Below are 72,089 nucleotides of genomic sequence, written 5' to 3'. Positions count from 1 at the left end.
ACAATGCGATTGATTCTTCTTTTTTTAAGACCAAAAAAAGGAAACATGATGGGGGCTTTGTAGGCCCGGTCCTTCTGGGATTGCTAGATAAGTGTACAGCAGCTAAACCAGAGATATGATGGGAAAATGTTCACTTGATGAGCACCATTGAATGTCTAATTCCCAAAGCTATGTCATAGAGCACATGGGGGATATCCTCACCTAGAGGTCCTTTTACTAAGGCACGCTAGCTGTTTTAGCGCGCACTAAGCGCTACCGCATCCATTATATCCTACGGACGCGTTGGCGCCACGTTAGCATTTAGCGCGTGCTAAATCAGCTACTGCATCATAGTAAAAGGACTACCTAGTTTGTTAGTGTACCTTACAAAGTTTGCATGCACAACATTGATGTAATGGCTAATTTACAATTTAATGTGCATAAAATTGATTTCACTCATTAAAAGGTCCTAACTACGGTAGACATATGCAGCACTATACATCAAGGAGTGAAACCATAACGCAATCCATCAAAGCATAGAAATGATAAGTAGTAATAGTACATTATTTCCCAATAAATAAATATATTTTGGGTAAAGCACAGTTTTAAATATAATAGTAATGATAGTTTTATTCCATATGCTCTTTTATTCCATATACTCAGATGGAACACTACTTTTTTTTACCCAACATTGCTATCTTTGATACAAGTCACTGAATCTCATGCTGAGGAAGGTCAAACACCTTTTTCATCAACACCATTTTTCCATCTTGGTTCAGTCGATTATTTTATCTCACCTTGACTATTGTAATGCCCTTTACCTCACTATTACAAAATCCTGTCTTTCTAGACTACAATTGGTCCAGAATACAAGTTTCAAGTTTCAAGTTTATTAATACATTTGATGAATCGCCTATTAAAATTACTAAGTGATGTACAAAATCCAATTAAAGAATAATAAAGAGAAACTAACATTTTAACAATATAATTTCATAAAATACAAACATGAGTCGGGAGGGAAAAAGTAAAAGTTACAATTTTCAATTTTTGGTAGAAAAAGGAAAAAACAAGGAGGTGAGGGGCAATTAAACCATAGCACGATTAGAAACCTCACTAAAAAAAATTTTAAAAAATTTTTAAATATTAAAAGCATCTTTAAACAGATAGGATTTTAAAGATTTTTTAAATATTGTGACGTCTTTTTCATTTCTAATATAATGTGGCAGAGCCTTCCACCATTGAGGTCCCATCACAGAGAACATATCAGATCTTCTTGTTCAGAGGAGATTTTGGCCAGATGAACGAAGTGGGCATTGAGTACTGTGTGGGATTAAGAATCTAGATATAAATACAGCTGCTAGATTGATTTTCAGGAAATGCAAGTTTGATCGTGTGACCCCACTGCTTTATAATCTCCACTGGTTCCCTGAATATTTTAGAATCCAGTTAAAATGTGCCTGTGTCACTTTTAAAATCCTCTGTGGTATTTTTTACTCCCCTAGTTCCTTTATCTTGGAACTCTTTTGCAAGGGGTGATCAACAATTCAAGCTGTCCTGTCCATCTAGTAAAGGTTTTAAAAGAATCAAGACCCTTAGTCAATCTCTGTCTTTTAAGTTTACTCGACTTGGGAACGACCTTCCACTTCGCTTAAGAAGTTCTGGTTCCCTTCCCTTTTTTCGTAAGTCTCTGAAAACCATTCTGTTTGCTAAACATTTTGGAAACTAATCTTTCTTGATAATTCTCTATATGCCCTTATTGGCCTAACTTAATCATTGTAAACCAAGTCGCGCTTTCCTGGATTGAAATCTCGGTATACAAAACTAAGCATTAGATTAGATTAGATTAGAATGCATAACCAGGTTTGGGACACGCACTGCAGGGTATTTGTCTTGCTCTTGCAATTCCGTGACCACTTCTGACCTGTGTAGAATTATTCTCAGACCCTCAAACTAGGCAATGGAGTTCAAATAGCTGCTTGACCAAGTCTAGTTCTGTTGGTGAAGTCTACATTAGTTGTCATTTACCAAGCTGCCGACTATCTCTGTGTCATGTACGACATGTCGAACTATCACTCATCTTTTTTAAAATTACCTTCTACAGGCATCTGGACTGAGAAAAAATGAAAGAAATTCCCCAGAAAACAGATGAAGAAAAAAATAGTGTTGATTTTGGGTCAGTTTTGATTTGATATTATGAGGGGGTGCTGAAAAGTTCTCAGCCCAACCAATCAGCTTCCTAAATTCTGAGCATTATTTTTCCACTGTAGCTGAAAAAAAAGTGTTATCTTATTCCGTTAAGTGTCAATTTGCAGAAACTAAATTCTGTGTTTTGACATTGTTTCAGATCATTGATTGAATCTTATCCATGACATTCATTCTCTTCTTAGTTGGACTGAGAACTTTTCAGCACCCCCCTCGTAGTTGGCTGTTGATACCCTAGACCAAAAGTCCCAAAATTTTGGTTTGTGACCCCAAATAGGATCAGCAAATCATTAGCTAGGACTGTGAGTGCATGTACATGGATTAAAAATCATATACAGTGCTCCCCCATGAATTTGCGGTCCACGGTTTTCGGTCCCAGTCATTCGTGGTATTTTCCGACCGCGAAGGGGAGGCAGAAGAGGGCAGCTGGAGCGCCGACGAGTGAAGGAAATCACTCGCTGTATGCGCCGACCGCCTCTTCCTGTATTAAAGGTGGGCCTTACCAGTCGGAGCATACAGCGAGTGATTTCCTTCACTCGCGAGCACTCCAGCTGCCCTCTCCTGCCTCCCCTGCCTAAAAAAATGTATTCGCGGTTTCTCAAAATTCGCGGGGGTTCCTGAAATGGAACCCCCATGAATTTCAGGGGAGTACTGTAGCTGCTTACGAAGGTGGCATCGCTTCTATTAATATTTGTGTTCTTACTTATTTACAACTTTCTCTAGTAAAATTAGATCAGTCTTTCTCATTACCCATTTCCCTCTGCCCCTGTGCCCAACACAGCTCCTCCTGCGGTCTCCCCACTCCTTTTTGGTTACCACCTAGGGTTATGTGAATTTTCAAATGCTACAATGGGGAAAAGTTGGGGGAGCTCTGCTCTACACTGCTAGGCCTGGCTGAAACTGTCAGATTTGATAACGTAGTTAATCCCTTATTTTCTTTAGTGCATGAAAACAGCTCTAGCATTTTCCTCTGACTATCTCTCAAAGAGCCCTTGATATTGAACCTGTATTAACTTGTGCAGAAAGGAATCTTTCAATATAATATTTTTCACTATTTTGTTAATATTGCAGAAAGCTACAAGTATGTGACTTGTTAAATCTACAGGAAGGAATTGAATTATTATTGAAGGACTGCTGAGTTCATAGATTGGTTTGGCTTTACTCTCCTGTTATATATAGGGTCTGTGCTTTTACAATTTCCAGTTTCCCTTGGTTTTTTTTCTTCCCACCTATAGTCTTCCTTCTATCTGCTCTGTCATCTACTTCAACCCAGTTCTCAGGTCAAACTTGCAAATTTATCTCATGCATATTCATTGTGGATATCTTGAAAACCAGTGGTGGTGTGTCCCAAGAACTGGGTTAAGAACCCTTCATCTACTTCCATAAGAATATAAGCATTGCCATACTGGGATAGACCAAAGATCCACCAAGCCCAATGCTTTGTTTCCAACGGTGGCCAATCCAGGTCTCAAGTACCTGGCAAGATTCCAAAAGAGTAAAGCAGATTTTATGTTGCTTCTCTCAGGAATAAGCAGTAAATTTTCCCAAGTCTATCGTCTATGGGACTTTTAGGAACTTGTCTCAACCTTCTGTAAACCCTGCTAAGCTAACTGCTTTTATCATGTTCTCTGGTAATAAATTATATGTTGTGTAAAGAAATATTTTCTCTGATTTATTTTAAATATAATGCATATTAGCTTCATTGCATGCCCCCTAATCCTTGTACTTTTGAAAACGTAAACAAGTAATCTACATCTACCTGTTCAACTCCACTCAGGATTTATAGCTTTATGTCTTATCTCCCCTGTGCCATCTCTTAAGAATTGCCATACTGACCGAAGATCCATCAGGCCCAGCATCCTGTTTCTAACAATGGCCAACCCAGGTCCCAAGTACCTAGCTAGATTCCAAGTAGTAAAACAGATTTTATGCTGCTTATCCTAGGAATAAGCAGTGGATTTCCCCAAGCCATCTCAATAATGGCCTATGGACTTCTCGTTTAGGAAATTATCCAAGCCTTTTTTAAACCCTGATAAGCTAACTGATTTCACCACATTCTCCAGCAATGAATTCCAGAGTTTAATTACACATTGGGTGAAGAAATATTTTCTCTGGTCTGTTTTAAGTCTACTACTTAGAAGCAGTGGCGTACCTAGGGGGGGGCGGGGGGGGGGCGGGGGGGGGCGGGCCGCCCCGGGTACCAGCCCTAAGGGGGTGTTCCCGGCCTTGCCGTTCAGTCCCCCGCCACCCCCGAAGGACCGCTCGCCCCACTGACCTTCCTGCACCATCTGTGAAGCAGCCCGCAGCAGGATCGCGAAGTCAGCGTCAGCATCCCTGCGCTGCTTCCTGCGCCGCGATCCCGCCCCACCCTGAAGGCCTGATGCCCCGACCCACCCCGAAGGACCGCTCGCCCCCCTGGCCTCCCCGCACCACCTATGAACAGCCGCAGCAGGATCGCGAAGTCAGCGTCAGCATCCCTGCGCTGCTTCCTGCGCCGCGATCCCGCCCCTCCTCTGACGTCAGAGGAGGGGCGGGACCGTGGCGCAGGAAGCAGCGCAGGGATGCTGACGCTGACTTCGCGATCCTGCTGCGGCTGTTCATAGGTGGTGCGGGGAGGCCAGGGGGGCGAGCGGTCCTTCGGGGTGGGTCGGGGCATCAGGCCTTCAGGGTGGGGCGGGCGGGCAGGCAAGCAGGCTTTCAAGGGGGAGGGGGTGACAGGCAGGCAGGCAGGCCTTCAAGGGGGGACAGGCCTTCGGGGGGGGGTGCAGGCCTTCAAGGGGGGCAGGCAGGCCTTCAGGGGGGTGCAGGCCTTCGGGGGGGGGGGGTGTAGGCCTTTGGGGGGGTGCAGACCTTCAAGGGGGGAAAGGCCTTCAAGGGGGGAAAGGCAGGCAGGCCTTCAAGGGGGGGACAGGCCTACAAGGGGGGGACAGGCCTACAAGGGGGGGGGACAGGCCTACAAGGGGGGGGGGACAGGCCTTCAAGGGGGGGTGCAGGCCTTCAAGGGGGGTGCAGGCCTTCAAGGGGGAGACAGGCCTTCAAGGGGGGGAAAGGCAGGCAGGCCTTCAAGGGGGGGACAGGCCTACAAGGGGGGGGACAGGCCTACAAGGGGGGGGACAGGCCTACAAGGGGAGGGACAGGCCTACAAGGGGGGGTGGACAGGCCTTCAAGGGGGGGTGCAGGCCTTCAAGGGGGTGCAGGCCTTCAAGGGGGAGACAGGCCTTCAAGGGGGGGAAAGGCAGGCAGGCAGGCCTTAAAGGGGGGACAGGCCTACAAGGGGGGGACAGGCCTACAAGGGGGTGGGACAGGCCTTCAAGGGGGGGACAGGCCTTCGGGGGGGTGCAGACCTTCAAGGGAGTGCAGGCCTTCGGGGGGGGGGGTGCAGTCCTTCAAGGGGGTGCAGGCCTTCAAGGGGGGGAAAGGCAGGCAGGCAGGCCTTCAAGGGGGGGACAGGCCTACAAGGGGGGGAGAAGCTACAAGGGGGTGGTACAAGCCTTCAAGTGGGGGACAGGCCTTCGGGGGGGGTGCAGACCTTCAAGGGAGTGCAGGCCTTCGAGGGGGGTGGTGCAGGCCTTCAAGGGGGTGCAGGCCTTCAAGGGGGGACAGACCTTCAAGGGGGGAAAGGCAGGCAGGCAGGCCTTCAAGGGGGGACAGGCCTACAAGGGGGGGGGAGAAGCTACAAGGGGGTGGGACAGGCCTTCAAGTGGGGGACAGGCCTTCGGGGGGTGCAGGCCTTCGGGGGGTGCAGACCTTCAAGGGGGGGACAGGCAGGCAGGCCTTCAAGGGGGGGACAGGCCTACAAGGGGAAGGGACAGGCCTTCAAGGGGGGTGCAGGCCTTCAAGGTGGGACAGGCAGACCTTTAAGGGGGGACAGGCCTTTGGGGGGGGACCATGATTTAGAAGTACACAGAGGGAAGGGGGTGTTCAAAGAGACATGCATATGCCAAACTTTGGGGGGGGAAGAAATAATGGGTCTGAAAATAGAGGAGAGGGAGAGAGATGATGGACCATGGGATTTAGGGAGGGAAGGAACAGAAAGGGAGAGAAATTGGACACAAGGGATGGTGTGGAGGAGGGATAGAGATACTGGATAGGAGGGTAATTAGGAAAAGAAACGGAGAGATGGTGGACTCTGGGATGGTGGGGAAGGAGGGAGAGATGCCGGATGAAAGGGTATTTAAGAAAAGGTGGATCTGTGGAGGGAGATGAAAAAAAGGAAAGATACCAGACTTCCTGGGAAGGGAAGGGAAATGGAAAGGGAGGACAGAGTTGGCAGATGGATGGTTAGCATGCAGAAAGAAGGAGACCCTGGCAAGCAAGTTATCAGAAGAAAACCAGAGCCTTGGACCAACAAAATTTGAAATATAACCAGACAACAAAAGGTAGAAAAATTAATTTTATTTTCTGTTTTGTGATTATAACATGTCAGATTTGAAATGTGTATCCTGCCAGAGCTGGTGTTGGACTGCAAACGTGAGCTAGGATTTAACAGAAAGAGGAAAAGTCCTTTTTGTTTCTTTATTTTATTTACACCACAGCGCCAGTGTGGTTAGGAGAAGCCAAAGGGGGTGAAAAAGCTATAAAACCCACCAGGAGTTTTGAAAAAAATCACCCAACTGGGCAGGAAAATCGAATTGAAAAACCAATTCAATAGGGCTGAATCGAATCAAAAATTTTTTTTCCTGTATCTGGCAGCATTAGTTTGCGCTACTGTCTTAGACTTTAGGACCTGGGATTGGGGAGAGATGGCATCCTCAGTACTTTATAATGCAAGTGAAACGAGGATTTGGTCAGACTTTTGAAGGGTCTGCAGAAAAAAAATATTGTATAGGCCGGGGACATGAGACAGCAGGAAATGGGAACTTTTCTTCCTTCTATTTTTGTGAATGGAAAGGCTGAGGATGTCAGAGAGGTCAGTTAAAATATGTGCTTTATAAGAAAATATAATAATGTGTTTTATAAAGTTTATAGCATAGCTGGCCTACCCAGTGAGGTGTTCCTAGTGGTGATGGTGGCAGCGTGTCAATGTGTTGAGAGGAAGAGGTGGTCTGGGAAATTCTGCTGAGCAAACTCCGGGCCCATTTCCACCCCCCAGTTAGTCCACTCCACTCAACTGATTCACACACTGAGTGGGTCTTTGGGTGTTGTTTTGGGATCTCTTCCAGTGGTTTATCTCCTTCTGGTCCAAGGAAGGAAACTTTGTTATCCTTAGCATTGACCTACAGAATATGTTTGTAACAGCGCTGCTTGTGTGGCATTAGGCTATGTAGTGATCAAAAGAAAAAAACAGACCTTTGCACATTTTTGCACTATATGGTGGGTGTATGAGGAGATTCACATTTCCTGCACAGCTAAGTCCATGTGAAGTTACCTTGTGCTGTATTTGACATCTAGCAAGGTCTCTGTTTGAAAGGAAAGATCTAAACTTAAAAATGAAGTGGCCAGAAGTTATGGTAAAAGCAGATAGTGTAGCTGGTTTTAAGAAAGATTTGGACAAATTCCTGGAGGAAAAGTCCATAATCTGTTATTAAGACATGGGGGAAGTGTCTGCTTGCCCTGGATCGGTAGCATGGAATGTTGCTACTCTTTGGGTTTTGACCAGGTATTAGTGTCCTGGATTGGCTACCATGAGAATGGGCTACTGGGCATGATGGACCATTGGTCTGACCCAGTTAGGCTATTCTTATGTTATGTTCTCATCTGTAGGGGCCTTTGTTTTCACTTCTTATTTTAATGTATTTTTTTTCTGGGAACTTATCAGTGTTTTTTATAATGGGAACAAAAATGGAAGAGAATTAATGTGTGTGGAATGGGGGGGTAACTAATTTCTTCAGCTAAATAATTCAATCCACTTCAAACAGACATAGGAGAACTTGTGCACCATTCACACACCCTCCAACCAAAAACGTCAAAAGAAAAAAACTGTTCGACAACCTCCTAGCCATTCAAGCTGCAACACTCGACCCCCAACTCTACAACCAATTGATATCAACCACAGACTGCAAAACCTTCAAAAAGAAATAAAAACCCTTCTATTCAAAAAACACATAAAACCGAACTAACACAATCAGAACTGTCCCAAGCATCACCTGCAACTACTCCATATGTACTTCTAATGTCATGACAATTTAGACATAATTTATGTTATGTTATGTTTGGAATAATGGTTACATATATGAGGTTCAATAAAAGAAAATTTTCACTGCCTGTTTCTATTCTGACCATTTATTCCATTTCATGGTTATTGCAAAAAAAAAAAAAAAAAAAAATTTTTTACATGGGGGGGGGGGGGGGGTGTCAAAAAATGATGGGCCCCGGGTGCCACATACCCTAGGTACGCCACTGCTTAGAAGATTCATTGCATGTCCCCTAGCCTGTTTAGCCTTTCCTCGGAGGGAAGTCATCCCATCCCCTTTATCATTTTTGTCACCCTTCCCTGTATCTTTCTTTAGATGTGCTTTGAGATGGCCCAAGGTCTGGTAGTGGAGCTCATCTTACCAACACCTGAAAATAAGAGGTGGCCATACAGGCATTGCTGGGGTGCATAGCTAAAACTAAAGACTAAACTAAACTAAACTAAGCCTTAGGTTTATATACCGCATCTTCTCCACTGAAGTGGAGCTCGACACGGTTTACAGAGTTTAAAAAATATGGGAAGAGAGAAGAGAAAGAGTTTACAAAGCATAAAAAGAGGGGATGTAATCAGGAGATTATTATATGCTAGAGAAAAGCCAGGTTTTCAGTTGTTTTCGGAATAGTTGGAGGGAGTCCAGGTTCCGCAGCGGGACAGTGAGGTCGTTCCAGAGGCCGGTGATTTTGGAGAGGAGGGATCTACCCAGTTTACCTGCGTGGAGGAAGCCGTGTAATAATAATAATAATAATAACTTTATTTTTATATACCGCCAGCTATCTTGCGACTTCTAGGCGGTTTACAATAAAGAATCTGTGAATACAATGAAAGAAAATGTAAATACAATAAAGAGAAACTTTACGTACAATGAATTAAAGAGTATAGCAGTGTATATCTCAATACAATAAAGGGAAACTTTACGTACATTGGATTAAAGAGTATAGCGGTATACATCTCATGCAATGGATTAAAGAGTATGGTAGTATACATTTGATAATATTAATAATGTTGGCAACAGTGTAGAGAGGGGAAGAATAGTTTATGTCTGTGGGTAGATCTGGTGGTAGTTGGTGTCGGGGCGAGGAAGGATAGAGGGATTAGGGGCGGAAGGATGCCATGAATGATCTTGAAAGCCAGGCAGGAGCATTTGAAATGAATTCTGGAAAGTACTGGGAGCCAGTGAAGATTGGTAAGTAGAGGGGAGACGTGGTCATATTTGCGTTTAGCAAAAATCAGCTTAGCCGCAGTGTTCTGGATAAGCTGGAGTCTGCGAAGACTTTTTTTTCGTTAGGCCTAAGTAGATGGCGTTACAATAATCGAGTTTGGATAGGATGATGGATTGTACAAGGACGGTGAAATGCTTTTGGTGAAAATAGGATCTAACTTTCCTCAGCATGAGGAGGCTGAAAAAACAAGATTTTGCCAGGGAATTCAGGTGATCGTTGAGGGAAAGGGAGGAGTCGATAGTGATGCCAAGGACCTTGCTTGAGAACTCAAGGTGTAGAGCAGGGCCTGTGGGTAGGGTGAAGAGGGCGGGCAGGTGAGCTAATTTTGGGCCGAGCCAGAGTAATTTTGTTTTTGATTCATTTAATTTAATCTGTACTGAGAGGGACCAGGCGTGAAGTCTCATTATGTATGATGTGATGTTCTCTTGGAGATTTGTAAGGTTTGGATCTGTTTCGAGGAGGATGAGGATATCATCTGCATATGTGTAAATTATTTCATATTTATAAGCTGTCAGAGGTAGAGAGGAAAGAGAGGATGGCTGGAAGGAGGGAAGAAGAATTTAGAAGCAGGGAACATAGTCTTCATTTGAAGGATACTGTCTAGCATTTAGAGGACAGAAAAATGAAAGCAAACATTTTCTTTGGTTTCTTGCAGTTCCTTCCTTCAGAAGTCAGTGAGGGCCTCTGTCTTCATGCACAGGGGATGGGGCTGTTAGTTGACTGTAATAAAAATGAAAAACAGTGACCTCAATAAAGACAGTGGAAAATGAAAGAAAGAAAGGAATGATAGAAGCTCGAAACAAAATGAAAAAGAACATGACTAATGTTTTCATTGCAAGCTCCTTCCTCAGCTAGGAAAGAATGCTGCCTTGACCTGGAAGTGCTCTTCAGCCTTTTCTAAGTATTCAGAGCCTGTTGTAATTCATCTACTCTGCCTTTCAGAAACCATATCTACCCTCTAAGAATACAAATTGAAGGCATCGTGATCTTTTCTTTGGTAACAATATCAGGATATCATCTGATGTGCGAAATATTTCTCTGCCTTTATATGTTTCTAGCCACCGTACTTGGCACAAGTCATTTCAAGTTTAGTTTATGACTGTAACTCCTCATTGTATGAAGCTGGGTGGAAGCAGACGATCGTAAGCTATTTAGGGTGCCTTGATCATTTCCACTACAGGTTTAATGCTGCAGAGTCATGAAGGATTTGGATCTTAGCAGTGATCTTTCTCTTGAAGTTCACGGTTTCCTTCAACCACCTGTCAATTTAATCACCTTGATGCTCCATGTTTTGATCTCTCCTTTGTATGCTCTTTATCCATTCTCTGTATCATCTAGCTCTTGCTAGATAGTCATCACATAGGTTTTGTCCGTTCACCACAATAAAAAAAAAAAGAGTATGTGCAGTGTAAGTTTTTTTTCTTCCACAAGGTTTTTGCTCAATATTTAAACCTCATGGCTAATATCTTTATGGAATTAGAGAATGACACGGTGACAAAATTTATCACCATTCCTGTCCCCGCGGATAACCGCGGGAAACCATCTTCATGTCATTCTTTAAGGAGAGAGGGAAGAATCAGAGTATGAATGGCCACAACCACTGACCCACAAGCTTTGCTTTGAAGAATGCTGGTGTAGAAGGACTGAGGTTGAAACAGACACTACAGAATGACAGTCTCTGGTATCCAGAGCAGATATTGTGATGTCATAATGCCTCATTCCACCAGTGCCTAAGAGCCAATCACATCAGTGATGTCACAATGGCTTCATTATCCTTGGCTCACATAAAAATCAGAGTATGAATGGCCACAACCACTGACCCACAAGCTTTGCTTTGAAAAATGCTGGTGTAGAAGGACTGAGGCTGAAATAAACACTAAAAAATGACATGGGATTATTTCCCGCGGTTATCCGTGGGGACGGGAACGGTAATGAATTTTGTCACCGTGTCATTCTCTATATGGAATCCCCCAAATAAACAAAAGAAGGAGAAAACCCCTATGTTGCAAAGCCAAAAGATACATAAAAGTATGAGTGGTCAAAAAACCTTCCTACACACAAGTGTAGAATATAAAACACTCTATTGGCAAAGCATGAATAGATAAGGGGTCACAAATACCCTTTCAGATGCCAATGAGTAGGGTTGCCTGATTTTCCAATCAGAAAATCCAGAGCCCATAGATCCGCACCCAGGCCCGCTGAGTTCCACCCATCCATGCCCTGTAACGCCCTAATCCCATCCCCAGACCCACCCTAGCCCCGCTCCCCACTGATGCGATTTGAGGAGGCATTTCAAAACCCGGACAAAGTGCATGCCACCATTTCAAAGCACCCACTTTCGTGCTGGTGGGAATTTTATAGGAGATAATAAGGTACTGGTAGCCAGTGTAGTTTTTGTAGGAAGGCTTAATGTGGTCACACCATTTGCAGCGGTCTATTAGTCATGCTGCAGCATTCTGAATTATTTGGAGCTGATGCAAACTCTTCTTGGTTTGGCCAGTGTACAGGGAATTACAGTAGTCTAGTTGTGATACTATCATGGCATGTTAACGTCTTATGTGGGCCCTGGCTGAATATCAGCTGGTACTTGCATATGCTTCAAAACAATTAGCCTCGGATATTCAGTGCCAGTGCTTGCACAGGGCCCAGCACTGAATACTCAGGGCTAATTTAGACAGCCACAGTCAGTGTTTAAAAAGCAGCTGACTGCCACCAGTTGAATACCAGCCCACATATTTTAATCTATCACACTTCTACTGTCCTATGCCCTCTTTATCTCATCCTACAGTAACTACATTCAGCTGAAAGTATTGACTGTTCATTTATTTCATTTTCTCAATGAGATCTTCATCTGTTCTGAGCAAATGTAAACAATGCTAAAGAAAGAAAGGACTCGGTCAATGACTTATATTGTAGGCTTGAAAACGAATGTGTCACTAGCCTTTATCCTACCTATTTCTACTCTCTTCTCCAAGGGTACCTTGGCATTTTATTCCAAACTAGTCATTAAGCCCGTTACATTAACGGGTGCTAGAATACTGTTCACCCTCTATGTTGCCCCTTCTATTCACTGCCCTCTCTTCTCTTTCCATCCAGTGTCCGCCCCCTCTCTCTCTGTCCCATATGGCCTCTCTCCATCTCCTCTTTCCTTTTCCCTTGGTCTGGCATACCTTCCTCCTTCCCTCCATGCCCTGCCATCTGTTCTTCCCTCCAAGCCATTCTCTCCCCCTCTGCGACCTTCCCGGCGAGATGACTTTAATAACAAACCTCCCTCCAGCGTTGGCAGCCGCAGCACGCTAAACAGGCTGGTTCACGGCTTTCTTCTGCCGTTGAGTCTCTCTGTCGCGTCATTGATGACATCATTAGTGATGCGGCAGAGGGACTCAACTGCAGGAGAAAGTCGCGAAGCAGCCTGTTTAACATGCTGCGGCTGCCAACGCTGGAGGGAGGTTTGTACCGGTATGTGCAGAAGCGATATGTCTCTCCCCCTCCAGTACCTGTGCAGCACTTTGCTGCGGCGCATCCTCCCATCCTGAGTCGGCCACAGCGCTCGAGTCTGTTTCTCCCGCTTTGTCTAGCCGCTGCATACGCACTCTGGCCACGGACCTACAGGTCACGGATCAGGGATTACAGATCACGCAGGTCTGAGTGCGCATGCGCGGCTAGCGTTTTATTATATAGGATTCACTCTGCCTATCAGTCAGTAATAAGTCACCACTGGGATTTATTCATTATACAGTACTGCTTCTTTTTTTTGGTCCTGAAAAGCCAAAATGCAGTAACTGTTGAGAACATAAATATGAGAAAAAAAAATCCCCCAAATTGGTTTCTCTGCATAAATCCCCATGATGTAATGCCCCCACTCACTAACTGATTAGCACTCTCACACCCACTGTCTGCGCCCCAGATATACCCCCTTACAGAAAAAGAAAAATTATTACAGTAAAACCTTGGTTTGTGAGCATAATTTGTTCCAGAAGCATGCTTGTAATCCAAAGCACTTGTTTATCAAAGCGAATTTCCCCATAAGACATAATGGAAACTCAGATGATTCATTCCACAACCAAAAAACTTTAATACATAATACTATCCGCCTTGAACCGCAAGGTAATGGCGGAATAGAAATCACTAATGTAATGTATTGGAAGACCTCACTCATTTAGAACAGTCACTACACTCCTGCAGGGTCAGAGAGAGAAGAACCATCGGCTCAGTTGTGATGATGTCACGTGTGTATACTCTATGTACTGGTATTGCAAGACTTTGCTTCTTTAGAACAGTCACTACACTCTTGCAGCATCAGAGAGAGAAGCACCATCGCTCAGTTGTGATGTGTGTATATTGTATGTACTTGTATTGCAAGTTAAAATTTAATAAAATGTTTTGCTTGTCTTGCAAAACACTTGCAAACCAAGTTACTTGCAATCCAAGGTTTTACTGTATTTTTTTTCTGCACGCTGTGCGCATGCAAAAATTCCCATTTATTGTAGGATCCAGAGCGCATCCTGCGGGAAATGTTTTTAACCTGCGGTAAACACTCGCTAGTGCTTACCGCAGTTTAGTAAAAGGAACTGTTAGCACACAATATATAACTCAGTTTAGCCAATATTTTTATCTATAGAAACCTGCTGCCACTGATGACCAAACCTGCATAATACTACTCAAATGATTGTCCAATTGAATGCCAGGGCTATGAACAATGTTAGAAACTGGAATGCCATCTCACTGTACAGTATATCCGTTTTCAAACTTTTGGAAGCTTTCCTCATTTTGTATGTGAGGTCTAAATGCATATCTGGCCGACTATTTCTGTCTATCTGGTGATCTAGATGTTTCCTTTCCTTAATCCCGAGAGTCCATGACAGTGCTAAGTGGAGGTTTATGCTTTTGACTTGAAAGCTCCAAGTCTCATTCCTTGGTCTCCAGCAAGGCCCTGCTAACAATGCTTTTGGATCTTCATCTTAAATACATCCTAAAATGTTTCAGACCGAACTATGGATGGGAGAGGGAAGAGAGAAGAGAGAACATAAGAGTTGCCATACTGGGACAGACCAAAGGTCCATCAAACCCAGTATCCTGTTTCCAGCAATGGCCAATCCAGGTCACACCTGGCAAGATCCTAAAAGAGTAAAACAGATTTTACATTGATTATTCTAGAAATAAGCAGTGGATTTTCCCAAGTCAATTTTAATAATGGCTTGTGGACTTTTCTTTTAGGAAATTATTCAAACCTTTTTGAAACCCTGCTAAGCTGTCATTATTTACACATTATAATAATTACAATGCCATATTACTAATTATCATGAAATAAATATTTTATTTATATTTTAATATGCATTAGCTGTATCAATAAATATTATTGTGCTCAGTCATCTCCACTATGGTCACAACTGGGATAGGACTGGGACCAACAGTTTCAAGGAACCATCACTGAACAATAACGTTCCTCCACCAGTGAGTTATAAACCACATAAAGTTGAATGTCTACTTCAGTCTGGTCCTCGAGATCTACTGGCAGGCCAGGTTTTCAGGATATCCACAATGAATATGCATGAGAGAGATTTGCCTGCACTGCCTTCTTGGTATGCAAATCTCTCTCATGCATGTTCATTGTGGATATCCTGGGAAGCCCTGGTCTACTTATTCCCTTTTAAAATACTCTGTAACTTCTCATAGCCGTTTGATCAACAAAATGGAGAACTCAGATGGAGGGATTCAAGATTCATCAGTGTAGACAACTCCCGCTACTATTCTGCTGTGTCAGCTGTTTAATCGCCTACTCATAGATGTTATACTGTAGCCCTCCGTTGAACTCCGGTGACGTATCCTGAAAGGGCGGTCCTGTTCTATCCAGACGTGTCCATGTGTATTTAAATTTCAAAAATCCAAAGGAAAAAATATGCAAATGCACATTATTTGCACATTGCCATCAAGTAAGCTGATTTGGCAATTCTATAACTATGCTACAAATTAGGTGCCAGATTTATGTACTCTGAGTGCTATACTGTAGAAACACTTACATGCATAAGTATTTTTATAGAATATAGTAACATAGTAAATGATTACATTACATTACATTAGGGATTTCTATTCCGCCATTACCTTGCAGTTCAAGGCGGATTACAAAAGAATTATCTAGGATGTATTACAACAAGAGCTTACAAAAAAAAAAATAGATAAATGAATAAATAAAAATTGGTCATTTTCAGAGAGTAAGAAATGGGTAGATTATTTGTTTGGGGTAGTTGGCTTTAGTGAGAGGTGGAGTGTGGAGCTTGCGGTATTATTTCTTTTTTCAGGGTTTTCTTGAAGAATATGGTCTTAATTTCTTTTCTAAAAGTCTTGTAGTCGAGGGATGCCATCAGTAGGTTGGCGATTTGGTTGTCTAGTTTGGCTGCTTGAGTGGCCAGTTTTTTCCGTTTGACCTCCTTAATTGGGGGGTATGAGAATGGGGCGTGAGTTTTCCTATGTCTGGTTGAGGTGTTGTGGATGAGGCGGTTATTCAGGTAGTTTGGACTGTCTCTGTATAAAGTCTTAAATAGTAGACAGTAGAATTTGAATTGTATTCTTGCTGGGACCGGAAACCAATGCGATTGGAGATATGATGGCAGATAAAGACCTGAACGGTCCATCCAGTCTGCCCATAAGTTATACCCATTAAAAATTAATAGTGTAAGTAAGCACATAATGCCATATCTATGGCAGGCATAAATGTTAACGTCTATATGTGACACTTATGCACATAACTTACAGTATTCTGTAAGTTGTATGTGTTAGTGGAAGACATGCCCATGTATCACCCATGCTCCGCCCACATGCATGCCCTCCTTGCATTTACACACTAAGGCAACTGTTGTGCGTATGTTATAGAATAAAGCTGAGCACGCATTTGACTCCTATTCACATAAGTGCACATCATGGACTGAATTCTATAAATGGTGGCCAAAAAATCAGCACCAACTAACAAAACGCGCTAAGCAATATCCTAAAAACAGTGCTCAAAGTTAGGCCCTGCGCCTAACTTTCGGTGTAACCATTTCCAACAACTGAAACCTAGCATAAATCCTCGTTCCTACATTAGGCGCAGATCCTCCTTATTCTATAACAGCACATGTAAATTACAGGAAGACCCTCAATTCGCCCGTGCCCCGATCCCTTTTTGGGATCACGTGTAAGATTTATGTGCGGATCCAGGCACATAAATATGCGTACATAGCGTTGAACTGCTTCCAATTAGCACCGATAATTGTTAGCATTGATAATTGATTCTCAGCACCAATTGGCTCATTATTCAACTAGATTGCATGCTCAAATTGGGTGTGCGCCCAAATTTGTGCTGGCAATTTTTAGCATTATTTATAGATTTCGGGAATACTGTATTTGCATATATGTGCTACTATTCTATAACATATGGGGCTCATTTTCAAAAAAGAAAGACATCCAAAAGACAGCATAAACTAGCATTTACATATCCTCTTTGCCAGGACATCCAAGGGGCAAGTTTTGAAGCTGACTTTCTGGACATCTTGCTAGGCTTATTAGCCACTGTTGCATCTTAAGTTCGAGGGAGCATGTTGGAGGTGTGTTTTAGGCAGGCTTTGAGCGTACTTAGCACTTGGACGTTTTGTGGTGATAATCTAACCTTTCCCAAGACGTCTTGGACGTAACTTAGATGTCCGGAGTTAGATTTGTTTTTAACATAACATAACATAAAAACATAAAATCCGTTTCTAGACTGCATCACCTTTAAGTTCTATGTGGTTTACAAAAGATTAGCTAGGAATGCACAATTGATAATAATTAGACTAGAAACCCAAGAACTTTGAAAATAAGTAAGTCTTCAACTGTCTCCTAAAATGCAAATACAGTATGAAACAGACGTCAATAGTAAACGTTTAAATTCCTTATCCCAGATTGCAGCCTGGTATGAAAGCATTCGATCATATCTTTTTAATTTACAACCTTTCGCCAATGGAAAAATCAAGAGCTTTAGAGCTTCGAGATAAGTTATGACTCCCACACTCCCCCAGTGGTCACCGACCTCCTCCCACCCCACAAAGATCTGGATAAAACAGTACATACCTGTCTCTAGAAAAGCTGCACCTGGTATGGGAAAGTCTAGTAGAGCATCACACAGGTGTCTTAAGTAGCCTGGTGGGTGGGTGGGCTAGTGAACCATAAAGAGGAGGACCCAGGCCCATAAGACACTCTAACCACTACGTTTATGGTGGAAGGTGTGAGGCCACAACAAACCACCCAAATCCTACTATACTGCCACATAGGTGCCACCTGCAGCCATAATGGTATTGGAGTGGGTATAGTAGGTTTTGGGGGAGTTTTGGAGGGATCACCATAAATTATAAGGGGGTTATGGTGAGATGTACATCTGGCATCCTTTATGTGAAGTTCACAGGAGTGCCCTCTAAGGTGCGCTGCTGTGAACTTCACATAAAGGAGAGTGTGGCATAGTCCAGTTAGAACTACAGCCTCAGCATCCTGAGTTTGTGGGTTCAAACCCTGTGCTGCTACTTGTGACCCCAGGAAAGTCACTTAATCCTCCACTGCCCCAGGTACATTAGATAGATTATAAGCCCACCAGGACAGATAGGGAAAATGCTTCAAGCACCTGTATGTAAAACCACTTTGAATGTGGTTACTCCTCTTATATTTGCCTCCCCTTTCTTTTATTTTAAGCAATGTATCCTCCCCATTTGCCCTCATGTATCATGTTATGTCTGTACCGTAACTGTGAATTTGTTCCCTACTATTTTATATTCTTTTTAATGCTTTTAATACTTTGTATAAATTGGAAACCATTTTGCTTATAAAAGCGGTATATCAAGTCCTAAACAAAATTGAAACTTGGTTGAAAAAAAATAAACTACAAAAAGTCTGTATCCAAGTCCCTTTCCCTAAGGTGCCCCACGGCTCTGTTGGCATGTCTGTGTGACCAGTCCATTACAATACTAGCCCCTCCCATGTCCAAATGGTCTGGATTTGGATGTTTTGAACGTGGACGTTTTTGTGTTACAAAATGGCCCCAAAAAGTTAGGCATTCTAAGAATGTGATTAAAAAAAAATTAAAAATTGGACATCTAGCAGTTTCAAAAATGGATGATTCTCTGCCCTGACTTTTGCACATCTTACAGAAAACAGCCAAAGTCAGACTTAGACATCCTGTCAAAAATGGCCCTCTATATGTATAAATGGTTCATAGACAACAACGCGGAAGACAAAGGCGCGCGCCGACAACTGAGCGCAAGACGGAGGTGCGCGCCGAAGAAAATTACTGTTTTTAGGGGCTCCGACGGGGGTTTTTGTTAGGGAGCACCCCCAGTTTACTTACTACAAATCGCGCCGGCGTTGTGGGGGGTTTGGGGAGTTGTAACCCCCCACATTTTACTGTAAACTTCACTTTTTCCCTAAAAACAGGGAAAAAGTGAAGTTTTCAGTAAAATTTGGGGGGTTACAACCCCCCAAACCCCCACAACGCCCCCACAACGCGGCGCGATTTGTATTAAGTAAAGTGGGGGGGGGGTTCCCCCCCACACACCCCCGTTGGAGCCCTAAAAACAGTAATTTTCTTCGGCGCGCGCCTCCGCGCTGCGCTCAATTGTCTGCTCGCGCCTTTGGCCCGGCGCGCTTTTGACCTGACACCGTATAAATAGCACCTTAGGTGTCAATTTATAGAATGAGGGGGGGAAATGACTTGCTCTGTGTAGCACAATTTGAGAGAGTTGGGATCGAAACCCAGACATTTCTAATACTCAAATTATTTTTTTTTATTTTTTTCAATTTTTCTATACCGTTCTCCCAGGGGAGTTCAGAACGGTTTTACATGAATTTATTCAGGTACTCAAGCATTTTTCCCTGTCTGTCCGGGCGGGCTCACAATCTATCTAATGTACCTGGGGCAAATGGGGGGATTAAGTGACTTGCCCAGGGTCACAAGGAGCAGCGTAACTACATAAAACAAACCACCACACCTCCTCCTCTGTTTCACTTCTGTTTTCCTTTGTTGGTGGCTGATAGCCATTGATAATGCCACCAGATAATCTCATTTCATCCTCACATGACAGAACAGGGTATTAGATTCACCATTTTCCAGGTGTCTATCCTCCTGAATGTGCCACATCTGTCCTCGCCTTTTCGCAAGCTTGAAAGCGTTCATTATTGCCTCGGATCTTGATTTACCACTTTCGTTTTTCACCTTCTACCCTTATTACAGCATTTTTCAATGTTCTGTCATATCTAAATCTTGTCTCCAGCAGTTGGCTGAACTTAGGGGACATTCATTTGCACATAGATAATGACCTGGACTCCAGCAGACCTCCATTCTGATCTCTTCTACATTTTCGCCTGTCTCTCTCGGCACAGTAAATTCCCCGACTGCGGTGAAAGGGCAAACCTTTGACTTCAAAATTACACATTCATTTCTCTAATGCAGCTCCTGAAAACGGGCATCTTATCTGCCTCTGAGGGAGGACACATCAGTCTCTCTCCAGGAGATTATTCACTGCTGCAGTAAAGCATCTGCAAAACTCTAATGTGACTTTTAAAATGCTGTGGCACTGCTATAGTACACACGGAAGCTGATAGCCTCTTTTAGTCAGTTCCCACCGATACTGTCTTTCAGTCCAGAGGCTGCTTTGTGAATTCCTTAAACAGCGAAATCTGTTCCTGGTATCATGCAGTCACCGACGAGAGAATTCAATATACAGCATCGGAATTTGGGTGCCTAAAAAAATTCAGCACTAGCGCCCTGATTCTATAAAAGACATCTAATTTTAAACTAAAAACTAAACCTTAAGTTTATATACCGCATCATCTCCACGGAAGTAGAGCTCGGCACGGTTTAGAAGAACTTAAAAATGAGAAAGGGGAGGAAAAGGTTTACATAAGTTTATAAATCGAGTGGAAAAGTAAGGGAAAAGAAATTACATGTTAGAGAAGAGCCAGGTTTTTAGTTGCTTGCGGAATACATGGAGGGAGCTCAGGTTCCGCAGCGGGATAGTAAGGTCATTCCAGAGACCTGTGATTTGGAAAAGAAGTGATTTTCCCAGTTTACCTGCGTGGAGAATACCATGTAGGGAGGGGAAGGATAGTTTTAATTTATGGGCGGTCCTGGTGGAGTCAGGGCACGAGGAGTTGAAAGAAAGTGGGATTAGGGAAGGAAGGATGCCGTGAATAATCTTAAAAGCCAGGCAAGAGCATTTGAATTGGACTCTGGAAATCACTGGGAGCCAATGAAGATTGGCCAGGAGTGGGGAGGCGTGGTCAGATTTACGTTTTGTAAAGATCAGCTTGGCTGCCGTATTCTGAATAAGCTGATCTAGGCGCCTACCTTAATTTTCTTTCTTCTTTTTTTTTTTTAAATTCTTTATTCATTTTTAAACTTTCAACAAGTGATAATAAAAATCACAACTGTATACACTTTAATATCACTTATTAATCAAGCATATATTAATTCATATAATAATTCCTCCCTCCCTTCTTTCAAATAACTTCTTAATTTCATATAACCTTAAAAACTCAAACCTACCCTCCCCCCACCCTATACTTCAATAATTAAAAAGGGAAGAAATAAATTATTAGTTATAATCAATCATTACAATAATTCGTTAATGGCTCCCAAACATCATTAAACCTTTTATACCGTCCCTGCTGAATAGCTAAAATTCTTTCCATTTTAAAGATGTGGCACAATGAATTCCACCAAAAATTATAATTTAGTCTATCATAATTCTTCCAATTTCTTGTAATTTGTTGAATGGCAACCCCTGTCATTTTGAGTAAAAGTTTATTGTTTTTAGAGGATATTTGACTCTTTGCCCTCATTGATGTACCAAATAATATTGTATCATATGAAAGCGCTCCTGGGTTCTCAAGTAAATTATTAACCTTGACCCCAAATAGATTTCCAAAAACAATAAAACAATAAATGATCCAATGTCCCAGCTTCAAGATGACAGTGCCAACATCTATTAGACTTAGAACAATCTAACTTTTGTAAACACACCGGGGTCCAAAATGCTCTATGTAACAGAAAATTCCAAGTTTCTCTCATAGATGCCGACACTGTACATCTCATCTTCCAAGACCAAATTCGTGGCCATTGAGACGCAGTAATTTGATACTTAATCTCAATGCTCCAAATTAGAGAATGACACGGAGACAAAATTCATCACCGTTCCCGTCCCCGCGGATAACCGCGGGAAACCATCTTCATGTCATTCTTTAAGGAGAGAGGGAAGAATCAGAGTATGAATGGCCACAACCACTGATCCGCAAGCTTTGTTTTAAAGAATGCTGGTATAGAAGGACTGAGGTTGAAATAGACACTAGAAAATGACATGGGATTATTTCCCGTGGTTATCCGCGGGGACGGGAACGGTGATGAATTTTGTCACCGTGTCATTCTCTACTCCAAATATCCCGAATGCCCTTTTTTGGTTTCTTATTTATAAATCCAGATATTAATTTATACCACTTACCTTAATTTTCTTAATTGGCTTAATAGGCGCTGATAATGGAAAGTGCCATTAGAAAATGATTAAAAACTTAGCAGGTAGGTGCCTATCACGTCAAGGCAGGCATCTACACTAAACCCCCCTCTTTTACTAAGGTGCGCTATGCTTTACCACGCGTTAAATGCTAACACATGTATGTTATCCTATGGACGCGTTAGCGGCTAGCGCACGCGTTGATTTAGTGCATGCTAAACAGGTGCTAAAACGCTTAGCGCACCTTTGTAAAAGAGGGCCTAAGTCACCTACCTGCAAGTAGGTGTGGTTAGGGGTGGATTTGGGGTAGAGTTTGGGCATGGTTTAACTTAGGCACTGGTAGGCGTCTACCTTAAATGCACTCATTTAGGCCAAGAAAAACCCTAGCCTAAATGTCAGTGCACCTAGGGATTCAACACCTACTGGCATTTAAGAATGCTTAGGTACTACTAGACATGATTCTATAAATGACGTCTAGTGGATGATAGGCCCTGAATCTAGTTGCCATTAGGTGCGATTGTCAAACTTTTCTTCTTACAAATGGCAGTATGGATCCCACAGCTATCTTTTGGGCGCCAGACTTTCACCTGATGAAACCTGATGAAACCTGGTGTTAATGCCTACGCACAAGTCAGGCGCAGTTAGACAGTATTCTGTAATTCTACACGCAACTTTTCAGAACATCCCCGACATACCCATGGCCTTGTTCCCTTTTGAGATATGCACCATGGGAGTTAGGCGCCATGCCTTATCAAATAGCATGCATCCAGATGTGCAATTAACATCAATAACTGATTATTAGCACACAATTATTGAGGGTTTACACTATGTAACACAATTTTTGTTCCTGGGTAATAAGTGTAATTTCCTAATTAATCAGGCCTAAAAAGTACAGAAAATGTCTGTTATTTCCATAAAACTTTGCTTTTGTGCCCAGGAAACTCATAAAAACAATATATGAATCACAATTAGCATGCATTTATATTGAAGTTATACAAAGATGATCACAGAAAATTTAGAAATGAATAGTCTTCCAAGATATGCGTTTATACGCATTATAAGTCACTTTCATGAATCAGCCCCCAGATGTAATCTTCAATCAGGTTCTCGTTATATTGTCCTTGGTAGCGGCATCCAAAGTCTAGTATATCCTTAGTGGAAGCGCTCACCTTGCTCCTCTGAGTATGCTCTCATGTTCTCCTTGAATGTTTCAAGATGAGCATCAAAGACACGAACTTTGAGAGACATCCTGCAACCCATTCTACTGTAATTAATTCTTCACCAGATTCTCAACCAACTCGATGTAGTTGTCAGCCTTGTGATTGCCCATGAAGCTCCGAATTACTGCGACAAAGCTTTTCCAAACTACTTTCTCCTTCCTAGTTAGCTTCTTGGGAAATTCCTTGCACTCCAGGACCTTCTTTATCTATGGTCCAATGAAGACACCAGCTTTGACCTTTCTCAGACAAATTAAGGAAGATGTCTTGAAGGTACTTGAAGGCTGCCAACTCCTTATCTAGAGCTCTGACATATTGTTTCATTAGGCCCAATTTGATGTGTAGTAGTGGCATCACCACCTTCCGGGGGTCCATCAGTGGTTACCATTTGATATTGTTTTATTTTACAGAGAACTTGATCCGCTATGGCCAGTCCTGCCTTTGGTAGAGCACCTTTATGTTCCTGCTGCCCCATAGGCAGATAGCAGGAAAACTTTGTAAAACCATCTTGGAGATCCATTAAGAATGCCACCATTATGAAGTCTTCAATGACCTCCCAGCCGTATTCATCATTCTTCAAGGCACTTAGTAAGGTCTTGATGCTGTTGTAAGCCTCTTTGAGGTGCACTGAGTGAGCCAGTAGAAGAGATGGGTACTTGTTCATGTTATAAACCAGCCCAGCTTTGATGCTCCTGGATGAGCTGTCAATGAAAGAGACGCTACATTTTCAGGTTACAGGCAATTCCAATTGCCTCAAACAGACTGATCACATTGTGGCAAAAGCAGAGCCTATCTTGATGGGTGAAGGTGGAAAAAGCTCGGTGACGATTTCTCTGATCTATGACTTGCACACTTTCATCTAAGTTCCACTGCTTGAGCTTAGACATCAAAAGCATGGCATTGGACTTGGTGATCTCTGATCAAGTTGTTGAGGCCTTTTTGGTTTGGATACTATGAGTTTCTCTCATCAGCTGCACCACTGACATTGTAAACTGAATCTACATCTCCTCTCTCACTCTCTGACTTGCTGCTCTCTTCTGAAGACAGCTGCTCTCTCTCTGGGGGAGTGAGTATGAGGAGCTCAGTGCAATGTGGCATAGGGATGATGGATGAAGGAATGGCTGGATATGTGATTGCAGATGCATGCTTGCCAGTTCAATGTTTGGAAGGATCCACCATGCAGAAGAAGCAGTTGCTTAAGTGGTCAATTGGCTCCTGTCAAATTCTTAGGATAGCAAACTTCATGACTGTCTTTTCCCCTCTATACCATCCTGTGGAAGAACAAAAAGAACATGTGGTAATGAAAATAATAAATTTATTTCACCTATGATTAATGGTGTCATGTCAAAAGCGTGCCGGGACAAAGGCGCGCCCAGGCAATTGAGCGCAGCGCGCGCCGCCGTGCCGCTCTAAATTACTGTTTTTAGTGCTCTGACGGGGGGGGGCGGGGGGAACCCCCCCACTTTACTTAATAGACACCGCACCGCGTTGTGGGGGCGTTGTGGGGGGTGGGGGGGTTGTAACCCCCCACATTTTACTGAAAACTTCACTTTTTCCCTGTTTTTAGGGAAAAAGTTCACTTTACAGTAAAATGTGGAGGGTTACAACCCCCCAAACCCCCCATAACGCCGGCGCGATGTCTATTAAGTAAACTGGGGGGGTTCCCCAACAAAACCCCCCGTCGGAGCACCTAAAAACTGTAATTTACAGCGGCGCGGCGGCGCGCGCTTTTGTCTTTCGCGCCGTTGTCTATGAACCATGATTAATGGGTATGAGAGCCTCACAAAATATTTCATCTTCTATATATATAAAATCGGAGGTATGTATGTGTGTATGTATGTATGTGTGTGTGTATGTGCCGCGATCATACAAAAACGGCTTGACCGATTTGAACGAAACTTGGTATGCAGATCCCTCACTACCTGGGGTGATATGTTCTGGGGGTCTCGCGGCCCACCTGCACACGTGGGCGGAGCTACAAACAGAAAATCAGATTTCACCCATTCATGTCAATGGAAAAAATGTAAAAAACTGCCATTCTCACAGTAATTCAAAAACGGCTTGACCGATTTGAACGAAACTTGGTTTGCAGATCCCTCACTACCTGGGGTGATATGTTCTGGGGGTCTCGCGGCCCACCTGCACACGTGGGCGGAGCTACAAACAGTAAATCAGATTTCACCCATTCATGTCAATGGAAAAAATGTAAAAAGCTGCCATTCTCACTGTAATTCAAAAACGTCTTGACTGATTTGAACGAAACTTGGTATGCAGATCCCTCACTACCTGGGGTGATATGTTCTGGGGGTCTCGCGGCCCACAACTCTATGTTGCTTGCTCAAGGGTGGGTTCACCCAAGAATTTATATGTTCTTGCTCCAGGAGGTGAAACTAAAATTGTTGTTTATAATCACGTTTTGCGTTAGTTGTATTGTATTCATTTTGTCAAATATTTCACATTATAATTTGAATATTGTACTTTTTATTAAGCTGTAAAAAAATAATGTAATGTAATGTAATTTATTTCTTATATACCGCTACATCCGTTAGGTTCTAAGCGGTTTACAGAAAATATACATTGAGATTAGAAATAAGAAAGGTACTTGAAAAATTCCCTTACTGTCCCGAAGGCTCACAATCTAACTAAAGTACCTGGAGGGTAATAGAGAAGTGAAAAGTAGAGTTAGAGGAAAAATAAAAATAAAATAAACATTTTAACAAGACAGCATTGATCTAAATACTTTGGAAGGTAGAAGAGAGGAGAGAAAGGAATAGAAGCAGAAGGGGGAGCCGTTGAACAGTAGAATTCTGGAGAAATTTAAATGATAGAAATAGAACAAAACAAAGACAAAAGGCAAAACAATAGATAAGATTAAAGATAAATCATAAGCTGGAAAGAAAAATAAAATAAAACTTTGTCTTCAATCCACGGTTTTTCATTTCATTCACCACTATAAAGTATCTTTATTTGAATCCATTTACAGTGTTATTGCTATAATTAAATACCCGTGCAAGGCATCAGCTAGTATAAGATATATTTTCAAATAACATTGAAAATTTAAAAATGTAAATAGTAAAAAAAGATTAAACATTCTAAGAAATTTTATAGCAGAAGATTCTGCCATCCTAGTAAGAAACAAAATTGTCTTACCTTTCAGAGTTTTTTGGGCAGTGCTTGCATGTGAAGTGAGGTGTCCAACGTTTGTCTTGATCCCCAACATGCATGCCGAAATATGCCTTATAGGCATTGCACATCTTAGCAGATGGGTCTCTGGAGTACTTTTCCACTCTTGTCTTGATAAATTGGCCGTATGCATAGCAAAATGCATCTGCCAGATATTTGCAGCCTCTGGATACCATCTAAAACAATGCAGATATGTTACCACTTAGGCCGTTGGAACAGAATTAAGCTGGTGGGCTTAAGATATCTATAGTTATAATGTACTTCTAGGTATATTGATGGAAAGTTCTAGAAAGTTCTTGAAGTTACTCTAAGGGACCCTTTTACTAAGGCCTATGGACAAAATTAACGCAGCAGGTGCCTACCACTGATTTTGGCCTGCGGCAATTCAGAAATTACCACGGGTCAAAAAAAGCACAACTCGGCGTGTTTGCCAAGAGGCAGGTTTCTGCTCACACATGCTGCAGTAACAGCATATCTGAAAAACACTTACTACCTGCATTTTTGCAGGTGGTAACGGCTCCTGTGCTAACCCAGTGGTAAGCGCCGCGTATCTTTACTGCAGCGCACCAGTGCATTGTGGGTATGCACACCCACAATATGCCCCTTCCTCCACCCATTTCTGCCTACAGACGCAGTAAGCCTTACTGCCTGAATTACCATGTGGTAAATCTTTTTATTACCACAGCAGCAAGTGTGGCATGTCTGCAGGTTTGTTTGCTGCACAGCAATACCCTACTCCTTCACCTTAGTAAAAGGGCCCCTAAATTTACTCAGTGCCTGTAGATACATTCAGGTACAGTAGATATTCCAAACTTGTATCTGCAACAATGGAGTCAGGTGATTTACCCAAGACTGCAGAGAGCATCAGTGGGATTAGAAGTGGACTCCCCTGGTTCTTAGTCCTGTGTAGAGAATGACACAGGGACAAATTTGTCTCCGTCCCTGCAGGAACTCAATTTCCCCATCCCGTCTCCGCAAGTTTTGTTGCTGTCCCTTTCCCATTCCTGCAAGCTCTGCCTTAACCACACAAGCCTTGAATGCTTATGATTTTAAAGTGTTTGAGGCTTGTGCAGATGAGGACAGAGCTTAGGCATTGGTGCAATGAGGCATTATGACATCACAATCTGAGCTCTAGAATGTTGCTACTTATGATTTTAAAGTGTTTGACGTTTGTGCAGATGAGGACAGAGCTTGCAGGAATGGGGCAGGGAGAGGAAAAGAACTCGCCGGGACGGGAAAAAGAGTTCCCGCTGGGATGGGGAAAAATTGGTCCAGTGTTCTAACCATTAGGCTACTCTTCTACTCCAAGGCAGGGTTACCATATTTAAGGATGGGAAAACCTGGACACATGGCCCTACCCTGTTCTGCCCCTCTTTGTTCCACCTCCAATCTACCCCATTCTGCCTCTAGCCCCCTCCCCCCCCCCCCCAAAGCCTCATCTCTTTTTTGCCGACCTCCAGGCTATGTCTGGAGGTCCTCCAGCATACGTGGATGTGTGTGATGTCATCTACGCATGCTTGTTGAAGGCCCTCCAGACGCGGCCGGAACCTGGACAGAGTGCTGGGTTTTGGAAAGTCCATCCAGGAACCCGGACAGTTCCCTAAAAAGAGGACATATCCAGGTTTTCCTGGACGTCTGGTAACCCTTTTCCAAGGCTAAGGAGTCCTTTTATCAAGCTGCGGTAGGGGGTTTAACGTGCATAATACCGCGTGTTATTCCGCCTGCCGCGCTAGCCGTTAGTTTTTTAGCCGGCCGAGGGGGGGATAGCGCGTGATGAAATGTCCGACAAGCTAACCCCGCTAGCGCGGCTTTATAAAAGGACCCCTAACTTTCAATGTTCTTGATCAGGGTGAACTTAGGTGAGGTATGGCTTGCCTCTCCCGGTGATGGGACTAAATCGCGCGAGACAATGGCGCGCCGACAACTGAGCACAAGGTTGACGGCGCGCCGAAGAAAAGCACTATTTTAAAGGGCTCCGACGGAGGGTGTGGGGGGGGAACCCCCCACTTTACTTAACAGACATTGCGCTGCCGTTGTGGGGGGGTTTGGGGGGTTGTAACCCCCCACATTATACTTAAAACTGAACTTTTTCCCTAAAAAACAGGCAAAAAGTTCAGTTTCAAGTATAATGAGGGGGGTTACAACCCCCCAAACCCCCCACAAAGCCAGCGCGATGTCTGTTAAGTAAAATAGGGGGGTTCCCCACCAACACCCCCGCCGGAACCCTTTAAAATAGTGCTTTTCTTCGGTGCGCCGACAACCTTGCGCTCAGTTGTCGGCGCACCGTTGTCTCGCGCGATTTTGTCTATGAACCCCTTTCCCCACTGTTCTGTTTCTGTTTTACTCCATTTCTCCCCTCCCTCTAGTAATGATTTCTCCCAGAGGCAGAAGAGCAGCTATTTTTACTTGCATCTGTCTCTTCTGCCACCTTCAATCTGAAGTGTCAACATGAGCTGCCTGACCTGTAAAAAAGCACTTAACTGGGAACCATGGCCCGATGGTGGCCTGTTGCCAGTTATGATTATGGAAATATAGGACTGCCCAATAAAAGGTCATCCTGCAGGTTTGGCTTCATCTCTACAACTAGAATATCTCTTTTTGTTTTGCATTTGCGTTTCTATATATAGTTTTAAATTCATGCCAGCCCACACTGCCTCTTCTCTTTAAATAATAAGCATTTCATAAAATGCACTTGCGCAAGTTTCCTGCCTTTGCAGAGCCCATAAGTTGACTCTGAGCAGAGCAAGTTATCTTGGAATAGTCCACCAGCAGGTTTAACTGATGCTCCATCAAAAACTTTCATTCCAATTAATTTTCACCTATCTCCAGCTGCAAATAATAAGGGTAAATTTTTAGCAAGTTGCTAAGATTGGGAGGTCACATGGTACCTATTTTAACCTATTTACAAAGAAACAGGTGCCTAATTCTGGGCGTCTTTATAAAATTAGCCCACAGGAGCTGCAGAAATAGTGATTAAATGGAGCTGTGGGAATTTATACCCGCTCAGGACAGTGACATAGCCACATGGCTAATTTTAGGTGCTCCTGAACCAAAAGCGAGTAGATATGAAATTGTCTGCCACACCCTTCTGCCCTCCAACCTAAAATACAAATATCTAAGTTTCAAGTTTCAAGTTTTTATTAATGCTTGATAAATCGCTTATTTAATTTCCTAAGCGATGTACAATTCAAATTAAAAAGTGGGCAGTGACTACAATAACATAAATTAAAACTTACTAAATAAGACACACATGAGTCGTGAGGGGTAGGAGGAGAAAGTTACAATTTCTTTGCAGAATATGAAAAACACAGAAGGGAAGTTAACACAAGGAGGGGTAAAATTTAAAATATTGAGCCAAAAAATAAAAAATTCTAAATCGGTGGGTCATAGATTAAATGCATCTTTAAAAAGGATTCCTCAAGTCTCAGCAGCTGAAGGTTCCTCCTCATTGTTCCCTCTAAGTTGAGCAGGTCTTCCAACTGCATTGCTGATAGTGGGGGTTGTGCATCAATATTGTGTTTTCAATCACTAGGGACAGACAGGTTCCCTGGGCGCCTGCCACCCTCACTATGACACTGGTGTTAATTCTCCCACACCTAACCAGGCAAAGATAGAAACATAGAAACATAGAAAAAGACGGCAGATAAGGGCCGCGGTCCATCTAGTCTGCCCACCCTGATGACCCTCCCCTATTTAACTCTGTGTAGAGATCCCACGTGACGATCCCATTTCTTCTTAAAATCAGGCACGCTGCTTGCTTCGATCACCTGAAGTGGAAGTTTATTCCAGCGATCAACCACTCTTTCGGTGAAAAAGTATTTCCTGGTGTCGCCGTGCAATTTCCCGCCCCTGATTTTCCACGGATGTCCTCTTGTCGCCGTCGGACCTTTGAAAAAGAAGATATCTTCTTCTACCTCGATATGGCCCGTGAGGTATTTGAACGTCTCGATCATGTCTCCCCTCTCTCTGCGTTCCTCGAGTGAGTATAGCCGTAATTTATCCAGCCGTTCCTCGTACGGGAGAACTGCTTTTTGCACGGTTAGTTATGCAGGGACCAGCACAGAACTGATATGTCTTCCGGGTCTGTCCTTACTCTTCCCATGGGCCACCCCGACAATAATTAGAAACTGCCATGGAGGTCAGAGGGGATATTCAGCACCGTTGCCCAGTTAAGTTCTACTGAATACTCCCTACCAGCCTGCTGATCAGAGTTTAAGTAGGAAGGAACCTCGCCTGCTTAATCTCCTTTGCATATCTGCCCTGTGGTTCTCAACTCCAGTCCTCAAGGGCCACCATAACTCTTATGAAAGAATGACTGAATTTTCTTTCTGGTAGAGATAGGTTTTTTTCTTTGTAATATATGGAGTTCTTTTCTATTAAACACTTTATTTTCAGTTTTTATTTTATTGTAAACCACTGTTATTTGTAAAGGCAGAGCGGTATATCAAATTATAAACTATCTGGTTTACCAGGTAACAATATAGCAAATGGATCTGGTTCTCGGCCCAACTTTGAGGAATATTCATTATGGATATCCTGAAAATCAGACCTGATTGTAGCCCTTGAAGACTGAAGCTCAGAACCACTGCTCTCAAACACTCACAAAGAACCCAGACATTATGACCATCAGACTTTGTTCACTCTAGAAAATACTACAGAGCTGTCCAAATGTAAGGTAGGAACCATTTTAGGGAATTCTTAGGTCAGGGAGGTGGATGTCATGGAAAGGCCAGGACGATGCACCCGTCACAGATGCAATCAGAACCAGCAGAAAGGTTCAGTCAAGTTGCAAAGAAACAGCTTGATTGCCTACAAAAAAAGTTTCATAAAACTGCAAGAAACAAGAAAAGCGTTCCGAGTGCAAAATATACATTTATTAGGCATTAGATATGTAATGAATTAGAAATAATTTACAAATGAAACGGATCACTTTCTCTTTGTAATGAACTAAGGTTACAGAAGGCCTAGACTTCCGGGGCTTCACTCTCATTAACTGCATTTCACAGTTTATTTAATGACAAGAAGAGAGACATTAAGGCTGTAAAATCTCATTTTTAAGTAAATCTTTCACAGCCAAAATTAATGTAGCCATAGTGGAGTAGGCTGTGCAATTTATTTCCTAGGTTTCAAATTTCAAACATTAAACATATTCATTAGCGTACCTAATAATAATATACATAACTGCTCAGCCTCATTATCGTCAAATCCAAGAATGTCCTTTCTCTGTTTGAGGAATCCTCTTTGGCTAGGATGGAATCCAGCTTCTGGAGCCACTAATACGGCTTCTCAGATGACTACTTATGTGTTGGATGGTGGTTTCTAAATATAAGAACATAAGAATTTCTATCTCTGGATCAGACCTTAGGTCCATCAAGTCCAGCGATCTGCACACGCGGAGGCCCCTCCAGGTGTACCCTGGCATAGTTTTAGTCCCCATATTATTCTGTGCTTCTCATAAGGAGATGTGCTTCTAGTTTATCCTTACCCATATCACTCTATGCCACTCATAAGGAGATGTACATCTAGCTTACCTTTAAATCCTAGAATGGTGGATTCTGCAAATACATTTTCAATTGTCTCCTAAAATGCTGATATGAGCAAGAGGTCGCTATTAGGGAATTCAAATCTTTATCCCATAATGCAGCTTGAAATGACAGAAGACAATATTTTTTGCTTTGAATTAACATATGTGAACGAATCCACAAGGTAATTAGGTGCAAGGCCGAACAATACCTTATAAAAAATGCAACCAAATTTAAATTTCACATGAGCCTCAGCTGGCAACCAATGCAATTCATGAAAAAAGGGGTAACATGATCAAACTTTTTCAGATTGAAGACCAGTCAAATGGCAGCATTCTGAATACTGCGCAATCTGCATAGATATTTTTGGTAACCAGCGAAGTAGACAATATTACAATAATCCAGCTGGCTCAGAACCAACACAATACCGGCAGTGACAACCTATGCCTTAAAAGCCAAGTGCCGGTTTTTCTGTTGAGTTTTTATGCATTATGTTTTATTGGCATACAGCATTTGAAAAATCTTTAAAAAATTTATAAACTTTCTAGTGTAAACTCTAAAGCTCGATGAAAGATACCTCCTTTCCTGCATAAGTTGGCTTACCGACAATGATATAGCTAACGCAGGCGTCTGAGAGCTTAAGAGGTTTATTCAAGTCTACTTCGGTGACAATATTCTAAGTCCTTGTTTGTGTTTATCTTCTAGATGTGGCAAACAACTAGTAAAGGAACAGGCTACTTTAAATACCTTTTTAAACGAGTAAAGGTGCTCAGAATCCAAGATAGAAAAAAACTTCAATTTGGGGTACAAACCCCTAAAAAGCGTTTTTTGTAGAATCAATCATTGCACCATTTTGAGTAAAAAGGTAATAGAGAGTGCTTGTTGAGAAACACTCGAGTTAAATGTCCTTAAATGTCCAATAAAGTGAATATTCTCCAACTACTATATGAATTCTATGAGTTTGAGTTAAAAAAATATATAATAATGAGAACTTATCTAAGTGGGTTCAGATAGCGTTGACCCGGCGAGCTTCTGACGCGTTTCGCCAATCCTGGCTGCTTCAGAGAACCTGCTACGCTGCTAGTGAACTGTTGCTTAAATAGTCCAAAGTTAAAGGTGCTTCTTATATCTAAACAAAGTAACAAAACACAAAAAATGATGCTAATTTTTGAAATTTTTGAAATTTTTCCCCAGTTGTATATATTGGATATCTTCTAGATGTGCCATGAATCTGCTTCCAGACTACCCCAGCACTAAATGGATAGTGCTTCAGCGGTCATTGCACTATGGGTCAGATTCTGTAAATGGGACCTATGTTAGGTATTGCTAGATGACCTGATCATGGACGCCTAATGACTCCTAACTCATCCCCCCCCCCCCCACACACACACACCTTTTATGAATCCGCGTTAGGCTTTTTTATTGCCAGCTATGGTGGCAAAAACTCCAGCGCTCATAGGAATCTATGAGCATCAGAGTTTTTACTGCCATGGCTGGCGATAAAAAAGCCTAACGCGGCTTCATAAAAGGGCGGTAAAAACCTTGCACAGCCCAAATTACGTTAATTAGCTTAAATCAGTGGTCTCAAACTCAAACCCTTTGCAGGGCCACATTTTGGATTTGTAGGTACTTGGAGGGCCTCAGAAAAAAATAGTTAATGTCTTATTAAAGAAATGACAATTTTGCAGGAGGTAAAACTCTTTATAGTTTATAAATCTTTCCTTTTGGCTAAGTCGTAATAATAATATTATAATTATAGCTAAAGAGACATGATCAAGAAACTGTTTTATTTTACTTTTGAGATTATGATAAACATACCGAGGGCCTCAAAATAGTACCTGGCGGGCCGCATGTGGCCCCCCCCAGGCCGCAAGTTTGAGACCACTGGCTTAAATGGTGTGGTAACTGGCTGTGCCGTTGAAGTTAATTTACATTAATTAAAAAAACTAATTAAGAGTTCTGTGTGGAACTCAGAGCGGCACCTAGCAAAGCCTAAGTTGAGGCACCCTCTGACACCTACTTACAAAGTAGGCATGGTTAGGGGCGGGGACTAGGTGTGATAATTAGGCCTGTGAGATAGACTAGTAAATTAGGCTCAGTAAAACCTGGCCTAATGTGCTGGCCTAAGTGGCTAGGCTACCTCAATGGCGCCTAGCCACTTAGGCGTTGCTAGACATGATTCTACAAGTGGTGCCTAGTGGTTGATTGACAACCGTGCAGAATGGTGCCTACGATGTAAGAACATAAGAACGTAAGAATTGCCGCTGCTGGGTCAGACCATGTAGGTACGCTTAGGTGCTGTTTATAGAATCTGGCCCTATCTGGATAAGTACCACTGAATCTCTCTCCCGCTGGGATGAATCATTTTAAAATTGACCCCCATGGAGCCATGCCTATCATTCTTAATTTAGATCACATACCTCAAAAGTCCTGCACATTTCCAGTCAAAGGTTTTCCTTTCCCTTTCTTAAGAAAATGAGTATCACAATGTTAGGCATGATAAAGAAGGGGATCACGAATAGATCAGAGAAAGTAATAATGCCGCTTTATAGAGCAATGGTCAGACCAAACTTGGAATACTGTGTCCAACATTGGTCTCCATACCTAAAGAAGGATATAAAACTGCTGGAGAGGGTACAGAGAGAACAACAAAGCTCATGAAAAGTATGGAGAACCTGGATTACGAGGAACGACTTAAGAGACTGGGGTTGTTCTCCCTTGAGAAGAGGAGACTGCGAGGAGATCTGATCGAGACTTTCAAAATACTGAAAGGAATCAACAAAATAGAGCAGGAAAAACAGTTATTTACAATGTCCAATGTGACATGGACTAGAGGGCATGGACTGAAGCTGAGAGGGGACAGGTCCAGGACAAATATCAGGAGGTTCTGTTTCACGCAGCGAGTGGTGGACACCTGGAATGCTCTCCCAGAAGAATAATCTTTTAGATTATTGGTTCAGTCGTTGGTTCTGAGCCAGCTGGATTACTGTAATATTGTCTACTTCGCTGGTTACCAAAAATATCTATGTAGATTGCGCATTATTCAGAATGCTGCCATTTGACTGGTCTTCAATCTGAAAAAGTTTGATCATGTTACCCCTTATTTCATGAATTGCATTGGTTGCTAGCTGAGGCTCATGTGAAATTTAAATTTGGTTGCATTTTTTATAAGGTATTGTTCGGCCTTGCACCTAATTATCTTGTGGATTCGTTCACATTTGTTAATTTAAAGCACGCTCGACGCATGCATGCTGTATTTATCTTTCCTTCAGTCAAAGCAAAAAATATCGTCTTCTGTCATTTCAAGCTGCATTATGGGATAAAGATTTGAATTCCCTAATAGCGACCTCTTGCTCATATCAGCATTTTAGGAGACAATTGAAAATGTATTTGCTTATAAGATTCTTAGGAAATTAGGGCTCCTTTTACTAAGCTGCGATAGCGTTTTTAGCGCACGCAGGATTTTAGCGTGCACTAAACCCACACTACGCGGCTAGAACTAACACCAGCTCAATGTTGGCATTAATGTCTAGCGCACGCCGCAATTCAGCACGGGCTACGCACAGGCTAAAACCGCTATCGCAGCTTCGTAAAAGGCCTTAATGTATTACGTTCAACTGCACATGTGCAGTTTTTAAATTCTATTTTGTAAACCACATAGAACGTAATGATATTGCGGTATAGAAATACATTTTTATGTTATGTTTATCTGCGGAGACAGGGACAGTGATGAATTTTGTCACCGTGTCATTCTCTACTGTGCACTTACTGGTACCCAAAGTGCTAGCTCATGTACATAGGAGATTTCAAAGGAAGCCAAGGGATTTCTTTTTAATCGGAGTTCTCCCCTGTGCAAATATCCCTTTGAGAAAGTTCTGGCTTGTTTGAGTAACTGACCGATATTCCGTTCCATTTGGGAGCTTTCGGTCTTATGCAAACCTCTTACCGTATGTTTGCTCCATTCACAGACCTGATGAAAATGGTTCCCTGGTCTCAGTAATATCGATCCCAGTCGCCAATGCAGTTACAGCAGGGACTCTACAGCAGCCATCTATCACTTGGGATAGCTGTGTTACATTTCAAGGACAGCTGGTGCAGACAAGAACCAGTCAGGCTGGAATTGCGCTCTGATTTCATACTGTCCACCACATGTACAACCAAGCTGTAACTTAATGCTACACTCAGATGCAGAACCAGCTGGAATATTTCTTCTGCAAGGAACTTCTTTAGGCTTGAAAAACGGCACACAAAAGCTAACAAGAAAATCGTTACCAAGTTAGGAACATGATGAGAACAAAGGTGGGGGAGGGGTGGGGGAGGAAGGTAAGTGGTTGCCGCAGGGCTCAAAGACTGGACACAGCTCTGAAGCCCTGAAAAGGATGGAAAGGTTGAGTTTCCAGTGCAGATGACTGTTGAGAGAAAATTAAGGAGTTTTCACTGGTACATTTTTCTGCAAATATCATCGCTGATTTCCCATAATGCACAGAACCTTTACAGACAGATTGCACCACAGACTACATTGTAAGGTGTTTTTCATTCTGGATTCAAAGCTCTATAATCCTTCCTGTCAGGGAAGAAAAGATGCGCCTCTGGCATGGTAGATGCCCATTCAAGATAGACAGAGAGGATGGGAAGGTATCTTGGGACGCTCCCAGAGGATTTTGGCATTCCTTTGTGGAGGGGGATGAGATTAAGAGGTAATTTCTCCAGAGGGAGCTGTGTTACTCTTGCTTTGAAGGGTAGGAAGTTGGAAAGGGGGTGGCGGTGATAGTCATGGATGAAACTTTTGCAGTTCTTCAGTTGGGGGGGGGGGGGATGACTCTCAGAGCTGCCAAATTACCCAGGCTGGAGATTTTGAGACAGCACCCCCTCCTGGTGCATCATGGGACTTGCACCACTCATTTCAATGAGCAGGATCAGGCACTGCAAAACCCCACACTGCTTTGGGATGTAAGTTCAAAACCAGGACTGCCAAAAAGCCTCCAGCTTGGAACTGGGGAGCATGGCGTTTCTGGACTACGCAACGCGTTCTTAGGATATGCAGCAGGAAGGAGAAAGGCCCAGTCTTGTGGAGCGGTGAGGGACAGAAACTTTCTTTCCTAACACACCCTTTTTATTTTGGTTCAGTTAGCACCACAGAATTTGGCCTCAACAGATCCCAGTAAAAGGTTCATATCTGGTTCAAAGCAGGTGGTTTTATTACAGAATGAAACAGCATGAAGAAGTCCACAGACAGCAGCACTATTTGCTATGAAACCAGTATAGCCTCATTTGCATATGATGCCCTCATTTACATTTGGGTGCATGCTCATTTTAGCACAGACACATTAATAAGTTGAGGGAGTGTCTTTACATGCAGAGTAGGGCTTTCTTGCTTAGGTCCCACAGTGTCTACATTATGCATTTCATTGGTATTTCAAAGATTAGCGAAAACATGTTAATTAGATGGCAATAGATATTATAGAGTGTTAAATAATATGTTCCTTTTCAATTAACTTTCAATAATGAACTTGTTAAATGCCAGTTAAATGTTTATGGGAAACACTTCACTCAAAGATCTGCCAATAAATGTCTTCCATTCTTGTTAGCCTTTGGCAAATATGACGTTAATAGTCATATACTGTTTAAGAAACAAGGAGTAACATTTTCCTTAAAAGTAAAGAGACATAGCATGGAGATATTTATTGTAGGAGCAATTTTCAAGCTGCCCATTTAGTTGTAAAATCCAAGGGTAAGGGTGATTTGTTCTCAGTTTTTTTAAGGGATAGTACACAGGTACTTTCCTCTTGAAAATACCTGTGAATGTAAAGTATTCACAAACTGGTTGTTTGTACAGAGCACTTCCTGTGATTTTGATGTGATTTCTAGTTCATGTTATATTCCTGTTATCTACTGTATTTTCTGTGGTGTACCTGCCTATTAATGGAAAGGCCAGTTTTGAGTACTGCAGGATGTAAAACGACTTGAAGTGGTCCAGAGGAAAACGACAAAAACGGTAAGGGGTTTAAACCAAAAGAAGTATGAGAAGAGACTGGAAGACCTAAATACGTATACTCTGGAGGAGAGGAGAGACAGAGGAGATATGATAAAGATGTTTAAATACTTGAAAGGTATTAATATAGAACCAAACCTATTCCAGAGAAGAGAAAATGTTAAACTAGAGGGCATAATTTGAGGTTGCAGGGAGGAAGACTCAGGAACAATGTTAGGAAATTCTTTTTCACGGAGAGGGTGGTAGTTACCTGGAATACCCTCCTGAGGGAAGTGGTGGAGAGGAAAACGGTGATGGAATTCCAAAAAGTGTGGGATAAAACATAGAGGATCTCTAATTAGAAAACAAAGGAGGTAAATTAAAGAACTAAGGTCAGTATTGCACAGACTTGTACAGTCTGTGTACCATATGTGGTGATTTGGTGTAGGATGGGCTGGGGAGGGCATCAATGGGAACTCCACTAACTTGGAACATGAGGATGTTACTGGCCAGACTTTATGATAGATATCCTGTAAACAGGATGGTTGAATAGGCTGGAGTGAGCTTGGGCGGCAACTTCAGCATTTGGAACCGAGGACAATACCAGGTGGACTTTACAGTCTATGACCCAGAAATATCAAAGAAGAGACAAGTTAATTTAATCATGTATTTGCAATGGGTATAATTAATGAGCAGACTGGATGGACCTTTCAGGTCTTTATCTGCCATCATTTACTATGTTACTATGTTACCTGGCAGAAACCCAAAGAGTAGCAACATTCCAGAGCTGAGATTGTGATGGCATAATGCCTCATTCCACCAATGCCTAAGAGCTAACCTCAGCAGTGATGTCACAATGGCTTGATTAGATGGCAACTTCAGCAGTTGGAACCTAGGACAATACCAGGTGGACTTTACAGTCTATGACCCAGAAGTATCAAAGAAGAGACAAGTTAATTTAATCATGTATTTGCAATGGGTATAACTAATGGGCAGACTGGATGGACCGTTCAGGTCTTTATCTGCCATCATTTACTATGTTATTATGCATCTTGAGACCTCTACTTCTCTTTTCCTTGCTGGAGTCAGATGCAAAACAGGAATTGAATCAGTGGGGATGGGGCACTATTTGTTTCGTACTATTGTTTTATTCTTTTCTGTCTACATTTTGTGAACTGCTTAATGTGGCTATGTCTCACATAAACAATGTTTATAAGATTTTAAATTAACATAAGTCTGAAACTTCTCATACATTCAAAACTAATTCTTCTTAAAAATACACAGGACATCTGTGAAATACATCTTATATGCACCCACTTCTTGTCTTGGTTAGAAAGAGCTTGGCAATCTAGTTCCAAATTCCTAAGCACAGTAATTCCAAAAATCTTCATTTATAGGGTTGCCATATTTTTCTCGGCGAAATCTCGGGCACCTGGCCCCACCCTGTTCCACCCCCGGACATGCCCCGTTCCGCCTCAAGCCCCACCCCCACGAAAGCCTCGTCTCATTATTCCTGATGTCTGGGCTGTGTCTGGGGGGTCTCTGAGCAGGCGCGGATACGTGTGACATCATGCACGCATGCTCGGAGGCCCTTCACATACAGCCCAGAGCTTTCCAAAACCCAAACAACTGCTGAGTTTTGTAACGTCCGTCCAGCCCCCCAGACAGTCTTCTAAAAAGAGGACATGTCCGGATTTTCCCAGACTCATATAGGCTCATGATCATGGCTGCAAAATCACCCCCCAAAGCCATACAGTAGTGTCATCAACCTGCACAGGCAGACAGGATGCTAAAATTTGACCTGCAGGGCTTGCAGCAGTATTATCAACTTGGAGACTGGCACATGAGGGAAGAGGTGCAGCTGGGATCATATGCATTTTTAACGCTCCCAAATGGGATTGCAGCTCCAAAATGTTCAGGAAACATTGCTTGAGCAACTTCCATAGGAAATTGAAAGATAATCTGGAAAACAGGTTTGTGAGAAGATGTGGCTCTTTTGGGAAGGGTTAATCACCACGCATAAAATCCGCTAATGGTGTGTATCTAAATACTTAAATAGGCTAAAACTACTACCTTATATTTGTATTAAATTATATAAGGTTGTTATACAGTTGCTCATAAACTGTAAAACATCGCATTGGGTCTTGAGCACTTCCCAATCACAAAGACCCATCGTTTAAATCATATGGCCTACTACTGATTAGAGAATGACACGGTGACAAAATTCATCACCGTTCCCGTCCCCGCGGATAACCGCGGGAAATAATCCCATGTTATTTTCTAGTGTCTATTTCAACCTCGGTCCTTCTACACCAGCATTCTTCAAAGCAAAGCTTGCGGGTCAGTGGTTGTGGCCATTCATGCTCTGATTCTTATGTGAGCCAAGGACAATGAAGCCATTGGGACATCACTGATGTAATTGGTTCATAGGCACTGGTGGAATGAGGCATTATGACATCACAATATCTGCTCTGGATACCAGAGACTGTCATTCTGTAGTGTCTGTTTCAACCTCGGTCCTTCTACCCCAGCATTCTTCAAAGCAAAGCTTGCAGGTCAGTGGCTGTGGCCATTCATGCTCTGATTCTTCCCTCTCTCCTTAAAGAATGACAGGAAGATGGTTTCCCGCGGTTATCCGCGGGGACGGGAACGGTGATGAATTTTGTCACCGTATCATTCTCTACTACTGATCATTTCTATAGAGCTACTAGACATACGCAATGCTGTACCCATTATATTCAGTATTTTCTCTGTCCCTAGTGGGCTCACAATCTAAGTTTATCCTTTGAATGGTCTACAGATTTCTTCTTTCTGTTCTTTGCTTTCTAGGCAAGTTATTTTTTATTTTTTTTTTTGACTTCTAACAACTTAATGGGTCCCGTTACAGAACTGCACTGCTGAGCAGTGCACACAAAATGCTGAGCCACCCGTTCTGTTCCAATGGGCGGCTTGGCATTTCGTGCATGCTGCTTGGCAGCGCAGCTTTGTAAAAGCCCGCATAAGTCAATGCTTCATGAGTGCTACCTGATACCAGACGTCCGGGAAAAGCTGGACATGTTCTCTTTTTAGAGGACTGTCTGAGCTCCCGGACAGATTTTCCAAACCTGGCATTTGTCCCGATTTTGGAAAGCCCCAATGAGCTCCAGCTGCATCTGGAGGGCCTCTGATCATGTGCGGATGACATCACACACATCCGCGCATGCTCCGGGCCCTCCAGACATGGCTGGAGCTCGTCTGGAAGAAGAGAGGAGGCTTTGTGGGGCAGGGCTAGGGAGGAATGGAGTGGGGTGGGCCTGGAGGCGGAACTGGACGGGGCTGGGGCAGAACCAGGTGGAATGAGGCGGGGTCAGAAAAATATGGTAACCCTATACATATCATTATCCCAACTACATAAAAACATGAGAGTTACCATACTGGGACAGACCCCGAAGGTCCATCAAGCCCAGTATCGTGTTTCCAAAAGTGGCCAACCCAAGTCACAAGTACCTGGCAATATCCCCAGGGAAAACCAGATTTTATTCTGCTTATCCTAGGAATAAGCAGTGGATTTCCCCAAGCATCTTAATCATGGCTTATGGACTTCTCTATTAGGAAATTATTCAAACCTTTTTTAAATCCTGCTAAGCTAATTGTTTTCACTACATTCTCCGGCAACAAATTCTAAAGTTTAATTACCCATTGAGTGAAGAAATATTTTCTCCAGTTTGTTTTACATCATATGCCCCCTAGTTCTAGTATTTTTGGAAAGAGTAAACAAGTGATTCACATTTACTTGTTCTACTCCAATCAGTATTTTATAAACCTCTATTTTATCTCCCCTGAGCCATCTTTTCACCAGGGGCGCTTTTACTAAATCTTAGTGTGCCCTAAATGCTAACAAGCGCAAGCCATTTCCGTTAGCATGCACGCTAAGTTTTACTAAAAGGGTCCCTAATTGTCCTATGAAATTGTGGAAAAATCACAGTCCTAAATTATGCACAGAGCTCAAATTTGTCAATTAGCTTAGAGAAACCTTAATCACCACTAATGAAGATTCTACATTTCTCTATAAAACGGAACCTTCTATTTGCAAGTTATATTCTTTGTAGATTTTGTGTGGTGACCATCTTCATCGGAACATTATGAAAAAAAAATTTCTAATTTTTCTTATATAAAAATCCTTCTCCAGTGTCTTAATTCATTCTAAAGTGCCAGTGCTTGTGCAAAAATTCATAAATAAGTTGAAAAACTATATAAGGCAAAATGCATCAGAGGGGAATGATACAGTTATGTTCTGAGCTAAGTTAAGTTGCCTTATATAGTTTTTCACAACAAAAAAAAATGGAGAGACCCAATGATCCACAGTGAAAACAATCCACCGATGAAAACAAAAACAAAAACTGTGGATACAGATGTTCTGGAAATAATTTATTAAACACTGACATATAAAACTATGAAAATTCAATTAAAAAAGTACAATGATAAAAAATACTGTGATCCAGGTCCGGATTTTCATCACAGTATTTTATATCATTGTACTTTTTTAATTGAATTTTCATGGTTTTATATGTCAGTGTTTAATAAATTATCTCCAGAACATCTATATCCACAGTTTTTGTTTTTGTTTATATAGTTTTTCAACTTATTTATGAATTTTTGCACAAGCACTGGCACTTTAGAATGAATTAAGACACTGGAGAAGGATTTTTATATAAGAAAAATTAGAAAAAAAATTTTCATAATGTTCCGATGAGGATGGTCACCACACAAAATCTACAAAGAATATAACAGTAGAAGTTGAATGGAGAAACTTTAACTAGTACTTCGGTGGAACGAGATCTAGGAGTAATCATCAGTGCAGACATGAAAACTGCCAATCAAGTGGAGAAGGCTTCATCTAAAGCAAGGCAGATGATGGGATGTATCAGTAGAAGCTTTGTCAGCAAGAAGCCTGAAGTCATAATGCCATTGTACAGAACCATGGTGAGACCTCATCTGGAATACTGTGTACAATTCTGGAGGCCACATTACCGTAAAGATGTACTTAGAATCGAGTCGGTTCAACGGATGGCCACCAGGAGGATCTCGGGGCTCAAAGGTCTCTCGTACGAGGAGAGACTAAACAAACTACAGCTCTACACTCTAGAAGAACGTAGGGAGAGGGGAGACATGATTGAGACATTTAAATACATCACAGGACGTATCGAGGTGGAAGATGATATCTTCTTTCTCAGGGGACCCTCTGCCACTAGAGGGCATCTGCTCAAACTCAGAGGCGGGAAATTTCATGGCGACATCAGGAAGTATTTCTTCACAGAAAGAGTAGTTGACCGTTGGAATGAGCTTCCAGCGCAGGTGATCAAGGCCAGCAGCTTGCTGGACTTTAAGAATAAATGGGATACCTATGTGGGATCCTTACGAGGGTCGAACTGGAATATCGGTCGCTAGGTATAGACTTAAGAGGATGGGTCAGTAGGGTGGGCAGACTTGATGGGCTACAGCCCTTTTCTGCCGTCATCTTCTATGTTTCTATGTTTCTATAATTTGCATGTTGGAAGTGACTGTTATATAACTGCGTGTAAACATTCCCACCGATTCTATATACTGTGCCCAAAGTTGTGTGTGCAAATCTGTGCGCATTGCAGATATGCCCTTGCAACTTAATTGATTACTAAACAATCCGCACCGATAATTGCCATTTTAAAAAGCAATTATTGGCACGAATTCAAATTTACATGCACAACTTTCTAAGCGTATGCTAGAAAGTGATGCACATAAATTTGTGTGTGTGGATCTCAAAAGAGGGCATGGCCAGGGGGAGGAGCATGGGCGGGTCTTGGAAATTCCTTAGGTGCAGGCATTTAGGCCTGGTTCTCATCGGTATAACTACCTGCACCTAAGTGTTAGTTGTGTGGACAAATGCTTCACATCGTTCCATAAACCGCGCCTAGCTGTGGAGGCAGTTTATAGAATAGCGCTAAGTGCTGATTTTTATGGCGTTGGATATGTGATGTGTGCACTGGAAGAAGCTGGGTGGAACTGGGATATATGTGCGTAGTTTATAAAATAAAGATTCTACAGTAAACCTGATGCCCCAATCAAATAAAACTTTTAAAACGTTATTTAGGATCTCAGCGGCGATACTCAGTGGCTAACACGTTCTCATACCACTAAGATTACTCGCCCACGTCCTCATTAAGTCTTTAGGCCCTGATTCTCTAAATGGTGCCTAGCTCCTCGGTGCCTTCGAGCACAGTTGTCAACCGTCTACTAGGCGCCATTTATAGAATAGCACCTAGTGATGCGTAAGCGTTCTTAGGTGCCAGTAGGCGCTGCTGTTTAGGCCAGGGTTTTCTTCGCTTAAATGAGTGTGCCCAAGGTAGGCACCTATCGATACCTAAGTGAAACCATGCCCAAAATTCACCCCTAACCATGCCTACTTTCTGGCAGGTACCTCAGTGTAGACACATACCTCGAAATAGTAGACACCTGCTGACTAATTTTAATGTATTTTTTTAAATCTGTTTTTAATGGCATTTTAAATTATCAGTGCTGATTAAACCAATTAAAAACATGAGGTGCCAATTAAAAAAAGTTAGGTGCCATCTATAGACTCTGCACCATAGTGTTTCATAGAATTTGATTAATATTTTAAATAAATGTACTGAAGTTTCCTCGTATTTATAGGCTTGAGGGATCATTCTCCAACGTGACTCATGTTTTGCTATATGCTTTTTCACAGAAAGCTGTAGAGCAAGAAGGACGGGTCAGCCTAAACAATGGGGGGGGGATGAAATTCCTTGAAAAAGCATGTAGCAAGAGGTTGCTACTGCCATTTTACACAGGCGACGGCAAGGGGCGGGAGTGAGGGGGCCCTGTAATGAACCCCCCTCTGGACCACCAGGTATTCAGGCAGGCCCGGGGGGGCATATCTAAACATTGGAGGTGGGGGGCCTGGTGGAGGGAGCCGTTTTCCCGCTGGCTGGGGGGGAAGGGGGATGTGGCATTGGGGGGTGGGTTGGCAGAGGGATCGGGGGCTCTGAGGCTTTTTGTTTTTTAAACCAAAAAAAGAGTTATATGATCTTGGCCTGCTATTCAGCTAAAGTTACATAACTCTTATGCAGGCCCTGGCCGAATATCAGACTTATGCCCTGATTTTCAGTGCCGGAGCCCAGACACGGCCTGGCACTGAATATCAAAACATAAGTAAGCCGGTGACGATCAGCATTTTTAAAAAATGTTAACCGACACTGGCTGAATGTGTCCTTTTCCGAAAGTTATTTTTCCCCTCAGACAGACACATTTTGACCCCTTATGTATAATTTCTTTCCAACATCCATTGGGTTGAAAAGAATAAAACGCACTACATGAACTCTGCTCATTTCTGGATAATATATGCCACTTAATGGAGCATGATTATAACATGCAATTGTTTATAAGGCGTCAGAACTGAATAAAAATGTGATCTCTGATTATTTTGGTTTTATTTTCTTGTGATATAGCACGACTTGTCTTCACAGATATCATTCATTGTTTATAGAATTCACAGGTCGATGCAGTACTCAATGGAGCATAAATATGTCATCTTAATATGTATGCTGTCTAGCACTATGAACCTTATATATTTGTCGTTTGCAGTGCATTTCAAATCAGTACATAAAATTAAATAAAAAAAATATTTTACATATTCTGTCTACATTCCTAGGTACATCATAACCCTTTCAGTTCTAAGAATATCTAATATAATGAAACCCTAAGCCGCGCATGCGCACTCCCACCTGCTTGGGGAAAGTAAGACAGAAGGGGGGCCACGGAGACACAGGGAGGAACTGGAGGGGGAGAGGGAAAGGGGGCTGCTTTGGGGGAGGGGTGTATTGGGAGGCAGACAGCTTTGCTTGGGGGGGGGGAAGACAGAAGAGGGGCCACAGAGAGACAGTCAGGGAGGAACTGGAGGGGGAGAGGGAAAGGGGGCTGCTTTGGGGAGGGGTGTGCTAGGAGGCAGACAGCTTTGCTTGGGGGGGAGAAGAAGAGGGGCCACGGAGAGACAGTCAGGGAGGAACTGGAGGGGAAGAGGGAAAGGGGGCTGCTTTCTAGCACCCGTTAATGTAATGGGCTTTAACACTAGTAAGAACATAAGAACAGCCTTACTGGGTCAGGCTAAAGGTCCATCAAACCCAGTAGCCCATTCTCACGGTGACCATTCCAGGTGACTAATGCCTGGTCAAAACCCAATAGAAATATATGCTGGGGTACCTGACTATACTAGGGATCCTAACTTTATCCACTCACTTAACTGGTTAATGGACTGAATATCCTGGCTCAACCTGTGCTCTACTCTTAGACCATCCCTAACCTGGCCAGTTACAGATTGGCAATCAGAGGGGATATTTGAGGGCACTAGAGTTACCAGCTGTCCAGATTTACCCAGACTTCTCCACTTATACAGGACTGTCCGGACAGATTTTTAAAACCCGGCAGCTTGTCCAGGTTTTAGAAGACCTCGGTTCTGACAAGAGCTCAGGGCCGTGTCTGGAGGGTCTCTGAGCATGCATGGATACAATGCAATGATGTCATGTAAATGTGAACATGCTTGGATGTCCTCTAGATGTAGCCCTGAGCTCAGAGAAAAAGAGATGAGGTTTGTATGGGGGCGGGGCCAATATCCTCCTTTTTGCTTCAACAAATCTGTTAACTCTAGGGGGCACTATCCGGTTAAGTGGACAGCCCAAGTGAGGTGTAACCCCTTCTGCCTGGTTAAACCCTTAGGGATATCGACTTCTTATGTTGTTATGTTGTGGTACTTTTTCGTTGGCGCCCTATCCATTTCCACATACAGTTCAAACTCCTCTTATTGACTTACAAGTGTATTCGCTCTTCAGCTCCTCAGTATCTATCCTCTCTTATCTCTCCCTATACTCCTCCCCAGGAACTCCATTCATCAGGTGCCTCTTATCTGTACCCTTCTCTTCTACTGCCAACTCCAGACTCCGTCCCTTCTATCTTGCTGCACCATATGCCTGGAACAGACTTCCTGAGTCAGGACGTCAAGCTCTGTCTCTGCAGTGTTCAAATCTAGGCTAAAAGCCCACTTTTGCAAGACTGCTTTTAACTCCTAACTCTTACCAATGTCTGTTTTATTATTCCCTCAGTGAGAAATTCTGTAACACTTATTTGTCCCATTCTTAAATTAGATAATCTTTTTTTTTTCCTTTCTTCCCCTATCTATACCTTTCCTGATGTTGTTCCTCCCTAAATTGTTTTTTTTTTTTTTTAAATTTAAACAAATGTAATTTTATCCCAGTAGTCCTTATGTATTCTTTACTGTCTATGGATATGTTTTTATGTCTATTGTTTAAATGATTTATTTATTTCCCCAATTTTAATTTTTGTAATACGCATTGAAAATATTTGATATTGCGTGTAAATCAAAATCTTAATAAACTTGAAACTTGAAACTTATCTGTTTTGATTAGATAGTAAGCTGTATCGAGCAGGGATCCTCTCTTACATGTTTAATGTACAGCACTATGGGCTAGATTCACTAACCTCCTTTCCATGTCCAATCCGTTCCCGATTGCATGCAGGCTGATGAATTCACTAAAGGCCTGCATGCAAATGGGGACAATCGTTGGCACACACCCCACCCACCACACGGATCGCTAGAGAGCAATCCTTGAGCATGCGCAGACCATCTTCCTTGCCTGGAGATGGTCTGCGCATGCTCTCAGTAGGATTTTTTTTTTTTTCCAAGCCTGTGGTTTTAACTCACTTTAAGCCTGCAGGTTAAAACCAAGGGCTTGCACTGCGGGGAAGGGCAGGAGAGTTGGAGCGGCAGGAGAGATTCGGGGCTGAGAGCAGGAGATTGTGGCAATCAGCAGGTCGGGGCTGAAAGCAGGAGATCGGGGCAGGCAGGAGATGGGGCTGAGAGCAGAGAAGCAGGGCAGAGAGTAGGGTGGCAGGCAGGAGAATTGGGGTAGAGAGCAGGGCGGCAAGCAGGAGAATCTGGGCAAAGAGCAGGGCGGCAGGCAGGAGAATCAGGGCAGACAGCAGAGAACAGGGCGGCAGGCAGAAGAATCGGGGCAAATAGCAGAAAGCAGAGCGGCCAGAGCAGGAGAATCGGGGGTTTTAGCACAAGCGACTGGTCCTCGCCAGTCGCTAGTTTTTTGATAGGCCAGCCAGTCGATAAGTTTAGTGAATCGAGTCTTTCCTGCTTTGCATGATGATTCCCAACGTTTGCATGCACAGATCGGGATTGGATCGGAGGAGAGGTTAGTGAATCAGGTCGCAAAGGGCTTGCAAACTGATCTGGCAGCACTAGAGCAGTAATGAAGTAGTCGCAGTGGTACTTTGTATGGCTTTTTATGCATTGTCCCCTCTTGTGAGAAACACTTGCAAGCCTCTCCCTTTGCCAGAAGCAAAGCTCAATGCATAGGTTGCAACATGCAAAATATTACTAAAATTCAACATTAATGAGCTGTCTGGTGGGATACACAAAAGCTGTTCATTGATTCAGTCTTTGCATGCCATTTCTTTTGCAAAAAGAAGATAAATACATCTGAACGAGATGTAAGTAACTTTTGCACATTATAGTTGTGCCTCTTGGTTAAATGCCTACTTGTTATGCAGCTCATTTGCAAATGTAGCCAACTTTCACCAGAGACCAGCCACCAGCCTGCAAATTAAAATAAGGAGAAGGGAGAGAGAAAGGAGTAGGACAGATGGCAAAGGAAACAAAAGGATAAAGTGGAGGGGAGGAGCCTGCACCCTGTCCCATCATTCATGCAGTTTGCCAGCTGTCACTAGTTTCCTTGTAACAAACTCAGGAACTGTATTTATTTATTTGCTTGCTTGCACGTTTGTTTAGGTGTCATTTATTTTCAGCTCTTACTCACCTTTCCAAAGTGCGTTCGAGGAGCGGAATTGCAATCAGGAAGCACCCACCAAATCATCTGCATAAAATAGGCAATTGCAGAGAGAAAAAAAAGCCCAAAGCAATTAAAAACAGTAGAAAAAACATTTTACAATCAAAGACAAATACATTATACATGTTACATAGTCAAATGCAACCCAATCCCAAGAGCAACAATCAGTGCGGCACATAAATAAGCAGTAACATCACTAGAAATCAGAAGATTAACATCTCCCGCAGCAGTGCGGTTTCTCATGTTTCGTGTGCATGGGAAAAATGCTTCGTAAACAAAAGCCTAGCCCTAAATTTGTCTCTTCGGGGTTTGCCCTGGCACACTTCATTCCAGGTTCAAAAGAGCATTTCAGAATAGAGTACTAATTGTGAGCTTCCTACAGAAGAGTTTTCTGTTTTATGAACTATCTGCTCGTGGGAAAAGAGCTTTTTCTAAGTACTAGTGTGTCTTGGTGCTAAGGAAAAGATTCCTGGTAGAAGAATCTTAAAAGAACAGTTTCAGGGTCCTCCTCTCTTCACAAAGGAAATTGTCTGTCAGTTCCTTTAAGTACGTGGGCTCTTCCTCACCCAGAACTTCATGTACTGTTGCAGGAAACATTCTTTGATAGGTACTCTTGGTTTTGGTCTCACTTGGGGATAAGTGCGTTGGAAGAAAATAATTTTCCTCCATCCCTCCAGCTGCTGTGACCTGGGGAGATTTCTCTGTAGACGGAAAAGAAATGATTGCCAGTTTGGGAGCAGCTGACAGCTACATCCTTCCTTTTTGCCTTTTCATAGTAACCTAAGGGTAAATATTCAACTTACGGAGGGCAAAGTTTCTTACACGCTGGTTGCTGTGGATAATTTAGGCCTAAATTCAGTGCCAGGCCATATGCGGCTACTGACACCTGACATCCAGATTGTGGGCAGCCACTGGAAAATATCCGGGTGCCACTAATATTCAGAGCTGGTACTGAGTAACTGTCCGGAGAAGTTAAGAGTGCCAACTATCCAGGCCAGCTTGCCCGGATTATTATCTGAGCTCCCGCAATGAACCTAGGCCATGATCAAATATCTTCTGGTTTGGCCTGTGTTCCATCTGAGACCACCCTAAAACCAAAAAGATAGTTAAATATTTAATAGTGGAAATCAATAATAGAGCTCTACCAAATTTTACTAGGGAAAGGAGATGGGACTTGATATACTGCCTTTTCTGTTGTTACAATCAAAGCAGGTTACATTACATTACATTACATTAGTGATTTCTATTCCGCCATTACCTTGCGGTTCAAGGCGGATTACATTCAAACTAAAAACAAGAATTACATTCAAATTAAAAGGAATAGAATAAGCGATGACATAGAATTTTTTAAGGTAATAAACATTGGATAAAGAGTTACCAAAGGGAAGTGGAGGTCTTTAGGAGATACGAATATGGTGAAATTATGGGTTTTAGATAACATTTGAAAGATAAAAGTGTTGTTAAGAGTAAGAGAACATAAGAACATAAGCAATGCCTCTGCTGGGTCAGACCTGAGGTCCATCATGCCCAGCAGTCCGCTCACGCGGCGGCCCAACAGGTCCAGGACCTGTGCAGTAATCCTCTATTTATACCCCTCTATCCCCTTTTCCAGCAGGAAATTGTCCAATCCTTTCTTAAACCCCTGTACTGTACTCTGCCCTATTACGCCCTCTGGAAGCGCATTCCAGGTGTCCACCACTCGTTGGGTAAAGAAGAACTTCCTAGCATTCGTTTTAAATCTGTACCCTTTCAACTTTTCCAAGTGTCCTCTTGTTCTTTTATTTTTCGAAAGTTTGAAGAATCTGTCCTTCTCTACTCTCTCTATGCCCTTCATGATCTTATAAGTCTCTATCATATCCCCTCTAAGTCTCCTCTTCTCCAGGGAAAAGAGACCCAGTTTCTCCAATCTCTCAGCGTATGAGAGGTTTTCCATCCCTTTTATCAAGAGATTTTAAGAGTAGGTGTGGTTAGAACTGTTTCAGGGCTTTCTTGAAGAATATAGTTTTTATTTCTTTTCTGAAAATCTTGTAGTCTGGGGTGGTTAACAGTAGGTTGGAGATTTGGTTATCCAGTTTTGCAGCTCGAGTGGCTAGGAGGCCATCGTATTGTTTTGACCGTTTTACTTCCTTGATCGGGGGAGGTGTGAAAGGGGAGTGCGTTTTTCTATGTCTGGTTGAGGTTGCTTGGATGAGGCGATTGTTTAGGTAGGCTAGGCTGTTTCCGTTTAGGGTTTTGAATATCATGCAGTAGAATTTAAATAATATTCTTTCTTGGATTGGTAGCCAGTGTGAATTGATGTAGGCCTCTGTGATATGATCATGTTTCCTCAGTGAGTAGATGAGTCTCAGGTTGCATATTATATACAAGTACTTATTTTATATCTGGAGCAAAGGAGGGTTACGTGACTTGCCAAGAGTCACAAGGAGCTGATGTAGGAACCAAACCCAGTTTACCCTGGTTCTCAGGCTATGCACTCCTTGAAAACAAATAATGCAAATGTTATTCAGCCAACTAAAAATACTGAATTTGAATAATGGGCATTGAGCTTTAGCATAGCAAATAATAAAAGAAGAAACTTGAAATCAGAGATCCTCACCCGATATTCAGCTGGCGGCAGTCAGCATTTTGTTTAAGCACTGATCACCGCCGGCTAAATTATGCCCCAATATTCAGTGCCGGACCATGTCCAGGGACCAGCACTGATATCGGAGCATAACTCCGAGTGGTCAGACCGCCCAGAGCTTATGCAGGCCCGGCTAATATTCAGCTGGATTACATATATTTTTTATTTCTTTTTTTTTTTTAAGCCCCCACTCCCCAAATGCATCTTATTTTCTCCCTCCTCCTTCCCCTGCCAGCATGAACGTAAGTACCACAAGTTGCCGTGAGAGGTTGCTACAGCCATTTTGAAAATTCACTGCAAGGGGGCCATGCTCCTGCCCCCGAAGACCCCTGGTGGTCCACCAAGTATATAGGTAGGCTCGGGGTGAGATATCTACACTTTGGAAAGGTGTGGCTAGAGGGAGTAAAGGGGTCTTTCATGCCAGCAGAGGTCAGGGAGGAGGGAGAAGAGGCATTCAGGAGGTGGGAGGGAACTTAGGAGCTTAAAAAAAATACTTATGCAGACCCCAGCTGAATATTATTGGAGCCCGCATAAGCCCCAGCTCCTCCCCAGCACCACTCTCTGAGCTGCTCCTGACTGACTCACTTTGTGGGCGGCTGGTCAAAGCTGATATTCAGCGGCACTGCCCTCTATTCAGCCTCTCTGGCCCTCTTAAATTGCTCTGAATGTTCCATGGTCCAGCGACATGTAGGGCCATTTTTGCAGAAAAACTGTTTTCTATTTTAATATTCCATTGGTTTGTCCAGTGGCCTTACCCTGCGGAGCTGGTATTTTAATTCCTTGCCAACTGCAATGTCCTTAGCGCACTTTAAACATCTTATGTAACAAAAAAAAAAAAAATTGAAGTTAAATTTGCTGACATGTTGTTTTGAAGTTTGGTGAAATCTACTCCTCCCTGATCCTGAATGAGGATATGAATCAGTTTTTATTTGTACCTAAAGAAAGTCTCTGACTAGCTTAGCTCAGTCCCTCCATATAACAGGTGACTTGTTTGTGCATTATTAAAGTACACATTTCTGGCAAGGGGACCTGTCTTAATATATCCAAAGCACGTTCATCCATATGGATGAGCAAGACCTTTCTCAGCTCTCAATTTTTCTAGATTAAAAAATATATATTAAAACAGATCATCAAAAGAAAAGAAAAACTAGATCCAGCATGCTGAACGTTGTAAAAGAAAATTTCAGCCTGAAACACCCTCACTTGGAGGCTGCAGCAGATAAATTGTTCAGCCAGACTGCGCAAGAGGCAAAGCCCATAATAACAATACTAATTTATATTTTTAGACCATCTGTACAATGTCTGCTCAAGGCGGTTTGCAGCATTTTTTTTTTTTCAGATGGGATAAAGTCCCTGTTCCAAAGAGCTTACAATCTAAATGGGGACCTTAGGCAATGGGATAAGTCTCACATGTAGTTTCAAAACCTCATGTGGAATATATTTGGATAATTCTGATGCCTGCCTAATGAAAGTTATTACATCATGCAAAGAATCCAATTATTTGTGAGAAAAGCAGCTTCCTCTCCAGGCCCTGTACAAAGTCCAGCTGAAAGATAAACTGTGTTCTAACTCTAAGAGGTAATTTTGTAAAGCTTGTTGTACATGCAGAAATGGGCTTTTATAAAACTGGGTGGCCATATCTGCACTTGTGAATATACATCCCAGCATTCTGGGGTGCATAGTTTGGGCAGAGCAGAGGCAAGGTTATGATATACACAGGTTGGTACCTAAAAAATTGTTGCCAATAAGTTTGGCACTTAGTGAAATTCTATAAAAGGAGGAAAGGTGGGAGAGGAGAGATATGAGAGACATTTAAATACCTACAGGGCATAAATGCGTGTGAGTCAAGTGTCTTTAATTTGAAAGGCAACTCCAGAATGAGAGGGTATAGAATGAAGTTAAGAGGTGACAGGCTCAGGAGTAATATAAGGAAATACGTTTTTTACAAAAAGGGTGGTAATTGCCTGGAATAGGCTCCCGGTAGAGGTGGTGGAGACAAAGACTGTGTCTGAATTTAAGAAAGCATGGGATAGGCACGTGGGATCTCTTAGGGATGCGGCGGATGGGCAGACTGGATGGGCCATTTGGCCTTTATCTGTCATCATGTTTCTATGTAAAAGACTCCTGCTATATATAGAATCACACTTTGTAGCCGTACATGGTATATTTGCACACACCCATTTGGGCCCCAAAAAACCAGTTCTAAATACCTACGTCTAAGTTGTGCATGGATCAGGCATATTCTATAACAGTACATCTGACTTTTAGGAGCACCTACAATCCGCCCATGCTCCACCCCTGACCTCGCCTCCTTTGAGATTCACACACTAAAAATGATGTGCCCCACTTTATAGAATGCACCTACAAAGTTGTGTGTACAACTTCTAATTAACGCCAATTAGTAGGTGTTAATTGCCAATTATCGATTCTGATTGACTTGTTAAATAATAGAGAGCTAGATTCACTAAGCAAACCGATCATGTACCAACTGGTTTGCGACCCCTTAGCGACCCCGGCCCGATTCACTTACCGGTCTTCTGACCATCCTCCGATCCGCGCCTGCAAATGAGGGCAACGGCATGCAAAATAGGCAAGGACGTGATTCACTAAAGAAAATCCTGCAACCCCGACTGGGCTGGCCGATCAAAAAAAAAACGACTGCTGAGGACCAGTCGCTGAAGCCTTTTCTGGTTGCCCTGCCTTCTGCCGCCCTGCTCTCTGCCCTGTCAGCCCCTATCCTGCAGCCCCGAACACGCTGCCCGCCTGCCTGTCCCGAACACGCTGCCCGCCTGCCTGCCCCGACTCTCCCACCCTTCGCCGCACTGCAAGCCCGTGGTTTTAACCTGCGGGCTTAAGCGGGTTAAAACCACGGGCTCCCAAAAGTTACTTGATCGCCTTGCAGTGCGGGGAAGGGTGGGAGAGTCGGGGCAGGCAGGCAGGCAGCCCTTTTGCTGCGCTCAGCGTTAAAAAATAGAAGAACAACCCCCTCCCCCAAAAAAAACCAACTCTGACGGCTGAACAGTGCCTATATAGGCACCTAACTTTTGGGCGCTTCTTATAGAATTTGCCTGTTAATCCCCCCATTGCCCCTGGTACATTAGATAGATTGCAAGCCCGTCGGGACAGACAGGGAAAATACTTGAATACCTGAATAAACTCATGTAAACCGTTCTGAGCTCTCCTGGGAGAAAGGCATAGAAAATTGAATAATAAATAAATAAATGAATGAATGAATGAATGAATGAATGATATGCACTTTGTGCCGATTTTTTATGTGGCACCTAGAAAAATAGTGCCGGCCGCGTGTCAGTCATACTTAGGTGCCATTTACAAAATCATGGCTAGCGGTGCCTATGCAAAACCTTAGGCACCTGAAGTGTAGACCAGGGTTTTAAAGGCCTACATTTCGGGTGCCTAAGTTTTTGAAGTGGTACCTAGAGATTCAGTGCCAGACCAGACCCAGATACCAGCATGGAATATCTGGGTATAAGGCAGCTGTTAGAAGTCATAGAAACATGATGGCAGATAAAGGCCAAATGGCCCATCCAGTCTGCCCATCTGCAGTAACCATTATCTCTTCCTCTCTCTATTGGCTAAGGTTCTTTATCCCTGCATTGTGATGTCATAGAGCTTTATGGTTATAGAAACATAGTAACATGATGACAGATAAAGGCCAAATGGCCCATCCAGTCTGCCCATCCACAGAAACCATTATCTCTTCCTCTCTCTAAGAGATCTCACGTGACTATCCCAAGCTTTCTTTAAATCAGACACAGTCATCCAAGTGCTATTGATGCTCCAGTACTCAGATGACTCCTTGGATAGTGTCGGAATGGTCAGTGCAGATTCTAAGTAGCAGGATCCAGATAATGGTGCTAAAAATCCAGGTATAGTTCCAGAGAGCAACACTTACCCGGGTAGGAACCACTGCATATCGAGTCCTGAATTTTCAGATGGATAAAAAAAAAATTAAAAAAAATAACACACACACCAATATGCCAGACACAACATGGCATTCATATTAGGACAGACCAGCTAGCTATTAGACTACCAGATGGCTCTAGGTCCTAAGGGAGATAATGAATAAATATTTACTTTGACCCCAAGCCATTTAGGGACGTGTAACTTTGATTTATTTAAGAAAAGCAGGAGCACTATAGGTCTCAACATGCACTGGCCTGTCTCACTAGCAGTTCCAAAAGCCTAGACATCTGTGGTAACACATCTGTTTTTCCTAGGTCTTTATTTTTTTTCAGGGATAGGAATCAATATGTGTTTTGCTGTCTATAGGAACACATCTGTAATCCTGCTGGTCACTATGGCAACCTACACATCAGCTTCCTGTAGTTTTAAGAAAGACAGAGCGAGGGAAAATGAAAGAAAGAAAGTGGCAACTGGCAAAGTGGAGAGGCAAAAAGAAAAAAAAAAAAATACCCAAGATACTAATCCAAGGTGAGGGAGATGCTAAGACAACAAGAAACCAATGAGGAGGAGACAGAGAAAGAGATATGTAAGGGAAAGGGAAAGATACCGCAGGGTGAGGTGAGGAGAGGTGAAAAGGCCCAGCTGATGCATCACAGCATTTTTCTGACTTTGATACAAGCTCAATCTATGTCCAAAACAGCCTAGAAATGAAATTACATATAAATTAGAACAGCAATAACATCAAATCCTCTTCTTAGGCTGGTACCTGCAGGAGAGGAGATATCGTTGGAGTCCCTGAAATATTGCTAGCTGACCTTACTCCTCTTCTCATCTAACGGAGTTTCCAGAACTGAGTATGTTTGCCTGGGATTTACAGTCACTAACGATGCCCGACGCCAGCTTCCAAGGTTTATTTGGGTCCTTGGTACATGTCATCGTGTTACAAACAGGTGGTCTCTCTCTGCTGCTCCTCTCAGAAATGATGGCTAGGGTGATGTATTATGACTCCGAGCCTTAACAACCTCTGCTATTGCTATTATTAGCGCATTTCTACTGAACAAAACTAACAAGCTATGACTATTGCTAACAAATGAAAAGAGACTTTTCCGAATCTAAGTAGGTTGCTGCTACAGAGGGAATTTCAGGAGGTGATGGATTATACAATACAATAATATCTCTTATATTTTCCAGATAAAAAGTCAGTTCAATGCAGCGCACAAAAAAAAAAAAAAGATACTATTCATCAGAACACAATTTACATACAGTATTACATTGACTAAATTTGAAAAGCCAAGAATCTGCTCCATTTTTTCCCCCATTAAAAAATCTCCGAAAATAAAAATGTTTTTTCTGTTTCTTCCCGAATGACATATACTGGTCAATATTCAGCAATAACTCAGTGGGCAGCAGTCAGCTCCTGCCCCCCTACCCCTCGATCAGCTGGGTAAATTCCCCAGGCTGAAGACTTCCATTCACTCTCTCCAAATATTTTCAAGGGGAAACTCCTTTGATATGAGACTGGCCTCACCAGAGACACAGAAAACACAAATGCACTGTCACTTTTGATATATAGGCACAAATGCAGGCACACCTCCATTCTTCAGTCACACACGTGCATGCTTTACTTCTTCTCAGACATACACACACATACACACGCATTGCTCTTCAGATACACACTTACGGGCATTCTTACTTATCAGACACACACTCTGTCACTTTTTAGAGAGACACATGCTTCAAAGTATTAAATGGTCTAGCCCCAAAATACATTACAGATCTCTTCTCATTCCCAACCAACAGACACGAAAGAAAAACACACATGAAATTTGTCTCCCCACCGGCGAGAGGGTGCAAATATAAGAGACACCATCAACAACTGCTATCATATCAAGCAGCCATATGGGGTAAAGACCTAGAAAAACTAATTGCACAAACAAACAACTATGAAGAATTCAGGAAACACCTAAAAACTTACCTATTCTTGAAATACCTAGGCAACGAACCGGAACATCAACCCCCCTCGTAACATCATCACATACCTGATCTTGCAAACTGTTAACCCCAACCCCTAACCACTAACTATGAACACTCTATTCAATTTACGGAACATTTCTACTTCTGTGCAAACAGCTTGGCACTTCCTGGCCTTGCAACACACAAACTGTTGCTAACATTATTAATATTATCAGATGTATACTGCTATACTCTTTAATCCATTGTACGAGATGTATACTGCTATACTCCTTAATTCATTGTACGTAAAGTTTCTCTTTATTGTATTTACATTTCCTTCATTGTATTCACAGTTTCTTTTATTGTAAACCGCCTAGAAGTCGCAAGATAGCTGGCGGTATATAAAAATAAAGTTATTATTATTATTATTATTATTCTCTTTGGGTGTCTGCTGCTCATCTGCTCATTCAGTCAATGCCCCCACCCAACCCATAGGACAGTTGCTAGTTCCACTAATCTCTCCAAAGTCTTGTGCATAGGGTTACCAGATTTTACTTGCGTAAAATCCAGACTCATAGACCAGACCCCCAAGGCCCACCCTGTTACGCCCATGCCCTGCCCAGCCTCGTCCCTAGCCATGCACCCTCAGTCTGTTCTGGCCTGTCCCAATGCGATCTGAAGGGTTCATAGACAAAATCGCGCAAGACAACGGGGCGCAGACAACTGAGCGCAAGGTTGACGGCGCGCCGAAGAAAAGCACTATTTTAAAGGGTTCCAACGGGGGGTGTTGGTGGGGAACCCCCCTATTTTACTTAACAGAGATCGCACTGGCGTTGTGGGGGATTTGGGGGGTTGTAACCCCCCTCATTATACTTGAAACCAAACTTTTTGCCTGTTTTTTAGGGAAATAGTTCAGTTTTAAGTATAATGTGGGGGGTTACAACACCCCAAACCCCCCACAACGCCAGCGCAATGTCTGCTAAGTAAAGTGGGGGGGGTTCCCCCCCACGCCCCCCGTCGGAGCCCTTTAAAATAGTTCTTCAGTGCGCCGTCAACCTTGCGCTCAGTTGTCTGCACTCAGTTGTCGGCGCGCCGTTGTCTCGCGCGATTTAGTCCTGTCACCGATCTGAAGAGGAAGCTTTTCAAATATATTATATATTTTTGTTGAGCTGTGCAGTGTCTTTGTTCACGAGATTACTTCTCTATAAATCACTAACTATTCTCTGTACTCTTTTTAAATCTCTAATATTGTAAAGCTATATGGTGCCTGTTTATATATTGCGGCCCCATATACACTGTAAAGAGATTATTGGTCTAGTACTAACATATACTTCATAATATATGTATATATATATTAATTCTTTATTTTTTCATTTGTATGGACCTTCGGATATCAACTGGACCATGAATAATGCCCAGCAATCTCTTGTCTTCATCAGTCCACTTTATTGTTTATTTACTCAAAACTCTAAAATTCACTTAGTTTCATACTTATTCTTAATTTCATAATTCCATAACTATTTCTTCATTGTATTTCATTTTAGTTTCCTTCATTTCCTTACTTAATGTCTTTTTCTTCTAATTTAATCTTATTACTTAGCTACTTAGCTTCGAGGTTAGCTCTCAAACGTTCATCAATGCCACCTCTCCCGACATGCATGTTTCAAACAATGTGTTTCTTCAGGGTCGAGGAAAGACTGCATACACTCGATTGTTCCCTTCAACCCTGAAGAAAAACATTGTTTGAAACATGCATGTCGGGAGAGGTGGCATTGATGAACGTTTGAGAGCTAACCTCGAAGCTAAGTAGCTAAGTAATAAGATTAAATTAGAAGAAAAAGACATTAAGTAAGGAAATGAAGGAAACTAAAATGAAATACAATGAAGAAATAGTTATGGAATTATGAAATTAAGAATAAGTATGAAACTAAGTGAATTTTTAGAGTTTTGAGTAAATAAACAATAAAGTGGACTGATGAAGACAAGAGATTGCTGGGCATTATTCATGGTCCAGTTGATATCCGAAGGTCCATACAAATGAAAAAATAAAGAATTAATATATATATACATATACATATATTATGAAGTATATGTTAGTTCTAGACCAATAATCTCTTTACAGTGTATATGGGGCCGCAATATATAAACAGGCACCATATAGCTTTACAATATTAGAGATTTAAAAAGAGTACAGAGAATAGTTAGTGATTTAGAGAGAAGTGAATAAGGACTACACTAACAATTGGTTAAGATTTTTCCCTTTCCCTTATATTTTGTCTTGTTCCTTGATCTTTGGATGTAATCGAGTTCCATGTATCTATCAACTACATTTGTATTATGCATCCTTTGATCTTGTTGTATGCTTTTTTGCTTTATTATAAACTCAATAAAACGTTTGAACTGAAAAAAAAAAGATTTATCAAGTATTTGTTTACGAGATTACACATGCTTTATGTCCATAAGTAGTTGTTGGTTTGGCACTAATTCACGAATACACACGTGGGTAGACGCTATGATGATATGTAGCATTGAGTGATTACTCAAACACGGGTTGAAACATTGTTCGCTTTTTGCGTCCATTTGACTTATAAATCCACACTGAGGTCTCCCATTAAAAAAACCATAAAATTTAAATGCTGCTATAATTTCTCATTGCAAGGAACAGGTATTAATTTTCTCTTAAACATAATTCTCTTGAGAACTTGTTTTGGTCTTCAAGTTATGGAGTGTTCTTGAGTGGGTTTTTGTTAACCTGATTGATTTTCCTCTAAAGCAGCGGTCTCAAACACGCGGCCCACGGGCCGCATGTGGCTCTCCAGGTTTTATTTGCGGCCTGCGGTCTGGAGGCGATCATTCTCTTCCTTTTGGAGCAGCAGCCGGCTTGTTCGTTCAAAGCCGCGGGTTGGCGTCTCCTTGCGCTATCCACTCCTGCATCGGAAGCCTCTCTGATGTCACAACACCAGAGAGGCTTCAGACGCAGGCGCGGATCTCGCAAGGAGCCACCACCCGTGGCTTTGAACGAACGAGCCGGCCAGACACGCTGCTGCTCCAGTGGCGTACCAAGGAGGGGGCAGTCCACTGTTTTCCCTAGAGTGTGGCTCACGGCTTGTCTAGAGCCGTGGTGCCCAACCTGCTTCCCTTCCCTTCTCACTGCTGCCATCGGGGATCAGGCCGGCACCATGTTCTTTGATCTCCCTGCTTCTCTTCCCTGCGGGGCCGACCAACTCTAGCGGCCCGACGTCAATTCTGATGTCGAGAGGACGTTCTGGCTAGCCAATCGCTGCCTGGCTGCCCGGAACGTCCTTTCCGACGTTAGAACTGATGTCGGGCAGCGAGAGTTGGTCGGCCCCGTGCAGAAGAGAAGCAGGGAGATCTCGGCCTGTTCCCGATAGCGGCAGCGGCAGCAGCCTATTCTGCGGCAGCGGTGGCATGGGGGAGGGCAGGAAGGAAGGAAGGAAGAAAGAAAGAAGGTGGGGTGGGGACAGGGAGCCAGAAACAAAGCAAAAAATGGGACATGGAATCAGAGAAAGACAGACATAGAGAAAGAAAGAAAAAGTTGGTGGAGGGAATGAGGTCTGGAGGAAAGGAAGCATACAGGAGGCTGAAAGAAGGGAAGAAGTATTGGATGCACAGTCAGAAGAATAAAGTGCAACCAGAGACTGATGAAATTACCAAACAAAGGTAGGAAAATGATATTATTTTCAATTTAGTGATTGAAATGTGCCAGTTTTGAGAAAGAAAAGATATTGAACTTTAAATGTGAGTGCTGCAGAAAAAAATAGAGTACTTGGAGGGCCGCAGAAAAAATAGTTAATGTCTTATTAAAGAAATGACAATTTTGCATGAGGTAAAACTCTTTATAGTTTATATATCTTTCCTTTTAAAGGAAAGTTTTATAAACTATAAAGAGTTTTACCTCATGCAAAATTGTCATTTCTTTAATAAGACATTAACTATTTTTTCTGCGGCCCTCCAAGTACCTACAAATCCAAAATGTGGCCCCGCAAAGGGTTTGAGTTTGAGACCACTGCTCTAAAGCATACAGATTGAGATCTTTAAGCCTGCCCCCATACGCCTTATGATAAAGACCACGCACCATTCTAGTAGCCTTCCTCTGGACCGATTCCATCCTTTGTATATCTTTTTGAAGGTGCAGCCTCCAGAATTGTACACAGTATTCTAAATGAGGTCTCCCCACAATCTTATACAGGGGCATTTTGTTTGATACTTGTTGATTTTAGAATGCTTCACTTTTTAAATTGTGAACCGCATAAATTTTACTTTTGTTTATATCTGCGGTCTATCAAATAAACAACTACTACTACTATTAATTATTTCTATAGCGCTACCAGATGCATGCAGTGCTGTACTGAGTCACAAAGAATAAGAAAGTAGTCCCTGCTCGAAAGAGCTTACAATCTAAACAGGCAAGACAGACAAACAGGATGTCATGGATATAGTTAAGAGGAACGGTTAATCAGCTGGCTGGGTTGGAGAGCCTAGGTGTTTATCCCCCTAGAGCAGCGGTTCTCACAATCTAGTCCTTAGCGCACACCTATCCAATCAGATTTTCAGAATATCCGCAATGAGTATGCATGGGATAGATTTGCATGCACTGCCTCTTTGCTATGCAAATGTATCTCCTGCATATTCACTGTATCCTTAAAATCTGATTGGCTAGATGTGCCCCATGGACTTGGTCGAGAACCACTGCCCCAGTCTGCTTCTAGGGCAGTTCCATCCCTCTAAGGCAGGGCTTTTCAATCCAGTCCTCAGGACACACCTGACCAATCAGATTTTCAGGATCCCACAGTGAATATATACGAGATAAATTTGCATGCACTGCCTCCATTATATGCAAATCTATCTCATGCAAATTCATTGTGGGTGTCCTGAAAACCCAGTGTGTCCTAAGAATTGGTTTGAGAACTCCTGTTGTATGGGCATAAAAAGAGAATCCTCACCATTAGCTGCAGGGTCCTTAGTGACAGCTGGTGTTTCTATGCCACCTTTTTTTATTTTCCAGGCTCTACTTAAACTATAGTGTCGATATTTGATAATCATATGCTTTTGGTAACTGATGGAAAGCTTCTGTGCCACTGTTTCAGCAGTAATTTTTAATTTAACAAGGTGATGAGAAGCAGAAATTGAAAACTTTCCAATTTATTGAAGAATCCTGTGAAGACTCCAGCTGTGAGCACATGGCCTTGCCCATCTGGGACCTGCTTTGTTTCTCATCCACATTATCTGTACGATTCCCTAGCTCAAGTTCCAAGCTACTATCTAGGTGTACTGCATGCCAAGATATCTGATCTTGTTTTGGTGGTAATCATCTTTCAGTACACATATTGAATATTGCCTGATAACACCTCACTATCTTCTTGCATTCAGCAAGGCATTTAGGGTAATAAATCTTAATTTTTAGAGAGGTGAAACATTCTTGAGTCATCTATTCCCTTAACCTATGAAGCTGAAATTTGTGGTACGTTCAGGGCCGCCATCAGAAATTTCTGGGCCCCTTACTGAGCAATCCTATTGGGCCCCCCATGCACCCCTTCCCCCCCCCCCCGATCCCCCCCCTTCTTCCATGGGCCGAATACACACATACTTTTCTCTGTCGCCGCACTCTTTGACCAAAAGATTTGTAAGCCTGCAACCATGTCAAGGTAGACTCTTTCAGCAGGACCCTAACCTAACCTAAACTAATCTATACCTATATATTCTAAATTAACATATGTCTAATACTGAACTAATAACAAACTAATAAACATCTGCATAATAAATAACTAATAAATAATAGTGCTAGTAGCTATAATTCACTTTTGAATGTAAAATCTCAGTTAAGGATTTCTTTTGACCTTTGTAGGCCAGAAGTAGATCACAATTGCACTGGAGGTCTCTGTTGCAGGATTAGCTGCTCTAATCGGATACCATCGAACAGAAAAAGAATTCCGATCGATATTGATCAAACGGATTAATAAAAATGTACAAAATTATTTACAATCGATTATTTAATTGATCAGAACTGATTGATCTGACAAAATAATTAATGTCTGCTAGCCCTTACATATCTGACCGGGCACATATCTGAACATACATATCTGACCGCATATCTAAACATACACATCTGAGCGCATATCTGAACATATACACGCTGTATGTGACATGCTAAGGAGGATGGGAAGGAAGAAGTGCACACTCATAACATCATTATATATTCATGAATCAATCTGATAATCATCACCACAAGGCTGTGTGTGTTATGGGATGGAGGAAGAAAGGTGCATGGGATGGAGGAAGAAAGGTGCATGTTTAAATTGCGCGGGGACAGAAATCCCACCCGTCCCCGCCAAAGTCCCACCCGTCCCCACCCGTCCCCGTGAGGACTCCCACCCGTCCCCACCTGTCCCTGCGAGGAATCCCTCCATCCCCGTGAGGAATCCCCTCCGTCCCCGCCCGTCCCCGCGAGGAATCCCCTCCATCCCCGCCCGTCCCTATAAACTACAGAAATAATTATTTCATTTAATTATGCTACTGAATTAAAGGCTCTGGTAGAAACCCATTTAAAAATAAGCAAAAAGACTTTATTAATTTGGAAATATTAATTGGGAAGAATACATACTTTGTAAACGGGTTTCTACCAGAGCCTCTAATGTTTATAAATTTTTATCAACACAACTAATATACTACTTTATCCTGAAGAAAAAAAAAAGAATTTTTTTCCTACCTTTGTTGCCTGATTTCTGCTTTCCTCATGTTCTCATTTAATTCCTTCCATCCACTGTCTCTCTTCTTTCTGCATCTTCCATTTGCTCTGTTACTGTGCCTCTCCCTTTCTCCCCCTCCCAAATTGGTCTGGCATCCATCTTCTTCCCTCCGCTCCCCCCATAGTCTGGCATCTCTGTCTTCTTCCCTGCCAGTGTCTTCTCCCCACTCTCTCTTCCCCATGTCCTGTCAGCATCCTTCTCCCCCCTCTGTCTTCCACATTTGCTTTCAGTGTCCTTCTCCCCCCTGTCTTCCCCATGTCCTTTCAGGGTCCTTCTCCCCCCTCTGTCTTCCCAATGTGCTTTCAGCGTCCTTCTCCCCCCCTCCCGTCTTCCCCATGTCCTTTCAGCATCCTTCTCCACCCCTTTGTCTTCCCCAGTGCTTTCAGCGGCCTTCTCCCCCCTCAGTTTTACCCATTTCCCTTAAGCGTCTTTTCTTCTCCACTCCACCTTTCCTCCCTTTCTCCCTCCCTGCCCCTTACCTTTGTGGCGCTTCCCCACCTGACCGACAACAGAACAGGCCTGGTCGGACAAACCTCCCTGCCCTGTAGCCGCGAATCTAAATTACCTTCTTACAGCAGCTGAAGTATTGAAGCTGCTGTAAGAAGGTAATTTAGATTCGCTGCTACAGGGCAGGGAGGTTTGTCGGCCGGGCCTGTTGTTGGTCGGTCGGGGGAAGCGCCACAAGGCTAAGGGGACCTGACCGGCTGTGCACATCCCCCCACCATGGCTACACCTGGGGCTGGCTGCACCTGGGGCGGACCGCTCCCCCCCCCCTTCGGAACATGACTGCCTTTTCCCTACCTGCCCTGCCGCAAACAGCCGACCGGAAGTCTTCCCGATGTCAGCGCTGATGTCGGAGGAAGGGAGGGCTTTGCTTAAGCCCTCCCTCCGACGTCAGCGCTGACATCGGGAAGACTTTCGTTCGGCTGTGTGCTGCGGCAGGGCAGGTAAAGAGAAGGAGAGGAGACTATGTTTGCGACCCTGGGGAAGCCCGGGCCCCCTGTCAGCTCTGGGCCCCTGAATGCAGGACTGGTAGTACTGCCCTGATGGCGGCCCTGGGTACGTTACTACATGTTTAAGCCTACTTTAGATAAGTATAAAAGTCGCCTTTTCCTGATCATGACGGCAATAGCTGTTCAACTGATCACACATAATTGGAAGAACCATGACAGGATTAATTACACTTTTTGGTGGGTAAATGTGTGTACCACATATAAATATGAAAGAATGACGGTGGAGCGTTTGGGGACTAGTAAGTCCTTTAATGATGTATGGAGTCCATTGACTACTTTTGTTGCATTACAGTAAGGGTCGTGTTTCTTCCCTTTTCATTAGATTTCTTTACACATCCAGGCAGGGTGGTTGGGGGGAGGGAAATGTACTTTGAGGAGTTAAATTATTTAATTATAATATTGTAATCACATCATATGCATTATTGTATTAATAATTATGATGAGGATTCGAGAAAATGACTGTTTAATGTAATAATTGTATCGTTAATAGTGTGTTTTATGAAGTATTTCTGATTTACCAATTGTATTGCACTATTAAAGTTTGAAAATCAATAAAAATAAAAAAAATAAAAAATTTAGAGAGGTGGTATATTACACTCTATACATTGCTCAATGATCCTGAGCAAGGTGGGAAAAGCCAGTCAAGTAATTCAGCAGTTCTGTCGAAGATCCTAGGCTGAATCTGGCTGGTAGCTTTCAGACTAATGGACAGAGCAGTCCCTCCATTGCTTCTGTACAAACTTAGATTATGAGGTTTCCAATGACAAGAAAATACCTTGAGCTACTACTGACTTGAGCTACTACTGAAAAGGTGTATAAACCAAATCAAAATAAATAAATATTGTAACTGAATGTAACTTGGACTACTGAGAAAGGTATGGTAAACGAGTGCTAAATCAAAAAATGCCCCTTTTTTCTAGTTGAAATGCTTAAAGACTTTTGAAGCTTGCCACCCTCTTTGAGGACTGTCTTCATCCCCTTTCTGTCTACTCTCTTTCTACCCATCTAGTCACCTGATTTACTCCAGAACATGTAGGACTAGCGTCTGATTTATTCTAACTCAGAGGTCTAAAAGTCCCTCCTTGAGGACCGCAATCCAGTCGGGTTTTCAGGATTTCCCCAATGAATATGCATGAGATCTATGTGCATGCACTGCTTTCAATGCATATTCATTGGGGAAATCCTGAAAATCCGACTGGATTGCGGCCCTCAAGGTGGGACTTTGAGATCCCTGTTCTAACTAAAGTGAACTGAGTTATGAATCTGGCCACCCAGTGATGTAGAGAGGAATTTCTCCAAAGAGGGGCTTTGTATACCCAGAAATTCAGTGCCGGAGCCTAGACATGACCTGGCTTTGAATTTCTGGGGATAACATTGAGCCAATCAGCAAAAATGCTCATCACTACCAGTTGAATACTAGGCCCAATGATTTATGGAGATTAGCCAAAAACTAGCTCTGCTGGAGGTCCTAGTCCTAAAAAATAATCTTTAATTCACAAAACTGCTTAGACCATCCACAGCTGCTTCCTGAAAAACTGAGCATAGGTCTAGTAAATCAGACCCATTTTGTACTGATCATCGTGACTTCTCGTCAAAGATTCCACGTTTTCTCTTTACAAGAAAAAGTACAACAAACCCACTGCATCCTTAATGGAGGGGAATGGAAAGACAAAGAGAGAGAATTGAGAGATGTAGATGGATGGGAGGAAGGTAAAAGCATGTACTTGCGGTGAGAATTCAATAGAGAAGGTGACCCGGCAGCTCAAAAAAGAGAGAATAAAAATCTGCACAAAATAGGTAACAAGAACAGGGAAAAAGAGATGAAAGAAAGTTAAAGGCAGAGAATGAGAGATTTGAAAGGTAAAAAACCAAAACAGAAGATAGGAAACGATGAAACCAGCACAGACAAAAAGGTGCAGGAAGGCAGCAGTGGGGAGAGCTGTCAGACAGGTAATGCTAATATTGTTTTGTACAAAGACTAAAGAGAAAAGTTCACGCAGCCTGGGATGTGATTACTGCTCTCCCCTTTATTATGTATGCCTGCCTGCTTGGCCGGTTTGCAGAAAGATGAGCGCTCTCCCGGGCTCTGTGAAAAGGTCAGACAGGCCCCGGAGACGGCAGGATACTGTCGGAGCAGGCTTGTGTAATTGGGGTATCACATATTGCAGTGTTGAGTACCAGTGCCAATTACAGCCAGAGCACAAAATGCTTTTTCTGTTAAATGGGCTGCCTGAAGGGGATGAGTAGAGAGAGCGCTCCACAGGCCCATCCCAATGGGAAGCTTTTCCATCCCATCCCATAGTGTACAAAAACATGAAAGGGCCCTGATTGGGAAGTAGCACCAGAAGCAGGGAGCCTCCCCCATGCACGCTTGGTCTGTCTTTAGCTGACTATCTGTCCCTGGTTTCCCACAGCACCTCTACCACTATCATTCTTATCCTGCTGCTGCTAAGTGTCTAACACTGGTAGATGTAGAATTTCAGGTACCCTCCCCCCCCCCCCTAGAAGAATCAAAATTGAGCTATTTTGTTAGGCATTAGCAGAACTGGGAGGGGTGTGATGGTTCAGGAAAGGAGTGAGGTACGTTGTCACAACTGTGGGGGTGGGGTGGAAACGATGACTTAGTACCGGACTATTAGTGGGCAGCAGATACTGAGAAGGCGAGCTTATGTTTTACTTATAAGTATGAGAAAACGAACGCTGACATGCTGGGGCATAAGATATTCAAATTAGTTTGGGGGTCCATTGACGTCTTTTGTAGATTTGCTATAGTTGTCCTTTATCTTTAATTTTTTTCTGTTGTTTTTCACCCACACATCTAGGGGTGGTGGAAGCGGGAGGGGGGTATATCGTTTGTTCTGATATTATTCCTGATGGTAATGATGGATGGGGGAGGGAATTTTTACCTTTTGTATAGATACTGATTGATTATAAGTGCTTGGTTGATTATTATTATTTGTATATAAATTGTATTGCACTTTTTGTCGGCATTAAAAACTAAATAAAGTTAAAAAAAAAAAAAAAAAGATACTGAGAAGGCCCTGGACCAAGAACTATAACTATATTAAATAAAAGACCCATCTGTCGTCCTCCCGTGAGGCAGATTTGATTAATTGTAGGTGAGGACACTGGATAGCAGCCCCAATAGCGCTATCTGGCTCTGACAGTTTTATTGTTAAAGCCTGTTGCCCTTTAAGGCACCTTGACACTTCTGCCTGATGCAACAGCAAGCAGCTTCACCGTGCTGTCAGAGGTGACAAAATAAACATTTTCATAAACATGCTGCTCTTGAGAATAAGGGTGAGCTTCCTGTCAGCAACAGTTTGTAATTTCTGGCAGCAGAAATGGGGAAAGGGGACCAAAACCCCCTCTGCCTGATTCAGCTGAGGCGAGGAAGGAGAGAAAGCTGCATGTTGCAAATGACCAGGCCTGGGGGTTATGGCCCATCATGTTGCTGTCAAAAGGAAGGTTTAAAGATCAAAGAAAAGCATTGCAAATGTCATTTGTACTGTCAGGTTTTTTTTTGGGTTTTGATTTAGCATTCAAGTACAGTACGAGGGGCTGCTGAAAAATTCTCAGCCCAACCAAGAAGAGAATGATGTGGAGCCATGAAATTTACAAGTTATTCCACACTTTTCATGACACTTTTCATTTCAATGAGGCAAATTTATCTAGCAAATAGACACAAGTATAGGGAAACCAAGCCATTACGACATCACCAATGAGGTTGGCTCTTAGGCATTGGTGGAATGACGCATTATGACATCACAATACGAGAGGCCAATGAACATTTCTCAACCCAACCAAGAAGGGAAATACCTATGAGGGGCCATTGCAAAGTTCTCAGCCCCACGAAAAAGAGAATGATACAGAGCCATGAAACACAAATTATTCCACACTTTTCTTGACACCTTTTTCTTGTGGCTGAGAACTTTGCAACGGCCCCTCGTAGGTATTTCCTTGAGCAATTCTTTAATAGGGTTTCTGCATTTAGCACACATAAATTCTATAGAATACTAGCCCTTTTATACGAAGAAGGACTTTTAGGTGCCCCTATACTGGATATGAGAAGGAGGAATAGAAAAGACAGAGGGCAACAGAAGAGTAAGACCAAAGATGGGGAGAAATGAGAAAGGATGTCAGACAATTCAAGATGTCATTCTATTGTGATTGAAATCATTTCAGATGTTGGTTTTATGGCTGCTTAGTATATTACTAGACAGATGCCAGTAAATAAATAAAATATAAACCAAATGCGGAAGAATAATGAAAGAGATGTATACTTTGGAGGAAAGGTAGTAGAGGGGAGATATGATAGAGACCTTTAAATACCTATGAGGTAAGTCTCTTTTAATTGAAATAACACTCTATAGTGAGAGGGCATAGAACAAGGTTGAGGTGATAGGCTCTACTAAAATATCTTTTTGCAGAAAGAGTGGTAGATGCGTGGAAGAGTCTCCCAGTAGAGGTGGTGGAGACAAAGACTGTCTGAATTCAAGAAAGCATGGGACAGGCATGTAGGATCTCTTAGGAAGAGGTGGAGATAGTGGAAGCTGAGGTGGACAAACTGATGGGCCATTTGGTCTCTATCTGCCGTCATATTTCTCTGTTTCTATGAAATGAGGATAGGAGAACATGAGAGAAGTTGACTAGAGGGCGGTGAGAGAGCTTGGAAAGAAGATAAGAGTGAAAAGGAAAGGTTTGTGAGAAATGAGAGGGGATGCTGGAGATGAATAAGTGTGGGGCTAATTATTTGTTTTGGAGGGTTCATAGACAAAGGCGCGCGCCGACAACTGAGCGCAAGACGGAGGTGCGCGCCGAAGAAAATTACAGTTTTTAGGGGCTCCGACGGGGGTTTTTGTTAGGGAGCCCCCCCCCCCCAGTTTACTTAATAGAGATTGCGCCGGTGTTGTGGGGGGTTTGGGGGATTGTAACCCTCCACATTTTACTGGAAACTTAACTTTTTCCCTAAAAACAGGGAAAAAGTGAAGTTTTCAGTAAAATGTGGGGGGTTACAACCTCCCCACCCCCCACAACGCCCCCACAATGCGGCGCAATCTCTATTAAGTAAAGTGGGGGGATTTCCCCCACACACACCCCCGTCAGAGCCGTAAAAAACAGTAATTTTGTGCGGCGCGCACCTCCGCGCTGTGCTCAATTGTCTGGGCGCGCCTTTGTCCCAGCGCGCTTATGACCTGACACCGTTTTGGAGAGAGGGAGGAGTTTGACTTGGCAGCTATTAGGAGAGGGGTTGAAGAACTAGGGCGCCAGACAACTGGAAACTGGTAAGTGCAGCAACTTCGTGAGGAGGAGATGGAGGCTGAGGAGCCAATAGAGGGAATTGACGTGAAGGGTTGAGACAAGGAAAATCAAAGGGGATAAGGAGAAAATCTGCTTATGAATTCATAGCAAGGCAGAGTAGCGGTGCTAAGGGTAAAAAAATCTTATCATAATTTATGCATTTATTTATTAAACTTTCCAGTCAATATTTAAATCCCACAGTTGTCATTACTTTTAAACACTATCCAGATAAATCAGTGCTGAATATCTGTGAATGCTGCTGATTATTGCGGTTTGTTCTCATAAGTTACAGATCCTTCCCCCCCCCCCCTTTTACTAAGCCACAGTAGAGGTTTCTACCATGGCCTGGAGCAATAAATGCTCCGACGCTGCTTCAACGCTTATACAATTCTTATGAGTGTCGGAGCAGCATAGAATTCCTATGAACGTTGGAGTATTTAGCACTCCAGGCCGCACGGTAGCAACCTCTACCGCTGCTTAGTAAAAGAGAGACTGAGATAGTTAACCAGGCAGCGGCGCTCAATATTACCACTATTTGGACATACTCTCAGGCTTCACCTCCAGACCTCCCTGACACTACTGGATATGTTCTCTGGCTCCTAAGAGAGGCGAATGATCTGCAATAAGAAATAGTGAAGCAGAAGGAGCAGACCAAGCAAATGCAAAAAGCAAGACAGTTTACTAGAACATGTGCCTGACGTCTATATTTTGCTCAAAGGCTGCATCAGAGGCAACACTACAGAGGTCAAACAGACCCTAAGCTTCTTTCAAGAATAACAGCTATAAGGTGGTCCAAGAATGCACTAGGGAGAGCTGTTTGCAGTAACATAAGAACCAATGGTCCATCTAGCCCAGTATCCTGTCTTCACAGAGGCCAATCTAAGTCACAAGTACCTGGCATAAATGCAAATAACAAATCAACTACTCAACAATCAGTTTTTCCAAAGTCCCTTCACTCAAATACTTTCATAGATATAGTATTGGTCTCTATGGAGAATTATCCATGGAGACCAATACTATATCTATGAAAGTATAAATGCAAATAGTCATCAAGAAAAAAGGGGGTTATGAAGGATAATTTATACAACATCTGATTCAATAAATTCATTTACTACACATCAGTGTCTGACTACTTCTTTATAAATACTTATTGTCATATACAAAACAACCATTCTGTTAGCATATTTACCTATAGTGTAAATTAAGAGATTGAAGTATCATAAAGGATGCATGGTTCTCAGTAAAGAGACCTCTTATAACTTAGATGTTATTTCAGATCTTCATCCTGAATGCATGCAGTATAATCATTTACTTCCAACCTCCTATCTACCTTAAAAAGTTTTTTATTTTTTGTTTAATAATATTTAATTAATTAAAATTAGAAAAACTAATTGGCTAAGAGTGCAAAACCTATCCCTATCTTTTGTTTAAATTAATTAATAAATATATGTTGTTAACTTAATTTAATTTAATTTGTGACGTCCCAACTTAAAATCATTTACTTCAAACTTATCATGGTTGTAATGTTGTAACTTGAAATCATTTCATACAGCTTATCACCTTACTAATGAATTTAATTATAATATCTAGCATTGAAATGAATTAATTCAATCCATCAAATATATTTTTTTATATTAGAGAAGAATAGCAACACTTATCTTAATGGCTTCCTAGCCA

This window comes from Geotrypetes seraphini, chromosome 13, assembly GCF_902459505.1.
Source record: "Geotrypetes seraphini chromosome 13, aGeoSer1.1, whole genome shotgun sequence".
Lineage (NCBI taxonomy): Eukaryota > Metazoa > Chordata > Amphibia > Gymnophiona > Dermophiidae > Geotrypetes > Geotrypetes seraphini.
The sequence above is the reverse complement of the archived record's forward strand: the minus strand, read 5'-3'. Positions refer to the sequence as shown.